The sequence below is a fragment of the Papio anubis genome, chromosome 12, assembly GCF_008728515.1.
Source record: "Papio anubis isolate 15944 chromosome 12, Panubis1.0, whole genome shotgun sequence".
NCBI classification, from domain to species: Eukaryota; Metazoa; Chordata; class Mammalia; order Primates; family Cercopithecidae; genus Papio; species Papio anubis.
In genome coordinates this window covers 30,671,388-30,743,476 of record NC_044987.1, presented here as the reverse complement: position 1 = coordinate 30,743,476, position 72,089 = coordinate 30,671,388, and positions in this window count along the sequence as shown.

Below are 72,089 nucleotides of genomic sequence, written 5' to 3'. Positions count from 1 at the left end.
TTGATCCACTCAACTGTCAATCAAGTGCGTCCTTGCAGACTTCAAATTACATGCTACTTTGAGGCCTCCTTTTTCACTGTGATCATCCATTTTAAGAAATTTGAAAGCATTAAAAAATAACATTGGCTGCTTCGTTAAATCTCCTTGAGATCAGCCTTGAAGATGGACAGTAATGACGCACCTATGAGTTATATGGTTGTGATCGCTCCTGTCCCATCTGTTGCCAGGACTGATTTGAGGAATCTGACCATTTAAGCAGGTTATTCTTTCTCTTATTCCTCTTATCTGGCTCCATGTGTTCCATAGACTCTGCATAATTACTTGGGGGATGACTTAAATTATTAAGGAGAAAAATATAATACCGATTTTGTAAAAGGGAGTTTGGGTTAGATTATTTTAATAATATCCCTTAACAAATTTGCTTCTTGGTGTCCAAGCCCTTTTGCAACATGACTGATGCCCCTTCCATCAAGAGGTGAAATCTGTTTTCTCAGACCTTGAATCTGGCCTGGCCTCATGACTTGTTTTGACCAATAGAATGCAACAGAAGCAATGTCATGCGTCCTCAAAGCTAAGCCTTCAGAGAACTTGCCTTGACTTTCACTCTTTTAGGTCATCATTGGCTTCTGAACAAACCTGGCTAGTTACTTTTCTCTGCAGAGAGGAAGAGAAATCACAGGGAGAGAAAGACCCAGAAGAGTGAGTGAGTCTCAGCTGTTTCAGTGCAACCACAGCATGTGTCACTTAATAACGATACATTCTGAGATGAGGCCTGGTGGGGGGTTGGGTGGAGGCATGAGGAGGGAGAGCATCAGGAAGACTAGCTAATGGATGCTGGGCTTAATACGAAGGTGATGGGTTGATCTGTGCAACAAACCACCATGGCACACATTTACCTATGTAACAAAACTGCACATCCCTCACGTGTACCCCAGAACTTAGAATAAAAGTTGAAGGAAAAAAAATACAGTCTGAGGAAGGTGTCATTAGGCAATTTCATCATTGTGCAAACCTAGATACAGCCTACTATACACCTAGGCTGTATGGTATAGCCCATTATACTAGGTCATAAACATGTATACTGTGTTACTGTACTGAATACTATAGGCAATTGGAACACAATAAGTATTTGTGAGTCTAACCATATCTAAACATAGAAAAGGTACCATACAGGCCGCGCGCGGTGGCTCAAGCCTGTAATCCCAGCACTTTGGGAGGCCGAGACGGGCGGATCACGAGGTCAGGAGATCGAGACCATCCTGGCTGACACGGTGAAACCCCGTCTCTACTAAAAAATACAAAAACTTAGCCGAGCGAGGTGGCGGGCGCCTGTAGTCCCAGCTACTCGGGGGGCTGAGGCAGGAGAATGGCGTAAACCCAGGAGGTGGAGCTTGCAGTGAGCTGAGATCCGGCCACTGCACTCCAGCCTGGGCGACAGAGCGAGACTCTGTCTCAAAAAAAAAAAAAAAAAAGAAAAGGTACCATACAATACAATATAATAATCTTATGGGACGACCACTGTATAAATGGTTCATACTCGACCAAGACATTGTTATACAGCACATGTCTTAGTTGGATCCAGTTTAACTATCAGCTGAATGTAACCTCATGGCTGGACCACCCAGCCAACCAGCAGAATCCTGAGATGTAATTGTTGTTTAGGAATAGTTTCTGACAAAAACACAGGAAACTAGGAAAGGATTTAGCCTAGAGTTTCACAGAAAGCAGAGAACCTGAGGCAAAAGCTTATTCATACCTACTTTCCAGGGAAGCAGGGAAGGAGAGAAAGAGACAATACAGGGGTGTGTTACTGAGAAAGTGATCAATTGGTTACATCATTTTGGGAAAACATCTTCTAAGAGGCCATTTGCATTGCTACATCACAGGATAGTGCACCCTGGGGAGAGGTAAGGGAGAAGGATTTATCTGCTGGCTCCTGTCTTCCATTAACCAATTAATTTTAAATTTATACCTTATAAAATGTAAATTGCTTCATTCTCCTAGTTTCCCATTTGCAAGAACTGAGTGGGTCCTGGAGAGTTTCACCTTTAGGTCCAATAGAGATATCTCAATGTGAGGGGAATTGCTCATTGCAAACTGCTATACAGTTATGCCATTTAAAATGAGTTGGAGCCTATTCAGAGTTGGTTCCTGTAGCAGAATCTGAGTGTGTGGGACAAGAGGCCAGAGCCCCAGGGTCAAGTAAGGCCAAATAGATCAGAGGTGGTACATGTGTCTGACATAGGATGCAACAGGTATTTGGTACATTAATACTGATTGAACCCATAATCAATCAGCAGTTCCTACCTGTATTAGTTTGTTCTCACATTGCTATAAAGAAATACCTAAGACTGGGTAATTTATACAGAAAAGAGGTTTAATTGGCTCATGGTTCTGCAGGTTGTACAGGAAGCACAGAGGCATCTACTCAGCTTCTGGGGAGGACTCAGTGTGCTTTTACCCATGGCAGAAGGCAAAGCCAGAGCAGGCATCTTACATGGCAGGAGCAGGAACAAGAAAAAGAGGGAGAAGGTGCTACACACTTTTAAAACAACCAGATCTTGTGATAACTCACTTACTATCGCAAGAACAGCACTGAGGGGATGGTGGTGAATCATTCATAAGAACTCTGCCCACATGATTTAATTATCTCCTATCAGGCTCCATCTCTAACAATGAGGATTACAATGCTACATGAGATTTGGTTGGGGATACAGATCCAAACCATATCACTACCTAATATAATCTAATATAAACCTATTGTATTAGTTCATTCTCACCCTTCTATAAAGACATACCTTAGATTGGGTAATTTATAAAGAAAAGAGGTTTAACCAGCTCATGGTTCTGCGGGCTGTACAGGCTTCTGCTTCTGGAGAGCCCTCAGGAAAGTTACAGTAATGGTGGAAGGTGAAGGGAAAGCAGGCACATCTTACATGGCCAGAGCAGGAGGGAGGGAGGGAGAGATGGGGAGAGGGAGAGACAGAGAAAGGGAGAGGGAGAGACAGAGAAAGGGAGAGGGAGAGAGAGAGGGAGAAAGCACAGAGGTACTACACAATTCAAACAACCAGATCTTGGGAGAACTCTATCACGAAAACAGCAAAGGGGAAGTCCACCCCCATGATTCAGTCACTTCCCACCAGGTCCCTCCTCCAACACTGAAGATTACAATTCAACATGAGATTTGGGTGGAGACACAAAGCCAAACCATATCGCCTATCTGATACAAGACTGTAGAAGCCTATAACAAAACTACACACATGCATACCCTATGCAAAAAACTCTTCGATTACAATGATATGACTTTCATCAATCTGTATTTAGATAATTTTTAAAGATGTTTTTCTCCCTTAAAAATATGGTGTTTCTATTTCATTGTAGAAGTAATGTCAGAAGACAAGATTACAACAAATGTAAAGATCAAATTGGCTTGTATTGTGGTTCTAGAATCAGGCAACGCCTTATTCTATAAAATTGAATGTTCTGTTGAGTTCAGCAGAAGAGGCTGGCTTTACAGGCAGGAAAAGGCTGAAAAAGCAAAAACAGAACAAAAAGTGGATTGGTTATTTCAAAGTTACTTTTCTTACAAGGCTAAAATAGAACTTTCTTCTTATGCTGACGGATTAACTAGAATTTTCTATTTTTGTTGTTTTGTTTTTAAACTGGCCTGTTTCAAAGTTTGGTATGCTCATGTGGCCCTTAGCACAAGACTTCTGGTTTGGTCTGCTGGTGCCTAGCGCAGAAGACTGGTCCAAAACAATGGCCTCCCATGTACTTTATTTAATAGTAATATATGCCCATTGTAACAATTCAAACCAGAAACACATCGCATCCCTTGATATAATTTATATTAACAGTGTGGTAGAATAACTTATGCTTTTCCAAGCTTTGTATATGTGTAGATTGATAGATACATGCATAAACCCACATGTACATGTGGTTTTAAAATTTTTTAAACAGGCCGGGTGCGGTGGCTCATGCCTGTAATCCCAGCACTTTGGGAGGCCGAGGCGGGCGGATCGGGAGGTCAGGAGATCAAGAACGTCCTGGCTAACATGGTGAAACCCCATCTCTACTAAAAATACCAAAAAAAATAAGCCGGGAGTGGTGGTGGGCGCCTGTAATCCCAGCTACTCGGGAGGCTGAGGCAGGAGAATGGCGTGAACCCGGGAGGCGGAGCTTGCAGTGAGCCAAGATCGCACCACTGCACTGCAGCCTGGGTGACAGAGCAAGACTCCATCTCAAAAAAGAAAAAAAATTTAAACAAAAATAGGGTTTGACTACTTATACAGTAACTTGCTTAATTCTATTAAAAAATGTATCATGATGAAACCACTTTGGAAGTCGGTGTGACAGTGATATGACTCAGTTACTGTACTGATATATACCCAATGTCATGCACGTCCATGTGAAGAGACCACCAAACAGGCTTTGTGTGAGCAATAAAGCTTTTTAATCACCTGGGTGCAGGCGGGCTGAGTCCGAAAGAGAGTCAGCAAAGGGAGATAAGGGTGTGGCCGTTTTATAGGATTTGGGTAGGTAAAGGAAAATTACAGTCAAAGGGGGATTGTTCTCTGGTGGGCAGGAGTGGGGGTCACAAGGTGCTCAGTGGGGGAGCTTTTTGAGCCAGGATGAGCCAGGAAGAGAATTTCACAAGATAATGTCATCGCTAAAGGCAAGGACTGGCCATTTTCACTTCTTTTGTGGTGGAATGTCATCAGTTAAGGCGGGGCAGGGTATTTGCACTTCTTTTGTGATTCTTCAGGTACTTCAGGCCATCTGGGCATATATGTGCAAGTCACAGGGGATACGATGGCTTGGCTTGGGCTCAGAGACCTGACACCCAAGAGAAATGAAAACAAATGTCCACATAAAAATTTGTACACAAATGTTCATGGCAGCACTATTCATAATTGCCAAAAAGTATTAATGTTATACCCAGACCGTTTGTTCCCCAAAGAAGACCACCAGAGTCCAGAGTCAAAGCCAAGTGTCAAGGATCTTTACTACAAGTTCGAACTTGGTCCCTCCATTCCACAGCATACAGGAGGGCCTCGAACAATGCGAGTGCTTGCTTTTTATACCCCGATGTAAACAGGATATGTAAACTTATAGGGAACAAGGTAATTCTCTCGGTTACAGCATTACAATTGGTTAACATTCTACATTTAGCATTCCTTATCGGAGATCTCCCAGGTGATGTTTTTCTGAAGTTTGAAAGAAATATGGAGGAATGTGTTTGTGCTGGGCTCAGGAAGTTGGGAGATATATGGGGGATGTGCCTCATTCCTTTCATTAACAACTTAATTTTCCATCAGCTGATGAATGGATTTCTTTTAAATGTGAAATATTCATACATTAAAATATTATTTGTCAATATAAAGGAACCAAGTACTGAAACATGGTACCGCTGTGAACCTTGAAGACATATGAAGTAAAAGAAGCCAGTCACAAAAGATCACATATAATTCCATTTATATAAGATGTTCAGAATTAGCAAACTCACATGTTATAGACTGGATGTTTGCATTCCCCAGAATTCAGATGTTGAAATCTAACCCCCAATTTGAGGTGGGGATTTGGAGAGGTGATTAGGTCATGATATAGCAGGATGAGCAGCAGACAAAACTCCTCAGACACCAAGTTACAGAAGGAAGGGGTTTATTCGGCCGGGGGCATCGGCAAGACTTCAGTCTCAAGAGCTGAGCTCCCTGAGTGAGCAATTCCTGTTCCTTTTAAGGGCTCACAACTCTAAGGGGGTGCACGTGAGAGGGTCGTGATTGATTGAGAAAGCAGGGGGTACGTGACTGGGGGCTGCATGCACTAGGAATTAGATCAGAACAAAACGAGATAGGAATTTTTACAGTGCATTTCTATACAATGTCTGCAATCTATAGATAACAGAACCAGTTAGGTCAGGGGTCGATCTTTAACTACCAGGCCCAGGGTACAGCGCCGGGCTGTCTGCCTGTGGATTTCATTTCTGCCTTTTAGTTTTTACTTCTTCTTTCTTTGGAGGCAGAAATTGGGCATAAGACAATATGAGGGGTGGTCTCCTCCCTTAATGAGGGCAGAGCCCTCATGAATGGGATTAGAGCCCCACTAAGAGAGGCCCCAGAGAGCCCCCTTGCCTCTTCTACCATAAGAGGATACAAGGCAAAGACCATTTATGAACCAGGAAGTGGACCCTCACCAGACACCAAATCTGCCAATATCTTGATCTCAGACTTCCGGTCCTAAAAAGCCATGAGAAATAAATTTCTGGTGTTTATAAGCCACCAATCCAAGGTATTTTGTTATAGCAGAATGGACTAAGACACCATGAGAGACAAAGTAGACTAATGGTTGCCTGGGGCTTGGTGGTGTTGGGAGGGTGAGAAAATGAGGAGTTTCTGCTAATGGATACAGGGCTTGTTCTTGAGGGATGAAAATATTCTGAGAGTAGCACACAGGTCTGTGAATATACTAAAAACCACTGAACTGTATACCTTAAAGGAGTGGATTTTATGGTATGTGAATTATATATCAATAAAGTTGTTAAAGATGTATCATGAACATTTCACAGCTCATTACATGCAAACTAGTGCATTCTTTTACGTAGTTGCAAAACAATATTCTGTATTCTGCATCTTTATGTTATTTCAGCATTTTTATGTTAATTGCATTCAATTTTGTTTTTCCAGTTTTTTGCTATTAACAATGCTCCAATAAAATACTACTGTAGGTAAATGTTTTTGCCTAAGTTAGATAAGTACCACTAAAATTGTTGAATTAAATTGTATGTACATATTTAATTTTAATAGATGCTGCTAGATTGATTTACAAAATGAAAAGAGCAATTCACCTTGATACCAATAGTAAATGAGACAGTCCACTTTCTTATACCCTAACCAGCACTGGATGTAATCAATCTTTTTAACTGTTGCAAATAGGCCAATAACAATGAGTCATTGTTGTTTTAATTTGCATTAAAAGAACTTTAGTGAGATTAGACATGTTTTAATATGTTAGATATTTGCATTTTTTCTTTTCTACATTTTCTTTTATAATATTTAGTCAGGTTTTACTAGATTTTCTTTGGTACATTTACTAATATGAAGGGTTTTCTAGTATAGTCATGCTATGAACCCTTTGCCTGCTATGTTTTCCAAATGCTTTTTCCCCAGTCTATCTTTTGGTTTTAGCTTTGCTCAGCATCTTTTACCATATGAAAAGTTTTATTTTTTATTTATTTATTTTTGAGACAGAGTTTCGCTCTTGTTGCCCAGGCTGGAGTGCAATGGCACGATCTTGGCTCACTGCAACCTCTGCCTCCCAGGTTCAACTGATTGTCCTGCCTCAGCCTCCCGAGTAGCTGGGATTACAGGCATGTTCCACCATGCCCAGGTAAAGAAAGTTTTATTTTTTATGAGGTAATGCTATCATTTTTAAAATGCCTTTTGTGTTACCTTTCTTGCTTAAAAATTACTCTCCCTCTCCACCTCAACCCTTACTAGGCTTTAAATGTGTCCCCCAGATTTCATGTGCTGGAAACATAATCCTCAAATTCATATGTTGATCAGAGGTGGGACCTTTGGGTGGTAATCAGAGTAAGATGAGGATGTCAGAGTAGAGTCCCTGTGATGGGACTGGTGGCTTTACAAGACAAGAGAGAAATCTGAGTTGATATGCACGCTTTTGCCCTCTTGCCACTTGATACCTTCTGATATGTTCTGAAGAAGCAGGAAGGCCCTCACTGGAAGCTGAGCAGATGTCAGCACATTGCTCTTGGACTTCGCAGACTCAAGAACCATAAGCAAAACAAACTGATTTTCTTTATAAACTACCCAGTCTCTGCTATTCTGATATAGCCAAAGAAAATGAACTAATACAACTCCCAATATTGTATTAATTTTTTAAAAAGTATATATTTTAGTTTCATTTTGAACAATCAGATCTTTAAATCAATTTTTTAATAAGATGTAGAATAGGAGTCATTTTGAAGTTTTCCAGTGAATAGACAATTGTGCCCTGAAAATCTATTCAATAGTTTATTCCTAACTTTAACTGTGTCTTAATCCCATTGCTTCTTGCCTACTCAAGGAATTTTTTCTTGTAATTTTTTTTTGCCATTAGTCATTTTTTCTTCTCTAATGGATTTCCACTAGTTGATGAATATGCTATAATATCTCCTATATTAAAACAAAACAAGCCACTTGGACTGCAAATCTCCCTCTAGTTATCATTTTGTTAGAGCAAAACTCCTAGATATAATTGCCTGTTTTCACGGTCAAAACTTCTTTACCCCATTCTTTCTAGAATCCACTCCAATTGGTTTCCTGCCCACCACTCCACTGAAACTCCTCTCATCAATGTCATTTACTTCACATTGCTGAGAGGCAACCTAGCCTCAACATGTATCTTGAACACTGAAAACCAAAACCATCCATCCCCCACAGCTTACTGTCTATGTTAACATGACTTTACTGTGCTATTGTCTTCATTAATATAGTTCTATCAGGTGACAGTTGCCCAGCAAATAACTTTATTAATTACAAGAATTTCCCCCAAAGACCCATCAACTCTTCAACAGTAAACATTAACCTGACTCTTCACACTTCTTACCTCAAAATCCTCATCTTGCTCTTTCCACAAATCCTAAACTATTATCTCATGATCGTTACCCACACCTAATCTAGCAGTTCCTGCATGGAAAGAACTGCCTTAAATCAAACTTCAAATTCTTAATAAAATTTGATCCTGCTTTCCCTGTTTTACCAATTCCCCTCTTCCAATTCACAAGATGTGGAGGTGGAAGACAGCAATATTGATAATCCTTGTCCCATGTAGTCCTAGGCTAATATGTATGGTTTATGTCTTAGGTGTTAAATAGAAGAGTAAAAACTTTTTTAAAAAGATAAAGGCTTATAGAATACAAAAACATTTTTTGTATAGTTGTACAATGTATTTTAAGCTAAGTGTTATTATGAGAGTCAAAAAGTTAAAAACATTACAAAGTAGAAAGTAGAAAATTACAGTAAGCTAATTATTGAAGAATTTCCAAAAATAAATTCAGTGTAGCTGAAGCATTCAATGTTTATAAAGCTTATAGTAATGTAATATCCCAGGCCTTCACATTTATTCACCATTCTCACTGACTTACTCAGAGCAACTTCTAGGACTGCAAGTTTATTCACATTCAGTGCCCTATACAGCTATACCATTTTTTTCATCTTTCATAGCATGTTTTTACTGTACTTTTTCTATGTTTAGATATGTTCAGATATACAAATACTTATCATTGTGTTATAATTGCCTACAGTATTGAGTAGTCACATACCATACAGGTTTGTAGCCTAGGAGCAATAGGCTATATACCACATAGTCTAGGTGTGTAGTAGGCTATACCATTTAGGTTTGTGTAAATACACTATGATGTTCACACAATAAAATCACCTAACGACCCATTTCTCAGAATGCATCCCCACAGATAAGCAACTTGTGACTGTCTTTGTATATTGTCTTGCTCATCTACTAAAATGAGCATTCCCTGAGGACAGATTTAGCCTGTCTTGTTCTCTATTGTATTCTAGTACGTGGCACTTAGTGTGCACTCTACAAATATTTTTTGAATTGACTCATTAAATTAACCAATTTTTGGATTGACTAACTAATAAGCCATTTCATTGAAATTTCATCTTTTTCATCCAATAAGTTACTTAGATCTGTTTTTGGACATTTGGATCTGTTCTACTGATCTATTTTTATCTATTTCTGGGTCATTTTTTTCATTACTAGAAGTTGCAAGTTTTAATATTTTCAAAACTGTCAATTCTTCCATATGGCTTATCAAATCTAATCTTTATTATCATTTTGTATAGTTATATAAAATACCCTTTTGGAATTAAATTTATATATTAATTGGAAAGGCTTAATCTTTTTTATATTAAATCTTACTCAGGAACATGCCATGATACCTCAGATATTCAGGTCTTTCCAGTTTTAGAGGTTTCATACTTTTTCTTGGATATTCCGTAGTTCTTATCACTAGTATATATTCTTTTTATTTTTATTTTATTGCTAATATTAATAAAAACTCTGGGTTTTTATATGCTCTACTTACCCTTGTATCCAGCGGCCTTAGAGTTTTAAAAAAATATTTCAAATAGGTTTTCTAAAACTAAACTTTATTTTGGAATAATTTTAGATTTCAGAAAATATACCCCACACGCAGTTAATCCTATTGTGAATCTTACATATTTGTTGTAACTCAGAAACTAACACTGGTACATTACTATTAACCAAAGTACAGACTTTTTATAGCATTCACTAGTTTTTCCACTAATGTCTTTTTCTGTTCCAGGACAGAATCCAAGAAAATACATTTAGTGTCCATGTTTTCTTAATCTTCTCTGGTCTATGATAGTTTCTTAATCTTTCATTGTTTTGAGGAGTCTATGATTAGGTGTTTTATAGAACATTCTTCAGTTTCTATTTGTCCAGTGTTTTCCCCATGATTAGGTTGTGGTTAGTGCTCTTTTTACTGCCTTGTATCAGGAAGTGCATGCCATTAACATGATTACTGATGTTAACCTTGATCATCTGGCCAAGCTAGTGTTTGTCAAGTTTCTCCACTGTACAGTGACTTTTTTCTTTCTATATTCCATTATTCAGAAGAGGGTCACTAAAACCAGCCCACACTCAAAGCAGGGGAAGATAATAAGCTCCAATTCTTAACAGAGAGAATATCTACGAGTCGCTTTTGGAATTGTTCTATAAGGAATATTGCCCTCTTCTATTTGATTGTAGTCATTTATTCAATTAATCATTTCCTTATATATGTACTCACAGATATTTAAGATTTGGTTATAATACAATGCTATGCTACTTATTTTGTTGCTTGAATTGTTCTGTTTTGGCCATTGGGAGTTCTTTCAGGTTGGCTCCTGTCTCCCTTTGATATATCGTCTCTAAGAGGTTTTTAGATGAACTGCTTGAATTTTGTTACATATACAGTCACATAAACAAGTAAAATTTGCCTTTTCTGGTTCTGATTTTAACGACTATCTCTGTCCTCGGCTGTCGTAAGTCTACATGTTCAATGGACTGTAGTTTCCTGTGTTGCAGAAGAGAATTTTGATGCTACTTGAATCCTCTTAACTTTTTAAGTAGTCAGTTCTCTTTCATTGGAAACTTGTAAAATATGCCTTTTATCTTTGGAGTTCAGGAATTTCACTAGCATATCTAGGTATGTGTCTTCTTTCATTAATTTTGTCTATGATTTAGGAGTCTGAAACCTCACAGTTGTTCAGGTCCAGAAGTTTCCCTTGAAACAGGGTCTCACTCTGTTGCCCAGTCTGGAGTACAGTGGTGTGTGATCATAGCTCCCTGCAGCCTCAAACTCCTGAGCGCAAGTGATCCTCTTGCCTTAGCCTTCTGAGTAGCTAGGACAACAGGCACACACCACATTTGGCTTTTTTTTTTTTTCTTTGTAGAAACAGTCTCATTATGTTGCCCAGGCTGGTCTCAAACTCCTGGCTTCAAGTGATCCTCCTGCCTTGGCCTCCCAAAGTACTAGGATTGTAGGTGTGAGCCACTGTGCCTGACGTTTTCTTGTATTTATTCTTCAAATATAACTTATATATGGTGTGTTTTTGCACCTTAAAACTTAGTTTTTCATATTGACTTTCTGAATCTATCTTTTACAGCCCTGATCTTTTTACTCATGCTTTCTATGATTTTATATTTATGCTCTCTTATGGTATATTTCTTCTGTTTTCCAGAACAATCAGGCAATTTTCAGCTGTGACCATTCCCCTATCTCTTGATTTTTTTTTCTTTTGGATGGAGTCTTGCTCTGTCGCCCAGGCTGGAGTGCAGTGGCACGATCTCGGCTCCCTGCAAGCTCTGCCTCCCGGGTTCATGCCATTCTCCTGCCTCAGCCTCCCGAGTAGCTGGGACTACAGGCGTCTGTCACCACGCCCGGCTAATTTTTTGTATTTTTAGTAGAGACGGGGTTTCACCATGTTAGCCAGGATGTTCTTGATCTCCTGACTGTGTGATCCGCCCACCTTGGCCTCCCAAAGTGCTGGGATTACAGGCGTGAGCCAGCACACCAGCCCTCTTGATTTTTTAATATCCGAAAATATGTTGAAACTTCAGAGAAACAATTTTATGTACTCTATTTATATCAACTTTTTTTTTTTTTTTTTTAACATTTTTGTTATAGTTACATTTATTCCTTTAATTCTGATATCACAGGAACCACTTACCCTCACTGGCTTAGTGTCCCTTGTGTTCATTTTTAACCTATTGTCTCCAGACTGTCTTAGTTCATTTGTGCTGCTGTAACAAAAATACCATAGGCTAGATAGCTTATAAACAACGAGTTTCTCACTGTTCTGGAGGCTGAAAAGTAAAAGATGAAGATGCCTACAGATTTGGTGTATAACAAGCACCCATTTCGTGATTCATAGAGCACCATTTCTTGCTGTGTCCTGGACGTGGCATAAAGGGTAAGGAAGCTCTCTGGGGTCTCTTTTATAAGAGAGTTGAGTTTTTAAAAAAAAATCCACTAGATCCATTTATGAGGGCTCCACCCCAATAACCCACTTGCCTGCCAAAAGCCCCGCCTCTTTATGCCATCATCTTGGGTGGTAGGATTTTAAAAACAAATTTCGTGAGTGGAGGGACATGAACATTCAGTCTATAGCAGGCTTCAGGCCCATGCTTCTATTTTCTGCTTATTGAAACTAGGCCTGAGCTTCTGCAAACCTTTTTCTGCTTTTCCAGCAAGGTCTCTGCTCAGTTTTGGAAAGGAAAGGACACGGAGGGAGACATGAGAGACACACATGTTCCTGTTTGCTTCCTGTTGTGTCAGCTCATCAATGTTTCTGTTTTCTGGCAGTGACAGGTGACTTCAGATCTCCCTTTTATTCATACTCCTGGAATCAGTCACAGGGACCCCACGGCACCAGCTAGCCAGCACCTTTCTCCTAGCATTTTGAGCTTCAGTTCCACACAACCCCTCTATAAGCTTTTATTATTTGCCATATAACATTGCTGGTAGGTGAACATCTTGATCTAAAAACAGAGACATTTCATATGATTCAAACTAGGACCAGTTTCATAACAGTGTGAAATGAAAATGAGGGTCCCTTGTTCAAAAATTGTGAATAAGACAGTGAAAGCAGAACATAAGCCAGACCATTCTGAGCACAGGGTGCTGTGTGACTGCATAGGTTGCACACCCATGAAGCTGGCTCTGGCTCGAACTAATAGATTCAAATAAGGTCAACCTCTTCCCTTAGTTCACCTGGCTCTATGGAATGGTAGCTGCCTTTGGTAGTCACTGTTTCTGTTCTGTCAGGTTTTTTTTTTTTTTTTTACTGTTTCAGTTCTCCAATACCTATTTAATCCGTTCTTTTTATTACATTATTTTTATTACAATAACTAATGTGATTTCTTTCTTTCCTGAGTGATCCCTCCTAGATGCTTATGATATTTGACTTCTCATGTCAGCCATTGTGCAAACAGACACCCTTTATGTTAAAATGGGGGTGCTGTGGGTTTTCAGGGGTATCAGGAAAGTCCAGTTTTTCAGTAAGAGGGTGTCAAAACATTTAAGCCAGAAACTTAAATATGGAGACATGTTCAAAACAGAACAAAACACACAACAGGTTAAACATATTTCTTTGCTCTCACCCAAGTTCAGATATTGGTATTCTGTTAGCGTGTCTTTCCTACAGAAATTGTTCTACCCAGATGTAGATTTGATGTTAAGTGGTATTGACATTAAATTCCAGCATATGTAAAGGACTAGCAATACTGCAAACTTTTTAAAGACCTTGCTAAAAATCTAGACTCCCCTAACCAAAAGTCTTTGTACATTAAACCAGCACAGTTATTCTAGAGAACAACAGTAGTACCTGTGGACGGTTAGATGCCTGTGGTCTGCAGAGCCAGCATACAGTATTTGATTTGGCTCTTAAAGAGAATGTTAATTTCCAGAGCATTAAATGGGGGCCTATGTTTGTTGCTAAACAATTAGACACGTTGGCTTGCATTCTCATGCAAGCCCTGCATTAATCAAAGCCTGTTGTAATCTAACTGCTGATTGTTTTGAAAGGCAAGGAGAGTGCATCTGTGTTCCAATGAATCCCATGCATTCAAATTGCCCTTAAAACAATGAAAGTTAAGTCACGGCAGCTGAAAAGCAGCAGCTTTGTACCTGGGAACACTAATAGGCATGAACATACCCCTCATATGGATGCGCTTGGTGGAGAAATGTTTTTATCTTGTTAGGGAACACGCATTAATGCAAATTTGAGAATAAGAAGTTATAATCATTAAAGGCAATTCCGTTTCTGAGCTACTTACAGAGACAGAAAATATTGCAGAGCTTTTATAAAACTGTAAATTACATCTGATTTGAACTTCATTTAAAACTCCAGAGTGAGAGAACTCTGCGTTTTCCGTTAAATACAAAAGCTTAAATGAGAATTCGGCACTCAGGAGACAGCTGACTGACAATACCCAGTCTCACTGACGCTTGAGTGGGTACACACCAGTACAGTTAATCAAAACTCCACTCAGCTGCCAGCTCTTTCGGCATTCTTCCGAGCCCAGCAGAGAGGATTCAGGACAGGGGATTCACCCGTCAAAGCTTCAGCTCTGCTTTCCTTGACATTCCAAGCAGATTAGTAAATGACAGATTTCTGCAGCCCAGTAACGGGTCCAGCATGATTCGACGGCAGAGATGACAAGCAAATCTGTAGTATCAAGTGTTCACGGCCTCTTGTTCCATCAGAACTGGCAAAGCTGCCACCAAGGTTATTGGAGTCATATGTTTGGGGGAGAAACACTTTGTTTCAAACCATGTGACAGGAAAGGAGAATGAGTCTACTCCTCACTGACACATACAGCAGAAAATCTATCAAGCTTTTACCACCCAGCACCATCTACTCCTCCCCGATGTCAGTCATACATAGATTCGTGTGTGTGTGTGTGTGTGTGTGTGTGTATTTTGGGAAAACAGAAAATATCATGGTCTGATTAAAGTTTACCCTGAGTAAAACTTTACTTACAAAAATGGTAAACATAGATACTTCTAATAATCTTGTCTAACACTCGCAAATATTTCATCTTCCTTGTAAAGTAAATGCATATTACCCTGTAAACATAGTCCTCACAATGCTTTTTTCAATTGCTTAAACATAATCCAATCAAAATTTAAAGTTATGGTTGAATATAGAAGGACTCAGATGAGGTATATGTGGATTCACCAGTAGTTTTACCCAGAAACTTTTGCTTTGCTTTGTAACCCACTTACGAACAAGTCCTGAGTGTCTTGACTGATGATAAACTCACCAAGGCTTTGTTTGTTTCAGATTATCTGTCCTGCTAATGCCTTCCTGGGCTTTAAAGAATTGCCTTCTTAGCCTCACTCCAAATTGATTTTCTGAGCACCTATTGTAGACAAGGAGCCTGAAAACTACTGAAGAACACATCAGTGAAAGTGCTCATGCTCTTTCTTCTCGGATAGCGGATATTAAATAGCAACTTTAAAGTACTGTTTCCACAGCAGGAAAACTATCTGAGAAAAGAGCCTATGTGGCAAACACTAAGGTACCTGAGATGGCTTTTGCCAAAGATGGTTTTATACAAGGAAAGTCCTCTCGAAGTGTCTCCACTTCTCTTATCTACTAGGAAATGTGAAAATGTGTGTAGCGTTTCCTCAGGATGTGAGCGTGCCATCGTATGCCCATGTGAGCTTGTGCTAGTTAATTCTTATTTAGACCCTTAACATCCATCTACTTCCTGCATCCCAATTTGTGGAAACAATGATGCCTGATTTGAATAGCATTTTATAGGTTTCAATGGTAGACTCACTCTCCAGGTAGACAATCTGGATTCAAATCGCGGCTCTGTCCCTTATCATCTTGTCACTTTGTACAAGTTACTGATCCTCTATGTACCTCAGTTTTCTTATCTACAAAATGGGGATAATAATAGTACCTATATGACAGGATTGTTTAAGGATCCAATTATTTGTGTGTACTTAGAACAGAGCCTGGCACAGAATAAGTTCTATATACATGTTCTATTGGTATTATTTTCTTAATAAACCTACGATGCATGATCAATTACCCCCTTTAAAACCAGGAGACTGAGGTTTGAAGATGTCAAATAAATGATTCTAAGCCAATTTCTAGAAAGTATCAGGACGAGGACCAGAATCTAGGCCCTCTCCCAGTCAAATGCTCATTCCACTTTTCCACTAGCATAGGATTTTTATAAGCTTTTCAAAGGCAGAGCCTATGTGGTCCCTGTCTTTTGTGTTGCCTCAATGCTGAGAATCTACCCCCTGTGGTTGGGAGCTTGCCTCGGGTATGGGGGAGGCATAATCTCTCAGGTAGGGTATCTGGTCATCAGAACTAGAAGAAAACAGAAGAGAGAATGTGGGCTGAGAAGCTGATACAGCAAGGTCCATGTTTTCAGCACATTATTCCATATCTCCTTCTCTGTCCATAACCCTTTGATCAAATATGACTTGGTGCAAAAACTGAGGTCCCTTTTATGGAAAAGTGTAGATACTGCACTGGATACCTGAGCTACAAGGCACAAGCCCAAAATTTTAGAAAGAGGTTTAAATGTCAAATCCTTGGGACTTCAGTTTCACATCAACATCATCCTCAGATCACTCACAGTCACCCAAGAGTGGGCAAGAATCTTTCCTGTCCTGGGGCTCAGGAACCCTCTGGTGTCTCCCTCCTGCTCTAAGCTAGCTCTCAATCCCTCCACGCTTGGTACTTTCTTCTCCTATCATGGCTGTAGCAGTCTTGGATCATCGCTTTTGCCTTTCCAGGGAATTGTGCCTGCAGGGTTGAGAACACACACTATTCATTCTGGTTGCCAGCCCTCTTCCTCTCTGCTGAGACCGCCTGGGCTCACCCAGGGCATCAGGATCAGGACCAGAAAGAGGTCCTGGATTATTATCAGGACCAGAAAGAGGTCCCAGATTATTCTTGGGTAGAATAATCTAGTTATCTCTCTGCTCCTGGTGAACTTTTGAGGGGAAGCTATTTTCAGCTAATCTGTCCTCTTTGACCCTCCAATTCTAGGAATAAAATATTCTTAATATTACATCAAAACTACAAAACCCCTATAAACCTCTTCGAGCCTCACATCCTCTTTCTATTTAAAAGAGATTAGGCTCAGGAAAATGGACTCTACAATAACCACAGGAGGGATAACTGTAGGGTGCTTTTAGGATTTTTAAATTTTTATATTTTGTTTTGTTTTAGTTATTAAAGTCTTGTACTAAAGCAATTGTAAGACATTCTCTTGCCCCATGTTACGCTATACTCGGAGGGGTGGGAGACTGTGGTGATAGAATAGAAAGGCAGCAAAACTAAAGGTCTACCTATCTTGGGGGATAAAATTTATAAGATAAATAATAGTAAGAGCCATTAAGCATTTTCACTTACTGTACAGCTTTTTAAAATGTAGAATGGGAAGATAACATCACCTAACCTAGGACCATGAGTCAGCATATGGATGGACAATACAGAACAGGGCTGGTGTGGGGAGTGATATTGGAAGTCTTGGTCAACTCACTTGTTTCCCTTAGAGCATCATTCTATTCTGTTCTCACAACAACTCTGCAAGGCAGGGGTTATTTACATTTTATAGAGGGGGAAAATAAGTGATGTATTCACACTTGCAAAACTACAAAAGTATCAGAGTCGAAGTTCTAGGTCTTTCCATTATATAATTCTGCAATCTGAGTAGCACTGGCTGGTAAATTCCATAGGAAAAACAATTCCTTTTTCTCTGAAGGTTTGGTCTTGGAATTTGGATAGGGAATAAAATTGGTGAATGTTGCATTCCACCAAGATTAGGAGTAGGCGGCTCTGACATCATCTTTGAAAAATGTTGGCCGGGCGCGGTGGCTCAAGCCTGTAATCCCAGCACTTTGGGAGGCCGAGATGGGCGGATCACGAGGTCAGGAGATCGAGACCATCCTGGCTAACACGGTGAAACCCCGTCTCTACTAAGAAATACAAAAAAAAAATAGCCGGGCGAGGTGGCAGCGCCTGTAGTCCCAGCTACTCGGGAGGCTGAGGCCGGAGAATGGCGTGAACCCGGGAGGCGGAGCTTGCAGTGAGCTGAGATCCGGCCACTGCACTCCAGCCTGGGCGACAGCCTGAGACTCCGTCTCAAAAAAAAAAAAAAAAAAAGAAAAAGAAAAATGCAGTAGATGCCACTGCAGAGTTTATAGGGATGATTTTTGAGTCATCATTTACAAGATTTTATTCGCTACTTATTACAAACCAAGTTCTGCATTTAGTGCACATGTGTACACACAAAAAAACACACATATTTTAAACAGGGATTGATGCAAGAAATTGCATGAACGTTTTCTTCCCTAGTATGTAGGAAAACTTCCATCCTAATTTTGAACTGTCCCATGTAACAGTTCACCACACATCTTACTACTTCTAGATACTATTTTTTCATGTTTTCCCCTCTTTTCCTCTTTTCTTCATTCAACAAACATTTGTTAAATACCTACTATTTCCCCAGCCGTGGACACATTCAGACAAATCGGCAGGATCCTTGCCCTCAGGCAGCCCTGGTTCCACCCATTCCTCCAGAACTTTACTCCCCTTCTCTATCCCCACATTTCTCACTGTGGTTCAGACCTTTTTCCTACTTTTCTAGATTCTTGCAATAACCTCCTAAATGGTCACTGGCCTCAACTTTCTGATCATGGCTTTTATCATGTTCTTTTCCCTCTTAGAAACTATTCATGACTTCCTGCTATCTAATGAGTTAAGTACAGACTTCTTTTTGGGGCATTCAAAGCCCTCCTCATTCTGGCTTCTGACTTTTCTTATGGATCATCTTCTACAACTGCCCCCTTTCATCCCTTTGCTGGATTCCAATAGAAATACTATCCCACCAAGCACATTTCCTCCCTCCCCTCTATGTGTGGTTGCATCTCAAGTGTTACTTTTTGTTTTCGTTTTTGTTTGTTTGTTTTTGAGATAGAGTCTCACTCTGTCACCCAAGCTGGAGAGCAGTGGTGTGATCTTGGCTGACTGCAACCTCTGCATCCTGGGTTCAAACCATTCTCATGCCTCAGACTCCCAAGTAGTTGGGATTACAGGCATGCACCACCCTGCCTGGCTAGTTTTTGTATTTTAGGTAGAGACAGGTTATCACCATGTTGGCCAGGCTGGTCTCAAACTCTTAGCCTCAAGTGATCCACCTGCCTTGGCCTCCCAAAGCACACAAGCGTGAGCCACTGTACCTGGCCAAATGTTACATTTTATCTCAGTCACATATCCATACCCACCTTTCTAACCTTATTATGTATCAATCAATGGAACAAAAACAGAGAGCCCAGAAATGAACCTACATATGTAGGCATGGTCAACAGATTTTCAACAACGATGCCAAGAATACACACTGAGAAACGAATAGGCTCTCCAGTAAATAGTGCTTGGAAAACTGGATATCCATGTGCAGAATGAAATAGGATCCTTGTCTCACTCCCTATACAAAAATCAACTCAAAATTTATTAAAGAGTTAAACATATTACCTGAAACTGTCAAACTATATGAAAAAAAATCAGAGGGAAAAATCTATACATTGGTCTAGTTAATGAATTTTTAGATTTGACACCAAAAGCACTGGCAATACAAGCAAAAATAGGCAAATGAGATTACATCAAAATAAAAAGCTTCTGCACAAAGGAAACAACAGGAAACAAACAACCTAATAGCTTGGGGGGAAATATTTTTAAGCCATACCCCTGATAAGGACTTAATATCCAAAACATATAAGGAACTCAGATTTTTGTCTAAAGAAAAATAATTTGATTAAAACATTGGCAGACGATTGAATATACATTTCTCAAAAGAAGACATCTAAATGACCAAAAGATATATGTAAAAAATGCTCAACATCACTAGTCATTAGGGAAATGTGAATTAAAGCCATAATAAGGAATCATCTCACACCTGTCAGATGGTTAGTATCAAAAAGAGGAAGATAACAAGTGTTAGTGAGGATGTGAATAAAAGGGAGCCTTTGTACACTGTTGCTGGAAATGTCAATTAGTACAGCTATAATGGAAAACTGTACAGAGGTTCCTCAAAAAAAACCCTAAAAAACAAAAGTGGCTTAGGATCCAGCAATCCCACCAAATTCTACTCAACAACAAAAAAGAAATTTTGTCATTTGTGAAAACATGGATGGAATTGGAGAACATGATGCTAAGTGAAATAAGCCAGATGTAGAAAGATAAACACATGTTCCCACTCATATGTGGAATCTAAATCGAACTCAAAGCAGCACAGAGTAGAATGGTGGTTACAGAGGCTGAGGGGGTGGAGGCAATGGGGAAATGATGGTCAAAGGGTACAAAGCCTCAGACTAGAGGAGTAGGTTTTTCTTTGAGCTATATTTTACAGCATGGTAAAGACAGTAAATAATAATGTCCTGAACATTTCAAAATCACTAAAATTGTAAATTTCCAATGTTCTCATCACAAAAAATGGTAAGTATTTGAGGTGATGGATATGTTAATTAGCTTGATGTAATTATTCTACATTGTACTTATAAATCATAACACCATACATATATGCAACTATAATACATGAACATATACAGTTATCCTTTGTTGATTTATAATTAGAAAATAAAAATTTAAAAATAACGAATGGATAAACAAATTGTGGTATACCTACATAATGGAATTATACTCAGCAGTAAACAGGAATGAACGACTGACACATGCAACAACATGGGTGATCCTTAAAATAATTATACTGATTGAAAATAGCTGGACCAAAGAAGGATACATATTTAGCTAGTATGATTCTATTTATATAACATTCTAGAAAATGCGAAGGAATCTACAGTTACATAAAGCAGACACTCCGGTTGCCCTTCAATGGAGGTGGATGTACCATGTATATTCATTACTTTGATTGTGTTGATGGTTCCATCAAGTATACCTATGTCAAAACTTATCAGGTTATAAACTTTAAACATGTGAAATTTATTGAAGCTCAATTGTTCCTAAATATAGCTTTAAATTTTTTTTAAAAATCAGAAAAAATTATTATAATGATACATCTTAGATGTAACCATGATGCTTGGGTGAACATTTGGCTTATACATACTTTCTGAGCCTTTTAAAACACAAATTTGCATTTACATAATATATTAGCATATTTTTCATTTTTCTCTAACACTATAAGACACTCCTAGTATTATTAGAAGTTCTTTCTAAACATTTACACTGGAAGATTCATACTGTGATAAACTATCAGCCATGTGCCATCACTGATATCAGTCTAGACAATATAACTTGGTCTGACTAATGAAATATGACTTTGCATATTTCAGAATTGCTAGAAGAGTAGCTTTTAAAAGTTTTTACCACAAAAAGAAACAAGTATGTGAGGTGATAAACTTTTAATTAGCCTGAATTATGCCATATTGTGAACTTATATCATATTGTACGCCCCTAAGTATGTTATTATTTGTCAATTAAGAATAGAAAAGAAATATGACTGGAAGGGATGTGTTATTTCCAGCAGGATTTCAAAGAATGGTATATACTTTGTCATCCTGATGTCTGTCTATAACACATCCTTTAAATTATGGTTACTTAATATGTTTAATATCTGGTAGTGCTTGTCCCAATCAAGCACTTTACGCTACTGTCGTGAAATAAAGATGGGAACTGGGGTGACGTCCAACATAGAGAATGCCTCTTACAATCATCTCTGTAGCTGTCTGTTGTAATTTTTATTGTTAAGGTCTCTTTCTAATTTAGGCTTGAGGCCTCTCTGTTGGGAGTTGCCATAAGACAAGGTAACCACTCTTCAGCAGAGTCCAGGCCAGGAAAAAAAATTAGCTTTCGGTATGCCGGTCAAGTGAGGTGTACCGAGGAGGTGAAGCCAAGATGCACGAAACAAAAAAAGAAGTTTGTATTACTTACAGATCCCAGAGAGGCTAGGGGTGCTGACGGGAAGCTGGGAAGTCCGGAATCAGCAGGGGGCTCAGCCAGCAGGGTGGGAGCCAGAGAGAGCCAGAGGACTTGTGGGACCATGCTTTATTAGGGCCCAAGGGCATTATCCCTTAGGCTTTGCTGGGGAAGGAGGGGGCGGGGTAGTTGTGGATTGGCTAGTTTAACAAAAACACGAACACCTGTGTGAAGTAGCGCTGGTATTAACCATCAGATTTGATCCTGGCCAGCAGCTGTTGGGTGTGCTGGGTTTGGGTCGGTAGGATGAGAAACAAATGAGTTTATATTGAAAACAGCTGGCTGGGTGGGGTGGCTCAAGCCTGTAATCCCAGCTACTCCGGAGGCTGAGGCAGGAGAATCGCTCGAACCCGGGAGGCAGAGGTTGCAGTGAGCTGAGACTGCGCCACTGCACTCCAGCCTGGGCGACAGAGTGACTCCGTATCAAAACAAAAACAAAAATAAAAACCAAAAAACAACTTCTTAGGGAGAGGAAGTTTTAACTAGGCCAAAGGTGACGAGGTACTACTACTCGGTTTCAAATAACTTATGTCAAGCCTAAAAATGGATGCTGAGACAGCAACTATACTACACAAATTATTGACACTGCCCATTTTTGTTTCTCTCTATCTCCTCTCAGACTCCAGCTCCTCCCACACAGTAAGAGGCCAAATATTCATGCGCCCTTCACAAGACTCTGGGCTAAAGCCCTGCTGTTTGCGTTTCTGTCTCAGCCTGGGTGAGCTGGCCCATCTTAGACTGGCAACTCTGTTCTGTGAACAGGTTGTTAGAGCCCAAGTGCAACAGGAAATGTAGAGAAGGTTTCAAATCATTATGTATACCTACAGGGAGGGAGAAGTAGATGCCATTTGAAAGGGGCCTGATTAGAGAACATGCTTGCTGACAGTGTATCTGATTGGCATCTGTGGCTTTGCAGCCAGACCATCTGTTTTTGCTAATGCAGCTTCAAGTACGGTGCATAATGAGGTTAGGGTCGGGACTATATTGTTCGTCTATGGCTTATGTGTGCCTCCTCCAGCTATGTGAACAGTAAAGACGCACTGCCAGGACCATGCAAGTGGAGAACGCTTCTCTGCCAAAATGTGTCGGAAAAAAAAAGGGATAATGGGCTCCCTTTGTGTGTATCTCTAGGGAGATCTTAAGTATGGAGGAACACAGAGCTGGAGTGGTATGTGAATAGAGAGAAAGGACAATGGTGTAAGATGTAGTGGTTAAAAATGGATGGTATCACAAGTAGGAAAAGAACTTTAAAAATAAGACAAAAATCAAGAGGGACAGGCAGGTAAAGAGAAAGAGGCATAAACATTTATGTCCCTGGGGTAATGTTTCAGCATTTACAAAATAGTCTCCCCAACTCTCAACCCACTCCCAGCTCATGTGCACTTTGTTTAGAGTGCACCACAACTGTACACTATTAGTCTAAAAATAAACAAAGCACCTATCAATTTGATAATGATTTCTTCTTATCTTTGTGCCTTCTGAAATTCCGTCCTCATTCCAAAGCCCAGGGAGCATTCCTTGTACATTTAAAGAATCTCTCTACTTAAGTTTGGGGACACACCAGTTTTAAAGTTGATTATTTGACAAATTACATGTTATACTTGCTTTTATGCGGTGTATTGCATAAAATTTGCCTACACCATTTTTACGGAACTCAGTAGCACCCCCTAAGGGTCACTGTTTGACAATAGAGATTTACATGGGAGTAGAGCACTGTTTCTCAACAGTTCTTAATTTATGATTTCTTTTGACAAACATAAAGTACACTCTTTATGGTGTTATTTGAAATTTATAAATTAATCTAAATTAATTAGATATTGTGACTAAAAACATAGCAAAACAAAGCAAACTTTAGAATTTACACTCTCAAACCACATCCTTGTGTTTTTGGAATGTTTCACTAAGTGGGTGCCCTTGATACCCACCTCAGCTGGCCCAAGGCTCCTGACCTGAGAATCTATAGATTAACAACTAAGGCATGAAATAACAGGTGCTTTAAAAAATGTATTTGTTAGGATTCCATACTATGTCAAGCCTTTCTATTCTCTGTTTTAATAAATTGTTTTGATAACTATATTATATGTACAGCTTTGATCTTATGCTTAAAGTATGTGCTTGTCATTCAGAATAATGACTGGGGGAGGTTTTCTCTATTGAAATGAAAATACCCAAAGTCCTCTGAATACTCCCTCAGCAGCAGAGATAAATACCTTATAGACTGATCTGCTGAAATAAGAATGAGATGGTGGAGTGGTTCTCTGGTTCCTCCTGTATTAGGCTATTCCCACACTGCTATAAAGAAATATCTGAGACTGGGAACTTTATAAAGAAAAGAGGTTTAATTGGTTCATAGTTCTGCAGGCTGTACAGGAATCATGGCAGCATCTGCTAGAGAAGTCTCTGGAAGCCTACAATCATGGTAGAAGGCGAAGTGGGAGCTTTCATGTCACATGGCAAGAGAAAGAGCAAGAGAGAGAAGGTGCCACACACTTTTAAACAGCCAGATCTCCTGAGAACTCACTCACTGTGATGAGAACAGTACCAAGGGGATGATGATAAATGATTCATGAGAAATGTATCCCCCCCCATGATCCAGTCACCTCCCACCAGGCTGTACCTCCATCGGGGACTACATTTCAACATGAGATTTGGTCAGGGTACAAATCCAAACTGTATCACTCCCTAATATAGACTTTTGAACACCTGTCCTTTCACACACTGTATATTGATACTCTACTGCCTTTTGTCAAAATTCAAACTTTGGTCCTGAGCTGATAAGCATTTTGAGCTATCACATGGCTGGGCATATTTATGTAGCAGTGTTTGTATAATTATCTGGATATTTCAATGACTTTTGCTCTTAAAATTTTACAAAAATGAGTAGATTGTGTAATAGGATCTATAAAAGTGTGAGCCTCAGCATTTAACAGCACATTTCTTATAAACTCAACTTAATTGAGATCATCATTAGATGAACTGAAGCAGTGACTTTTTAGCCTCAATTAGATGCTTAATGAATTAAACTGGCTGACTATATTAATTATGAAGAAAAGGAACAAAATTAAAATTTAGAAAGAAGTCAAATTCTGGAAATATGCCTTGAAGATTATTTTCAAAAGGCAAGATTTTATTAAGACTTTATAATGTTTTTGTTTCATGGGAATACCTCCCCAAACACACGTGTCTGCACACAGTGACACACGAAGTTAGTTCTTTGACTTTCAAAAAGTCACTTCTTGTTTACATTTTAAAGACACATAATATAACAAAAATGAGAATCATTGCATACCCTCCTCTTTAAAAGGGAGTCTAAGAGTCACAACCTATTGGTGTGGTTGGTATAGGGTATTATTTGCATGACACATTATAAATGAATAGATAATGCCCCCACTAGTGTTTTTCCACATGCTGAACATGATATTCAATGCATTTAACAACTGATATAGGCATACCAGTACTATTGGTCCTATTGAATTGGAGAAAAGAAATTCCTTGAGAAATAAAATGATGGTGTGTGAGTAACTTACAAATCTCCTTAAAGCAACAATATAATTTTTACTTTAAGCAAATGCTCAACAGAGGCTGTAAGAGGATGCTAAGTTTCTTGTGTTTGGATCTTCACCAGTATATTCCTGTACTACAGGAATTTATAATTCTTAATCTTGTCTCTGTCAATGTAATTGTGGTTATAGAACTTGAAAAGATTCTCTTCCCTTCGTGTAATTTGGCTTGTTTGAGGGGTTGATGATACTGCAGTAATTTCCTCTTTTTCTAGGGTCCTGGACTCCCTCTTCTGCTTGTCTCTCCATTGCCACAGACTTTTGCATGTCTCTAAGTCCTGGGCTCTTAGCTCTTCCTAGTTACAGTATTGATGCTGTTTGCTACACTAATTCTAATCAGAAATCAGATTTACAGAGGGTTTGCAATGGAAGAATTGCAGCCATGGCATTGACTAGACTGAAGAGCTTAGTTACCAGAAGTCACTTATCAAATGGGAAGGCTAGCTGGGATGGTTAGTTTTATGTGTCAATTTGACTGAGCTGTGGGGTGTCTGGATAGCTGGTCAAACATTATTCTAGGTATGTCTGTGAGGGTGTTTGTGGATGAATTTAACATTGAATAGACTGAGTGAAGCAGATTGTCCTCTCTAATGTGAATGGGCCTCATCCAATCAGTTGAAGGCCTGCATAGAACAAAAAGGCAGATCCTCCCCTGAATAAGAGGGAATTTCCTCCCGAATGACTTTCATGAGCTGGAACATTGGTTGGTTTTTTTCCTTCCTTCAGACTGCAACTGAAATAATAGCTCTCTTGGGATTCCAGCTTACCCACTGCAGATCTTTGGACTTGGCAACATTCATAATCACGTGAGCCAATTCCTTATAATACATCTGTCACATCAAGTGTCAGGTTCTAGCCCAAGCTGAGGTCCAAGGGGAGTGGGTGACAGATAGCTGGAAAAACACTAGAGGAATCATAGGCAGTTTTGACATGGCTTTGTTCTCTCTCTGGTAGCAAGCCTGGGCATGAGCTGTATGTACAGTGTTAGCACTGTAATTATACCTTTCACAGACAATAGTTGTTCCGAGCCAAGCATGAACTCACGTGAGTAGTTACCTAATGTGCCTCGTATGGTGTGGTTACATAATGTGTGGGGTTGTACACCTGTGCTCCAAACCTGCTGAGTCATGCTGTGCTGGAAGGCCACTTCGGCCTATTCCTGACTGAAGTACAGCTATTTCCCTTACACTCCAACCCCTAGGCTGAGGGCATCTTCTGGGTAGGGACATGTGCAAACAGGGCATAGCCCTAAATCCATAACCCACAACAACAATACAGAGAGCCACACCTCACTACTAAGATCTCAGCTATGCTACTTATGACTGTTAGGGCCCAGCATAGGCCAGAGCCCAGGGATGCCTACCATTTCTGCAGGAGATTGTCAGTAAGGCTCTCGACTACCTTAATCTCCCATGAGAGCCCTTGCAGGGCTGCTGTTAGGTACTGCTGATTGTCAGGGATAAAGGTACAACATTGTGTTCTTAAAAGGGCATAGATGCCTCCTTGGGCAGAAGTTACTATGTCTATGGCCATCCAGTTTTGCAACACCACCTTTCTGATCTGATCAACCTCATCTGTTAACAAGAGGAGGGCCACTTGGGTGTAATTCAAAGCCCGAGTGGTGTGCTCTGCATAAGCAGTAACCTGTGCTTCTACAATTATGACACCCGCTCCAGGGATAGTCACTGCCAAAGGGTAGAACTGCCACGGGGCTCATTGCACTCGCACAAACTGAGACTGTAGCATCTCCCAGTTATGTGGCCATCGGGGCAACATAGGGAGAACAGTGGCTGGTACATAAGGCCACCTCCAGGTACAATGTCCAGTCCAGTTCGCTGGTAGGTAAATCCACTGTGTCCTCACAGACCCATAAACTCCCAGGGGGCACAAAGTCCATCAGGGCCTGACCTTGGTAGTGACATGTGTTATGTTCGCAAAGGCTGTGATGGGTGCCCATTCCAGTGGTGTTACCCCAATGTTGTTCTACCCACTGTGGCATTTGGGCCAGGAGTACTACATGTTCCCCACTAGTCAGCCCCATCATAAATGCTATGGGCCAGCCAGTGGGTGGGCACACCATGGGTCTTGCAGCATCCTTTGTCCAAAGATGCCATGTTGCATTCCAGGCATCAGCCATGGGACCCCAAGTCTCCAACCATGTCCAGTTCTCTGCAAATGCAAGATGTATGTGCCAAAGCAAGCCATCCGCAGCCCTGCTGGAAGGGCATTGCATATCCAATAGTTGGAAACATTGGTCACCTAGTGTAGGTGTGGGCCCAGTTCACAGTGCAATTGGAGTATGTTAACCTCTGGTCAAAATGACAAAGCAGGCATAGGTACTAAAACAGGAGTAAATCATGCCCCTCAGGCAAAATACAAGTTAATTTTTTTCCCTAGATAACAATGCAGCTGCCAAGGGCTTCTGCCCTGGGTGATGGTTCCATACCTTCTCAGCTCCCCGTGGTTCCTTTGGGCCCTGTATCCATGCCAGAGTCATGGGGGAGCTCATAATAGGCCACATAGACAGTACATATGTTCCCTAAAGGAGGATTCCTTCCCTGGTCATTCCCCTACAAACAGTCAACTGCAGGGGTCATGTATTGAACACCCAAGGAGTTACATGCCAGTCATACTGTAGGCCCTCTCCCCAGGGAGCTATGATGCCCAACCACCGGCAGTCACAGGTCTGGAGGGTCCATGGCCACAGTCAGGTTTTCTGTTCCCCTGCCTTCAGAGGCATTGGGGCAGGCAACAACATGTTACCATTTGTCCTCATACCTGGTCAAAGGAGGTCATCCTTGTTGTGTATCTGTAACTGAATAGGGGTGGCGCCCCACTGTAACAAAGCCTTCACTGGGGCCAGGCTGCCTTTCCATGGCCGTTCATTCAAGGTTTGGAGCACCAGGTCGAGACTTGAACTTCAGCCTCGCAAAGATGAGGGTGTGACGTGCAAGCATAACCCATTCTTCAGTAGCCTGTTATATCGCTCAATTAGACCTGCAGCGTATGGGTTGTATGGCACATGGAATGTGACACTTTATATCCATTTGTTGTGCCCATTATTGTATCTGTTATCCAGTGAAATGTGTTCCCCTATCACTCTCAATGACCACAGGGCAACCATCCAGGGCACATAAATGTTGCAGGGTCCAGATGGTGTGCTGTTGGTTGGCCACCCTGCAAGCATAGGTGAACAACAGGTCTGTGGCCATGTCCACAGCTGTTAGCACATGTATATTCCCTTGTGACTTTGGCAGTGGCCTGATGTAGTCTACTTGCCACCTGGTCAAGGGCACTCGCCCTATCATCACTTGTTGTGTAACACTGGGCAGCTGCCTCCATTTAGGGTATGCCTGAGCATGTGCTGGGCATTTCTGACCAGCCTTGCAAATATCTTGTGTGGGCAGGGACAGACCCAAATGCATCTGCCTCATTGTTACCAGGGGTAGCCAAAGACTTATGGCCTCACACATGATAAATAGTTACATCTTTCTGATGACCCATTTCTTAGAGGTCATGCCACATGGCTTGGCCCCAAATGGGTTGGTGGCCAACTAGCCAATTCTGTATTTTCCAAGTAGTTAACCACAAGGTTAAGCCTAGACAGATCACCCAGCTATCGGTTCAGTGATACCATAGGTATCACTTCCTTTGTGATCACCATCCATACTGCTTTAAGTTCAGCCCATTGGCCACTTTGCCCACACCCAGTTTCAAACCATGTGGTGTCAGCACTAGGTTGGACTGCAACGGCGGTCCAGGTAGCAGCAGAATTGCAATGGCGGTCCAGGCAGCAGTAGTACCTCAGCTAGAGCCATCTGTGTACCATGCCTCTTTGAGGATTGGGGGATTCCATTCCTTAAACAGTGATGGTTTGGGTTCTAGGGGTGCATCAGGCCCCATGGCCTTCTCTTGCATTAGGACTACAGGTCCCAAGACCTCTTTCAGCTCTGCTAAGGGACTTGTACTCAGAGTACTCCACTGCTCTAAGTAGGCACCCCACTTTGCTAAAGTAGATATCTGTGCCATCCCAGTCCAGGGGTCATTACCCATAAATGCACCCATCCTGCTATCAGGTAAGTCATTTGCATGACGACTATAGCCCATCCTGTCACACTCTCACAAGCCTGAAGGGCAGCATTTGCAGCTGCTAGCTGTTTTTCTGTCAAGGAATACCAAAACTAGGCTCCCTTCTATATTTGGGACCAAAAGCCTCCTGGTATTCTCAAGCGCTCCGTGCACTGCCACAGGCCCCAACTGAAACCATCTGTGGTCAGATGCACATCCTGCTCAAACGGGCACCCCTGGTCAACTACCCATAGGGCTTGTGTCTGCTGAATAGCCCGCTTTGCTGCCAGGAAGGTGGTCTCAGCTGTATCTATCATCCCAATCCCAGGTAGCTCCCTTCTTTGTTAACCGATACAATGGTTTTATCATTTGAGCTAAATGGGGACACAAATGCCCGCCAATATCCCAGGAGGCCCAAAAAGTTTGCAGCGGCTTCACTGTGGTGGGCTGGGGATATGCCTGAATTTCGTCAACGATCCATCAAATCCATGATTGACAGAGCAGCTGCATACAAAGGGAGTGTTACTTTATTCAGTTCCTGATAGTCAAGCATCAACCACCAAATTCCATCAGGCTTTCTAACTGGCCACATTGGAGAATTGTAGGGGCTGTGGGTGCCATGCGCTAGCTGCACCTCATGCAGCTTTTTAATTGTCTCAGTTATGTCCATGTGCACCACAGGCACTCAGAGTCTGAATTCCCCAGCCATGGTTTGTAACGGCAGGTCATGTAAAATGTCCACCCCCAGAATCTATTCCAGTGTGGCAGAGACAAGCACAGTGTATAAGCAGGGAGCAAAGCAGACCTCCTGAATGATGTGCAGTCATTTCCCTTACAACATCTTTCTCTCTCTCTTCTCGCCCTCTTTTCTCTCGCTCTCTCTTCTCTCTCTCTCCTCCCCCTCACCTCTCTTTTTCTTATCTGTATTGGTTCTATTTCTCTAGAGAATCCTAATATCCTAACATTGACATTTTTTTGTGTGTATCAGAAACTGTCCACAAATCCACAGGGCAGACAACTTGAAAATGATGAAAATTATTTTATTTGCATTAAAGGTTATTTTTAAAGGGTTGATTGAACCTATTATGCCAGCTACTCAGGAGGCCAAGGACGGAACGATCACATGAGGCCAGGATTTCAAGACCAGCCTGAGCCTGGGCAACATCTCTAAAAATAAATATTTATTTTAAAAAGGTGTGTTTAGTTCCCCAGCCACTGCAGCCACTACTCTGGATATGGCTACATACCTCAATGTTTTATGCCACAAAAAATAACTATGAGCCTTCTACATGTGCAGAAGTTCCACGTAGTTTTATCGTGATGTCACAGAGGTCAATGCAATACAAAAGGGCACCTAAATTTAGTTGCTCTCATCTCTAAATCAGAAAGCCACATTCCTTGTCCTGATGGGTGAATCTGCTGGGTTCCAGGCTGGCGCTATCCTGGGAGCAATGGTGAAATCCATCATGAATTTTTTTCCCTACACCTGCTAACCCTCAGCTGGTTGTCATGACATTAATGCTATAGTTTTAGCAGAAAAGGAAGTCAGAACCATGTGAGAGAGCCATAAAGGCAGACAGTTGGAATTTTCAATGGGGAAGGATTGAATACATCAAATTTTAAGGTCCTAAGATAAAGTTCACATTCTTCAAATGTGTTGACCCTCCTATTTATATTTCCAGCTGCCCAACTTATACATTTTGTGTAACAATTGTGAGAGAATATGTTACAGATTCATAATACCCATGAACTATATTCTTCCCTAGCTTTTTAGGTCACTTATAAATACATATCACAGTGTTTAAGCTCAGTTTGAACATTTCAGCTTCAACTTTCATTCATCCTTTTCACTAATCTCTCAGATTATCAGTTCAATTAATTTGTGTTTTCTTCTAAACAACTCATGCAGATATCCCCTACTCTATTTCACTAATAAGTAATGATGGTGAAGTGGCTTAAAAACATCTGGACTAGCAGATCCTGAGGTTAGAGTGGTAAGGCCAAACAAAAACCACAATGTATGTGTGTGTGTGTGTTTCCCTGGTATCTCTCATATCACATTGATGGTTAATTATGCAATACTTTTTAAAAATTATTTTAGGGACTTATTCAAACAGCCAATAGACTCCCAATTATCTTAATGCTTTATGTGAGCATTAAGCTCAGATCTAATGAATCTGAAGTGAGGCCAGCCTGATTCTGAAGCAGGTGGCCTAAAAGCCACATGGAGAAACACCTGGTACACCCTCTAATTTGTATAGATTAGGCCCAATCAAGCTAAGTATTTTACATCTATAGGTTAATGAGAATAAGCAATGGTCAGTTTAAGATCACAAAGCACCCCTTAAGTAATTAAAAATGGATAAATTATATTTAATAGAGTTTTAAATTTAATTTCCTGTTTTATGAATTATAATTCTTATGAAATTAGAAACTGACAGCTTGCGTGGAATCACTCTGACAAAAGAATATTCATGAGTATCCCATTCTTAAAACTCTGAACACAATGAGGTTTATTGCAACTGATACGTTTTTATGCTTATCTACATCCTCTAGATTCTTATTAGTAAATAAGAACAAAGCTTTAAAATGACAAGTTGTGTTTTGCCTGCACCACCAGGGGCAGGTGGTGTGTCTCCGAACTTGGTGGCTCATGGCTGATCCCAGAGAGGCGAGACGGTCAGGCAGAGGAATTCACCTTCTTGTGTGAGGGTGATGGGTGCTGGCGAAGCTGTCCCAGCATCACAGGCTGCCAGTAGAGGCAGCAGGTGACATTAACAAGTTGTCAGGCCATTAACATGAGAAGCATATCCAAAAGGCAGAGACTGCCAAGAAAAGGATAGGCCCTGGGTCTTATCAAGGAGTTGGGGAACCAAGCATATACTTGAAGAGGAAATAACTCGAGATTGGAAGAAGAAACTCAATTATAGAACCAAGGCACATTGATGGGGGCCAGTGACAAGCCTCAACTGAGGCTCAGGTATGATTAGAGAGCTGCTAATAACAGTTACTATCTGTTGTGCAGTACCATGTACTAGGTACAGTGCAAAAAAGTTTATGCATATTAACTTCTCTAGCCCTTGCAAAAAGTCCATTATGGAGATGAGTAAACTGAGCTTCTGTGTGCTTAGCTTACCTGCCTAACTGAGGTCATATTCAGTAGATGACTTGGAGTTGGATCAAGCTTATGCTTCCAGAGCCCTGCAGGAGGGTGAGATGTGAGCACACATGTGTGTTTGCAGGTATGTGTGAGTGCATGTGTGTGAACTGGGTAAGCACGCATGCATGAGTGTGTGTGTTTGAGGGAGTGTGCGTGCAAATATGTGTACAGGGCAGAATGGGAAAGGAGCCTAGTATTTCCGTTCTGGTCATTGTGGCACTGAAATTCAGGAACAGAGTGGGGACCCATTGGCCCCTTCCTCTCAGGTCAGACTAAGGGCAAGAGTGGCCCAGTGCCCAGTAGATTGGGGTGATGAGGGGGAGAAGAGGACTCAACTATGCTTTACATCCTGTTTTAAGTCAGATGGACATGGAAAGTGAAGGATAGTGGGCCTAGCTAGCAATAGCTACAGCCAGGCTCATAGGCAGTTTCTCATTCTAGAATAATGTAAATAGGAAGACTAAAAGATTATAGCTTTTAGACTAATAATCAACACTGATTTTGTGTTTTCCCAAGTCACCTCCATCTCTCAGGGTTCTCTGAAATCTTAAAGATAGAAATCTAAAAGTGAAATGAAATCAAACATGGAAGTGCCATAATCTTATTTAAACCTAAAGATTTCTAGGGACTGAAATCACATATGTCCAGTACAACATCAAGCACAGGGTGGGACACACTTAAGACTCACTGTAAACTCTCTGTGTGTGCAGTTTTATATTCACCCTGTTTTCATTTTAGAGTGATGTAGGTCTGAGATTTTGTGCTCATGATTTTGTAGAACCCACTTCCAGGACTGATTTGTAATTTTTATGGAATGAAACTAAAAACATGAATATTCAACTGATTTAAAAAAGAAACAGCTCACAAACAGTCCTTTGATGTAAATTAAAAATTTATTCTTAAACCAGAAAAATGTCACTTGAGCTCTATATATGATTGCAATGAAGTTCAAAGCTCCATCAAGCACCCAAAGTTAACTTGTTAATATCTGAAACTGATAATGTGCCAAATATACTGATTAACTTGATTTTGTAAGCCAGGCTTGGACTATGAGTGATTCTCTTTGACAATCTCTGTAAAGATTGCAAAAAGAAGCCTAGCTTTGTGACCTGCCCTGTGTCAGAAGAGGTCCAGGTGAAACCCATTTTAATTGTGGTAGTGTGCACTGTCCCCCTCCCCCACTGAATTCTTCAAATTTACTCAGACAGAAATGGAATTTAGAAAGTTCAGGATCTATAAATTCTTTATTCTTATTCTTTCTCCTCTTGTTTGTACTTCAGATAATTCAAAACACTGAATTTAATTAAAAGTTTGACACAGGCTTGGTCATCAGTAGACAATGCAAATATCAATCATATGGAAATGGAATTTTCTCTGATGAATAAATAAGGCTAATATTAAAGCATTGGATGACTTTGCAAATTCCAGGGCTAGAGTTTTGCAGTGATCCATTCCCAAGTGGTACACATTCAATATCTTCAATTAAATACTAAGATAATGTGTATTAAAACAAACAGAAGAGCTAGAGGTGGCTGATGGAATCGTTTCTTTTGTCACTTATGTACTTTGAGAGAATTGTGGAAGCTCCAGAGACCAGAGTGCTTTCCAAGCTGGTTGGAAGGAATTGCGTACTTCATCTTAGCATATAATCTGGCTATATTCGTAGAGTCTGGAGGTAGAAGCATTACTGTAATTAAGATATGGGATTTTACTTAGGTGGTATTGTTTCAAAAAGCAATTACATTAGCATTTTTCCTACCACTGCTCTCAATGGGACTCTGTTCATCAGTAATTACACCAGCATTTTCAACCACTCCATGAGTCCTGCGTTCCAGTGTACCTCTCTCTGAGAAGTTACCTTAAACAACACTTGTTTCTCCATACATATCTACATATAAGCCCATACTGGGAAGCATTAAGCCCCCTGTTCTTCAATATCCCTCTGATGTGAATTTTGTATTCTGCATCTTTACTTACACTACAAATGTGTGGACTTTTCAAGTTATCCAGAAAATGTACATAAACCATTCACTCTTCTTTGCCTTCTTTATTTCCCAAAGATAAGAGGAAGACTCTGATTGCAAAATCCAAGGCAATGCATGTTAGGTGAAGCATTCTTTTATGTTTTGCTGCAAAAGAAACTGGGATGAAGATGTCAGGGGAAGCAGAAAAAAGAATAGCAGAAAATAGTTTGGGGAACGATGGTGGTGGTGGTTGGGTAGTTGTTAGAAATATGGCCTCCCTTAGGAATATAGAATTGTCCTTGCTAGCACTGGTCCATGTCATCACAGATAGATGACTTGTCCCTTCTCTGAGTCATAGTTTTTACCAGGAGACTTGAGAGGTGAAGGTGAAAGGAGGAGGGAATAGGTGAATGCTCCTCACTGTAGCAAAGTTTGATGGTGGATGCAAGAATCCTCCTCCTCCTCTGTGTGACCTGGGGATGCAGGAGCCTGACAGTTGGATTCATGGAAAGGTGACTCCTGTGATTTTTTTTTTCTAGAAGAGGGTTACAGGTTAGAAAGTAAAAAAGCAGGTTAATTATTAAGGTATAAACTTCCTGTCTGGTTCATGGTGATCTAGGATAGAGAGAAAAAGGATTCTTTCCCCTCTGGGGACTATTTGGTGTCTGTTTCTGCCCTAGGAAAGCTACCACCAGCCACCTGCATTGTTGTTGATCCCACCCACCCCATCTGGTGTTGGGGAGAATGGGGTCCTCCTAAGCCCATTAATTTTCAAAGTTTGCCTTACAGTCATGTTATGTGATAACATAAAAGTCACTCCCCAAATCAGATTTTCAAAAGAGAACATAATTAAATCACTTGCCTCTCTGCATTCTGTGCATCAATGGAGGCAGGGGTTAGGGGAGGGCTGGCTGTGGCCGGGAATAACAAATGACATTAGAAAATTGGTACCGCATACTAATGACCAAGAGGCAACATGCAAGTGGACAGCAAAGCTGTGGGGTGTTCAAGGATTTGTATCTGTGCACTGTTCTCTGGAAATATCCAGGAGTTCAAAAATGAGAATAAGGTGTTTTGTCTAGTCTGCTAATTTCAAAATAAGAACTTAGAAAAAGGAAGGAAAGAAGGAAGGAAGGAAGGGAGGGAGGGAGGGAGGGGAAAGAGAAAGAAAGAAAGGGAAAGACAAACAAAAGCAGATAATCAAATCTGTTCTTTCCTTAGCTGGTCTATATCATAGTCTCTAACCTTACATCTTTAGACAAAACCCCAAAGAGAAGTTAGAAACCACAGCTCCTCTGATTATAATCATTTCTCCATCTAGAATAAGAAGTAGTATGTCTCTATTTCCTACCGCACTCAACAATAATGGTACTATGCTAGCAGTGAGGCTTACTCCTGCAGCCCCAGCACATACAGCAGGACCCATAATTCTGGCATGATGAGTAAGATCAGCTTATAGGAAGACTTTCTGGGGAGATGTTTTTTATATGCAAAAAAATCTTTCATAGTTGGGGCATGGGGCTTCTGGCCCAGCTATTTATTTAACAATCTTCAAAAGAGGACACAAACAAATGGAAGAACATTCCATGCACATGGATAGGAAGAATCAATATTGTGAAAATGGCCATACTGCCCAAGGTAATTTATAGATTCAATGCCATCCCCATCAAGTTACCAATGACTTTCTTCACAGAATTGGAGAAAACTACTTTAAAGATCATATGGAAACAAAAAAGAGCCTGCATTGCCAAGACAATCCTAAGCCAAATGAACAAAGCTGGAAGCATCACGCTACCTGACTTCAGACTATACTGCAAGGCTACAGTAACCAAAACAGCTTGGTACTGGTACCAAAACAGAGATATAGACCAATAGAACAGATCAGAGCTCTCAGAAATAATACCACACATCTATAACCATCTGATCTTTGACAAACCTGACAAAAACAAGAAATGGGGAAAGGATTCCCTATTTAATAAATGGTGTTGGGAAAACTGGCTAGCCATATGTAGAAAGCTGAAACTGGATCCCTTCCTTACACCTTATTCAATATGGATGAAAGACTTAAATGTTAGACCTAAAACCATAACAACCCTAGAAGAAAACCTAGGCAATATCATTCAGGACATAGGCATGAGCAAGGACTTCATGACTAAAACACCAAAAGCAATGGCAACGAAAGCCAAAATTGATAAATGGGATCTAATTAAACTAAAGAGCTTCTGCACAGCAAAAGAAACTACCACTAGAGTGAACTGGCAACCTACAGAATGAGAGAAAATTTTTACAATCTACCCTTCTGACAAAGGGCTAATATCCAGAATCTACAAAGAACTTAAACAAATTTACAACAAAAATATCAAACAACCCCATCAAAAAGTAGGCAAAGGATATGAACAGACATTTCTCAAAAGAAGACATTTATGCAGCCAACAGATACATGAAAAAATGCTCATCATCACTGGCCATCAGAGAAATGCAAATCAAAACCACAATGGGATACCATCTCACACCAGTTAGAATGGCGATCATTGAAAAGTCAGGAAACAACAGGTGCTGGAGAGGATGTGGAGAAATGGGAATACTTTTACACTGTTAGTGGGACTGTAAACTAGTTCGACCATCGTGGAAGACAGTGTGGCAATTCCTCAAGGATCTAGAACTAGAAATACCATTTGACTCAGCCATCCCATTACTCAGCATATACCCAAAGGATTATAAATCATGCTGCTATAAAGACACATGTACATATATGTTTATTGCGGCACTATTCACAATAGCAAAAACTTGGAACCAACCCAAATGTCCATCAATGATAGCCTGGATTAAGAAAATGTGGCACATATACACCATGGAACACTGTGCAGCCACAGAAAACGATGAGTTCATGTCCTTTGTAGGGACATGGATGAAGCTGGAAACCACCATTCTGAGCAAATTATCACAAGGACAGAAAACCAAACACCGCATGTTCTCACTCATAGGTGGGAATTGAACAATGAGAACACTTGGACACAGGGTGGGGAACATCACACGCCAGGGCCTGTCATGGGGTTGGGGGAGTGGGGAAGGATAGCATTAGCAGATATACCTAATGTAAATGATGAGTTAACGGGTACAGCACACCAACATGGCACACGTATACATATGTAACAAACCTGCACGTTGTGCACACGTACCCTAGAACTTAAAGTATAATAATAAAAAAGAAAACCCAAATTAAAAAAATCTTCATTCAGTCAACATTTATTTTGAGCCAGCATGACAAATTTAGCGGAAAACAATATTTTTGTGTGGTTGACACTCATGGAGGAGGAAGGTAGATAAGAGATGAGATTGTCAAGGGAGATGAGGCAGGCTCTTACATGCTATGATAAGGAGTTGGCATATTATCTATAATCTTTCTTTCCACCTACCCATCCATACTTACTTCCACGAATTGCTTTCTGATACCCCATTACTGTGCCACCAAGATAACACGGCTCACAGATGGAGCTACTAAAGGATTAAACCATGGAGTTGACAGGATCCTGTAGTGATTTACAAAATAATATTCTGGAAACTGTGTGGTGATGAATAAGAGAAGGTAAGGATAGAATCAGCAAAACTACATAGCCAGCGGTGACAATGGCCAGATGGTCAAGAAGGGCCTGAAAGCAGTTGACAAAGTGTGTGTGCACGCACATGCGCATGTGTGTGAGAGACAGAGCTGGACACTTAGATTGAAGGGAAGAAAAAAGTCAATAACAATTTTGAAGTTTCTAACCTGAGAGTGTTCTCTTAGACTCTACTGTTTTCACCAAACATCTTCCTCATTATCACCCATTCACTGGCCAATAAAAGCAAATTTAAGGGACATTTAAGACACCGATGGACTCTCCTCACTCTTCCCCAACCTACTCTGGAACTAACCCCCTTCTTTCTGAACAGGAGGTCCTTTTGACTATGTGCCTTCATTCGGATGCTCCCTCCATCCATATGGACTAGGCCTTAAGATCTGGCAGACTGAGAACTCTCTGTCCTCCCTAAGGGCTGCTACTTAGGTATGCTTCCCATTCCACTCTTCTTTAGGTGGATTCCCTGCTCCAGCTTGAGCTTCTTGGAACCTAATTAATACTTCAAGAGGGAGTCTGGTGCCCTCTCCCCAGAAGGAAGTTTTTGTAGAGAAAAGAGAAAGAACACTTGAAGGAAAGGCAACCACGAGTTTCTTTTAGGTATGTTGGGTTTGACATGCTTTCTGGGCTACCCTGCAGGAGAAAGAGTTGAACTGGGGACACTGATTTGGGAATAGCTGACACCGTGGAAGTAGATGAGGCCAGCCTGGGAGAATGTGTGGCGTGAGAGGGAAAGCAGGCCCAGGAGGACAGCTGGGGATGCTAACAGAAGAGGGAATAGTAAAGAAGAGACAGAAGCAGCAGCCGGAAAGAGAAAGGAAGCCAAAGGAGAAGAAGAAAATTGTGAGAAGAGAGTGATTTGTGAACTAACAATAAAATTCCAAGCCCCCCACTGACTGAATGTGCCCTGTCTTGACCAAGGGGACCCCAGAAAAGCCTTAAAAACAGAATTCTCAGCTATGACAGGAAGGGAGCTTGGACACACCTTATTACACTCCCTCTTTTGGACTTTAGACACAACTGACCAGTATTAACGTTAAAATGGAGATCATAAGACTAAGAACATGGAATTTATCTCACAATAAAATACCAAATTATAAATAAAACCTAAGGCCATGTCCGACAAGGGTTAAGTCACACACCCCTGCAGGTCACTCTGACGCAGTGTGTTGGTTAACAGACCTCCTTGTCGTAAAACCTTTCCTTCTGCTGATTCCAAATTTTTAGACATAGCTTTACTTCTTTAACCAATTGCAAACTAAAGAATCTCTGAATCCACCTGTAACCTGTAAGTCCCTGCTTCAAGATATCACACCTTTTTGGGCCAAACCAAGGTATACCTTTGATGTATTGATTTATGTCTTTGCCTATAACTCTTGTCTCCCTAAAATGTATAAAACTAAACTTTAGTCAGACTGCTGTGAGCATATTTTCTCAGGATCTCTTGAGACCATTCCCCAGGACATGGGCACTCATATTGCCTCAGCATAAACCTTTTAAAAAAATATTTTACTGAGTCTGGTTTTTCCATTAACAGATCATTTGTGTTAAGTATCAGAGGTTTTTGTGGGAAAGGACCAAATAAAGTCTTGTGTTAGGTGTTGAACTCTAAAGCAGACAAGCGGTGGTTCTTGGAGGAAATTCTAATATTCCTCCTTCTAAATACAAATACTGGATTGTCTCACCTTTCACAGCAAGCTCAAGCCAAAGATCAAATTAAATTGAAACAGAGGGATAGTGCTGATGAGCATGGCTCGGAGAAGCTGCCAGAGGATGCTTAAACAAGACCACGTGGCCCTCTCAGCTTTCAGCACAGGGTTAAGGGCCAAAGAGAGTTTTACTAAACAGGCAGTATGTCTGCAATTAAGCCAAGATCCAGTTACCAACTGGTATACTTACAGTCAAATTTCAGGTATTAATTTACTTTTAAATTCCCCATTTATTAGAAATAATATAACTATAAACCCCAACTACAAAGTAGTTTTGAGCAATCCATTGATTTGCATTCTTTTTGTTAGCATAACCAATCATCATTCCAAGGCTCATTCTATAACTGAACACAGGCTCAGCTGCTCACTGCTTGCAAAATCAAATGAACAAAGATGAGATGCAGTGAAAGGAGAGTGGCTTTAACTGCAGAAGCTAGCAATTGAAGAAATGGCCAGGCTCATACCTTGAATAAACCATTTAAAATTTGGGGCTGAGTATAGAGGCTTAGAAAGGGAAACTTGGATTGAGGGGCATGCAGGAGTGGCAAGGAGGTGCTGGTCTATGTGACTAGTTCTGATGACCATCTTCAGTTTTTGTTCCATCTGGTGAATGAGCTGGCTAAGTCTTGGTTACAGCTGCGTTGTAAATTAACTCTAGACTTGAGGTAATTTCCAGGTAGGGGAAAAATCCACAATCAACTGGTTTGTTTCAAGATTTCATTCCTGGAACTTCTAAGCAATCACATAATTAGATAAAAAAGAAACAGTGTGCAAGGGAGTGACTGGTGGAAAGACAGGAGTAAAGGTTATTACAGTATTAAGAACAAAACAGGAAAGAAAAGGAAAGGACTTTAAATGGGGTACTCAGATTTCTATCTAGTAGCCTTTATTAGTTTGACTTTGAGTGTTTATTTTTTCACTATTGTATGTTTAGATATAGGTTAATTTTTTTTCTGCTCAAGTCTTTGCATGTTCCTTTAGTTTAAGTATTCATGTTTTCCCGTGAATTTTAGAATTTTTTATAAACTTATGTCTTTGAGTATCACCCTTGTTTCATTTTATCTATTTTTTAACTTCTATTTTAAGTTCAAGGGTACATGTGCAGGTCTGTTACATAGGTAAACTTGTGTCATGGGGGTTTATTGTACAGATTATTTCATCACCCATTAGTTATTTTTCCTGAACCTCTCTCTTATCCCACCCTCTACCCTCCGATAGGCCCCAGTGTGTGTTGTTCCCCTCTGTTTCCTTGTGTTCTCATCATTTAGCTCCCACTTATAAGTGAAAATACGTGGTATTTGGTTTTCTGTTCCTGTGTTAGTTTGCTAAGGATAATGACCTCTAGCTCCATCTATCTTTCTGCAAAAGACATGATCCCAGTTTTTTATGGCTGCATAGTTTTCCATGGTGCATGTACATTTTCTTTATCCAGTCTACCATTGATGGGCACTTAGGTTGATTCCATGTTTTTGCTATTGTGAATAGTGCTGCAATGAACATACGGGTGCGTGTGCCTTTATAGAATGATTTATATTCCTTTGGGTATATACCCAGCAATGGAATTGCTTAGTCAAATGGTATTTCTGTCTTTAGGTCTTTGAGGGATCATCACACTGTCTTCCACAATGGTTGAACTAATTTACACTCTTCCCAACAGTGTGTAAGTGTTCCTTTTTCTCTGCAACCTCATCAGAATCTGTTATTTTTTGACTTTTTAATACCAGCTATTCTGACTGGCGTGAGATGGTATCTCATTGTGGTTTTGATTTGCATTTCTCTAATAATCAGTGATCTTGAACTTATTTTCATGTGATTGTTAGCTGCATGTCATATATGTTTTCTTTTGAAAAGTGTTCATGTCTGTTGCCCGCTTTTAAAATATTTTTTTTTCTGTTAAATTTGTTTCTTTGTATTCGGTTGGTGCAAAAGTGTGTTTTTTTTAAAGTAAGTACTTCTAATGGGAAAAACTGCAATCATTTTTGCACCAACCTAATAGATGCTAGATATTAGACCTTTATTAGATGCATTGTTTGCAAACATTTTCTGTCATTCTATCAGTGGTCTGTTTACTCTGTTGATAATTTCTTTTGCTGTGCAGAAGCTCTTTAGTTTAATTGGGTCTCATTTGTCAATTTTTGCTTTTGTTGCAATTACTTTTGACATCTTTGTCATGAAATCTTTGCCCATGCCTATGTCCTGAATGGTATCACCTAGGTCTCATTTTCTCTATTTTCTTCTTCAGTTATTCCAATATATACATGTATGTGCTTTTGTATGGGAGGCGGGGGGACTGGGTGTGTGTAAGTGTGAATATAAGTACAGATACACATACTTTTTCCTTATATTTTCTCAATTTTTTAACTCTTCTTTCATCTTTTCCATCTTTATTTTATGCTGGACTCATATTCTTTAATTCTCTTGAATGGTACCACTGTAATTACCACTTGTGGGTTGTTATTTTTGATTTGTAAAACTTCTCTTTTGTTTTTTTTTAATAACTGCCTTCTCCTTTCATATATTTTCATTTCTTCCTTTGTCAGGACATTTCAAGTATTTATATTTTAGTCTATTTCACATAGTTTTACTATCTTCAGGTCTTGTGGTGATATTGCAATATAATAAGAAATACATATTTAGTCTTCATCTATAGTTCCTGGCACAGAGCTCCTAAACTCTTAGAATTTCCTGAGTGATTGGGGTGAGAGAAGCATTTTTTGTTATTTATCATAAGCCCCTTTCAACCATACTTGGGTTTATGCTATGAGTCTTGGAGGACAGGAACTGAGGTACCAACCATGTGATTAGAGGCTTGGAAATTTAAACCCTGTTCCCTGACCTCCTGGGAAGGGAGAGCTGATAAAGATTGACCTAATTGGCAGGGCCAGTGATGTAATCAATCATGACTACATAATGAAACCTCCATAAAAATTCTAAACAACAGGATTAGGAGAGCCTTTGAGTTGGTGAAAGTATCAAGGTGCTGGGAGGGCGGCATGCCCGCAAAAGGCGTGGAGGATCCACCCCCTTACACCTTGACCTACTCTTCTCTTCCATGCGGCTTTTCCTGAATTGTATCTTTGATAATAAACTGGTAAATATGTGATCTTCTGAGTTCTGTGAGTTGTTCTAGCAAATTATTAAACCTGAGAAGGAGGTTGAGGGAACCCCTGAATTATAGGCAGTCATTGAAAGTACAGGTGGAACCCTGGGTGTTGGAATTGCCATCTGAAGTGAGGGAAGTCTTGTGGGACTGAGCCTTTTTTATTTTTTTATTTTTTTATTTTTTATGTTTTTTTTTTTTTTGAGATGGAGTCTCGCTTTATCGCCCAGGCTAGAGTGCAGTGGCAATCTCGGCTCAATGCAAGCTCCGCCTCCCGGGTTCAGGCCATTCTCCTGCCTCAGCCTCCCAAGTAGCTGGGACTACAGGCACCCGCCACCGTGCCTGGCTAATTTTTTTTTTTTTTTTTTGTATTTTTAGTAGAGACGGGGTTTCACTGTGGTCTCAATCTCCTGACCTCGTGATCCACCCGCCTTAGCCTCCCAAAGTGCTGGGATTACAGGCGTGAGTCACTGTGCCCAGCCTAGGGACTGAGTCTTTAACTCCAAGGGTCTCCCCTAACTCTGGGCAGTCAGTATCTGAATTGAGTTCAACTGTGGGACACCCGGTTGGCATCTGGAGAGTTGGGTAATTGCTTAATGTGAGGGGAAAACCCACATATTTGGTGTCAGAAATGTTCTGTTGAGAGTGTAGCGAAATAGTAACATGCTTTATACGCAATATGCCATTTAATCCTCACTGTATCATCTTGCCTATGAGGTACAAATTCCTGTATCATGATAGTTGATTTTTTTTATGTTTCATAACTTTTTAAATCTGTGATCTTCTGTTTAGACTGATCATCTTCTCTGGAGTTGTGGATTTGTAGGCGTGTGCTCACAAAATGTTCTGGGTTTGCCTCAAACCCACAGTCTACAGACTATACCTGACCTGGATCATGCTTTCATCTTGTATCATAACAGGCATGTTAATTCAGACTGCCTATTCATGTATATTGATGCTAGGAAAGTGAGGCCTAAGCAGAATGCCTAAATTCATAAGCTCCCCTTTCCAAAGATATATTTTACAATATTGCAGGGGTAATTATTTTTTCTAGCAGGGCCCTGATTTGATAGCAAGCATCTGAGCTCCTTTCTAGGCTGGCAAATAGGAGTCTTCTAAAATCCATTTCACACATGGACCAGCCCTATAGAAACGCTAGACACAGATATTTCAGTTCCATGGCTCTACTTGGGTAGGCATTAGAGCTGTTTAGGCCAAAATCCTTTGTTAGTGTCTCAGATTTTAAGCTACTTACTTCTCTGGCTCTGAGTTTCTTCTTCATTTCTGGTACCTGCAAATTCTCATTATTTTGGTTGTGCCCTCAGTACTATATTTAAGTAGGGAGTGGGTTATATTTTATTAAGAATTATATGTTTTCATATTACTTCAGCCCCCCAAATTGACTTCTAATGATAGAATCCTTAGATACTAAAACATTGAAAATAAAATTGATGGCTGCTTTTATTTACCCAAGAAGCCCATCCACAATGTAAATAGACTAGTTTAGCATCTGAACCTTCATGGACTCTTCCTTCAACAATATGCTTCCACTTGTCATCAGGGAAAAAAAATAATAGAAAGGACCTGCATATGAATGAAGAATCTGTGTTCCTTACATGATAGTCCATAAATTGCTTTACTTGAGTCACTTTCAAAACCATTATTTCTTTGATTCTTAGAACAATCTGATCATGGAGATTGGCTGGGTAGTTTTACTCCCATCTGAATGGAAATGAAAATGGGACAGGGGATGGGGGGTAGTGTGCAGAATGAGAAAACATGGATGGTGGAAATGGGGTACTACCAACATTTACAGGATAAGAGAAGGACATCATGAGGATATTGAAGAAAGGCATTTCATGGGCGGGAGCAGAACTGTCAGAGAATGGCTGCTTAGAAGAGGGAGGAGTGTGGTCAACTAGGCCAATGGCTGAAAGGGTGAAAAAGGATGAAATACTAATTTTTAGCCACTCTAAAGCCATTGGTGACTTTGGAAGAACAATTGTAGCAGAATATTGAGGTCTTTTCAAGCAAAGTATGTTTAAGGATGAATGAAAAGTAAGAATGTGTATCTAGTGAATACAGACAAAGACTATACTATTAGGGATCATTTCAAAAGTTTATTACTACACGGTGGCTCATGCCTATAATCCCAGCACTTTGGGAGGCTGAGGCCAGAGAATCGCTTGAGGCCAGGAGTTTGGGACCAGTCCGGGCAACATAGTGAGACTCCTCTCCACAAACACAAAAAATTACCTGGGTGTGGTGGTGCACACCTGTAGTCCCAGCTACTCAGGAGGCATGAGGATTGCTTGAACAAGACCCTGTCTCAAATAAATGAAAGAAAAAAAATAAGGAAGATAGAAGAGACCTTGGTGTCAGCGTTTGTGGATAAAACAAAATTGTACTCTTTATTCCTTATTAGAGTTTTGAATTAATACTTGTGAATTGGACAAATGGAGATCAAATTTTAGCTTTAGCACTGAGAGTGCTATTGTGGAATGTGCCTTCAATGAGTGACAATCAAGCTTCATATTATTGAACACCTGATAAAACGACCTTACCACCATTTGCGGGGCAAGCCCTATGTGTGCCCCAGGGGCAGCTGCTTCCCAAATAAAGAAAGCAGAGCAGAATATCCCATTATTTTGTAATTTCAAAAATTAATTTGGTTGGAGAAAATAACCATACCATATTCAAAGCATTATGTAATATCTTACACTTAAAATATAATTGAAATATTTAGTTACTTTGTATTTCAGAATACTAATATTTCTGAAAACATGTTTGATTATTAAAACCTCTACTTCTAAGTGGAGTAAACACACTTAAAATCACTTCTGCATATCCTCAGTTTGAGTGCCAACAACAAGCAGATTAAATCTGGAGAGGCTCTTTTCTCTGCTTTAATTGAGTCTTTTTTTTGACCTGTTCACATAATTGAAAGTGAAGACTGATGAATCATGCCTTCTGATCAAGACCCATGTTGGAGATTGTTGCCCTGATCTTGGGAAAGTCTGAGTCTGTGTAAATTCAGATCTTAATGAAACAAAAATAAATGTAAAACATTTTCTAGGAAACAGAAAAGTTTTGCTTAATGAAATCTAGGATACCAGCCATCAAAAAGACAATTTTCAAATGCTTGATTTACAAACTTTTCTGCAAAGAATTTTAAATATGTTTTTCTTGTGGTAAGTAAAGAACATTAAAAATTCCCAGCTTTTTCTGGTGACACTAAGTGTATAGAAAGCACATAAAGTTTCCTGATTAATGCTGATGTGAATATGCTTTGAGACCATCTGCATCTCTCCCATGGAACCTGATGACATTAGAGCTTACAGCTTGAGAGTAAACAGAAAGATCAGTTTTCTTTTTATAAAGCTCTCGGCTTCAGATACATGGGATAGAGATTGATGGTAGGACTTGGCACCAGAATAGCAATTGAACAGTGTTCACTGCTTATTTGGGAATCAGGTCTCCCTAAGAAAAGCTGGGTTCTGATCTCACTTCTGACACCTTGTTAAGAAAAGGCCATTTGGTTCAGTCCAAGCTCCAAATTCCCATTGCCAGCCTGAGTTAACAATTTAACATATAGGGAAGATCCTATAATTAAAAAGTGATAATAATAAACATGTACTGAGTGATTATGTGCAAGCCACTGTTCTAGTGCTTTCCATTTAAAAACTCAGTTACTTCTCAGAATGACCAAAGCCATGATGTAAAAACTACACACCCACCAGAAAGACCATAAAATCGTAATACTTGTAGTACATTGAGTGCCTACCATGTGCTTAGTTTACACTTTAGGTAACATGCTTTATACACAATATGCCATTTAATCCTTACTGTATCAATCTAGTGTTTAGTTGCAAATTAAAGCATGTTAGTTGCTAACTCTAATTGACTTATCAGAAAAGAAGGTAAATAAAAAGAGGTCTATCTCTTTAGATAGACCACAGAGACATTTGGTGGGCTGGAGAATCAGGCCCAAGACTTTGCTACCTAGAGCAATACCTATACCACACAAATTGGTCTGATGAGAAAAATGAACACTCCTGCCCCCAAACTAGATTTTAGTATATCACTGGCAACTTCTATGTTAAAAAATAAACGTTAAAGCAGCCATTTGTATCATTAATGTGACTGCCATTTCTTCTTCAAGAAATTTCATCCACTGCTACTACTGCTGCATCACTAGGCCCTGAGAGAATGGCAAGGCGTTGGAGAGCTGATGTCTTTCGCCTCTACCCTCAGATGTTTAAACAAATAACTAGCGTTTTCAGTTCTGACCTGGGGAGACCATTTTTTTTCCCCTACTGATTTCTTAAATCTGGAAAGGAGTTCAGGGGAATGACAAATTTCTCCTCAGTGATTTTATAAGAAAGGGTTTATTATCTCTATTTTAATGGATCATGGGACTAAGATCCAGAGAGGCTAGATTAGGTTCTTGCAAACAAACTGTAAGATGGAAAATATTGTGCAGGTTTATTAAAGAGTGCTCTCAGGACATACATCTCTAGGAAATGAAGAGAAAAGAATTGGGCAGAGGGAAAAACTATCCTTCAATGCTGTCACAACTGAGACCTCAAACAATCCTACAGGACAACAGAATTGTCCCAAATTAGAGCAAAGGGACTAAGCCTTGTATCTCTGCAAAGAGCCAGTTTTTGATCACAAGATGCCCTTTGGATGGGGCAAAACCTTGGATGAGGCAGTTTTCTGTAGTTGAAAGAGAATGAGTTTCTGTTGTTTTTTTGGTAATGGCAATGAATTCCTCAATTTAATATAGACAAATTCCCACAGAAATGTTGATGGAATAGCAGTGGCATCTATCTCTCTTCCTATGATAGAATCTACATGAGCCATATTTAAGTATTGTAAAAATGGACAACATCAAGTGTTACTAAAGATTTAGTGAAATTGGAACCCTCATACTTTCCTGGTGTGAATGTGCAATGATGCAGTAGCTTTGGAAAACAGTGTGGTCGTTTCTCCAACTTGAATCCCAGTGGCATCTCTGTCACTTATTCCTCATCATCTGTAATGATTTTGTATTATGTAAGTCGCTTTCTATCTAAAATATCTAGGGTGATTTTAGTTTTATAATATTTGGTATTATACACTGATACCTGACTGGTGTAACCTGTAATAACTAGAAGAAGGGTGGTATTATTCCTTCTTCACCTAGATCACTTCATTTAGTCCTGGGTTGAGGACTAAATTCCCACCAGCAACGTATGATGATTCCAATTTCACCAAATCCTTAGTAGCACTTAATGTTGTTCATCTTTAGTTTTAATGTCATATTTTAAAAATATTTAAATATGGTTCATATAGATCCTACCATGGGAAGAGAGATGGATGCCACTGCTATTCTACCAACATTTCTGTGGGAATTAGTCTATATTAAATTGATGAATTCATTGCCATTACCAAAACAGAACTAAATGAAGTTATACACTGAGGAAAACAGATTACTGAATTCATCCTGATAAGAGTGTAATCAAGAAGGTAAGAAACTTGAAACCATGAGAGTTGTGCAAAGATCAAAGGTATCAGACAAAACTTATGAGGACCATAATGGATGCTTTTAAATATCTTAAGCACTCTATGTGAAAGAATTCGAGCACATAGGAAGAAGGAGGACAATTTGTAGGGACAAGTATGTGAAGAAAAGTTTCAGTGGTCAACTTGCCTTGTCAGGCATTAAGATTCTTGTCACAGGAGAAGTTAAAGCAGAAGGTGGGTACCCACTTAGTGAAAAAGTCACAGGGGAGATCCAAGGATTCTGAAGTGGGAAGTATGCAAGAGTGGAGGCAGATGATCTTAAAGTGGAGGTAGCAAACCAGCAGCTCATGGCCAAATATGGTCTACAAGATGCCATAACACAGATGAATTTAGTTATCAATATTTATGAATCAATAGATTCACATAAACTTCTGAAATTTCTTTTTTCTCAGGGAAAAATACGAAAATATGGTAGCACTGCATTCCCTTTTGGCAACAATTGGTGATGCTAAAAATAGATTGTTTCTTTTAAACAGACCAAGCAGCCTATAGTTCACCACAGTCCCAATATTCCCAACCATCTGGGCTCTAGATCACAGCTTTTATCTGTGCTACCTGTCTGGGATCTCAGTTTGCTACCACTGGATTCCCAAACCGAAGATTCTCTGATTCTTTCATGCCATGACTAAAAGTTCAATTCAAATGTTACCTCTGCTGGGAAGCTTTTCCTATTAATTCCAGCTAAACGTTCTTATTCTCCTCCCTGAATACCTCTGGCACATAAAACATTTACCACAACTTGTTTGAGTTTATTCTTGCAACTTTCCAATAAGATAGATGTTTGAGGTTGGGGTCTTACATAGAGGAGATATCCTTGGATATTTTAGCAACAAATATCCCACATTGACTTTTAATGATGCTCTTTAACAAGCTGATTAATTTCACTGTAACTTAGAAATAGCTTTTTCTACACAAGGGAAAGGCTTACCTGATTTCATTCTGGCTGTAAAGTTTATTTTTGAAATTGAGTTTTATTTCCCCCTTGGAATTCAGGAATCTTAAAACAAGTGTGAAGGAATAATTTAACTTTTAGACTATGCAACTTCCTAGTTTTTAGTCATTATACTAGGCACCAGTCAGAATGTACCTTTGTCATATAAACCTATGTTTCCTTCTTTCCTTCATTGAGAAATTAAGATGTAAGACTAATTCATTCCATGATGTCTAGAGTTTACATCTGAGTTTGTAACTGCAAATTAGTTTCATTGTTATTGTTCTAGACATTATTTTCTCAAACCACAATTTTTTCTCTTTTTTTTGAGATAGTCTGGCTTTGTTGCGCAGGCTGGAGTATAGTGGCACCTTCTCAGCTCACTGCAGCCTCCTAAGTTTAAGTGATTCTCATGCCTCAGCCTCTGGAGCAGCTGGAATTACAGGCGCATTTCACCATGCCCAGCTAATTTTTGTATTTTTAGTTGAGATGGGGTTTTACCATGTTGGCCAGGCTAGTCTCGAACTCCTGGCCTCAAGTGATTTGCCTCCCAAAGTGCTGGGATTACAGGCATGAGGCATCATGCCTGGCCTGAAATCACAATCATTTTTGTTGGGAGGGAGTAGGTGAGCAGTTTGCTACATTTGATCTAATCTGGACTATTGAGAATAACAGTATAATTTAATGCTTGGTAATTGTTTTTATATATAATAATTACATATTACATATATCAGCTTTTTAAAAATATATTCTATATAATACTGTTCAAAATGCTTCCCTAAGTACCCCATTTAATAAATAGGTTGCAAACTGATTAGATATCATACCCAACATAGACTGAATCACGATATTTTTTGAAGATACAGAGTTCCAAAAAAAGTTACCAGAATTTTGCTTCCAATATAGACTATCTCATTTATTCTGTAATAAATAAAAGAATAAATTATACCAGTGCTTTCACAAACTCTTCTGGAAAATAGAAGAAAAATTTCCTAACTCATTCTCTAAGGCCAGTATTACCCTGATAACAAAGCCAAACAGGACATCACAAGAGACCAATATCACTGATAAATATAGGTTAAAAATATTTAACAAAATATTAGTAAGTTGAATCCAGAAACATAGTGAAAACATTATACTCAGGACAGGCAAGGTGGCTTATGCCTACAATCCCAGCACTTTGGGACACTGAGGCAGGCATATTGCTTGAGCCCAGGAGTTCCAAATGAGCCTGGGTAACATGGTGAAATCCTATCTCTACTAAAAATACAAAAGTTAGCTGGGCATTGTGGTGCTTGCCTGTAGTCCCAACTACTCAAGAGGCTTAGGTAGGAGGATTGCTTGAGCCTGGGAGGCAAAGGTCGCGATGAGCCAAGATCGCACCACTGCGCTCCAACCTGGGCAACAAGAGAGAGACCCTGTTTCGAAAAAAAAAGAGAGAGCGATTATACTCCATGATTAAGCATGATTTATTTTAAGAAGGTAGGATTGGTTATTAGATATCTAATACTGTGTAATAATATTAATATTATTACAAATTTAGCAACTTAAAATAATATACAGTTATCCCACAGATTTTGTAGGTCAGGAATCAATGCATAGCTTAATTGGGTCTTCAGGTTAGTATTGTACAAGGTTCCAATCAAGATGTCATTTGGAGCTGCAGTTTCATCTGAGGCTCAGCTGAGGCTGGATATTCCTGTAAACTCACTCAGGTTTTTGGTAGTTTCTTATGATTATAGGGCTGAGAGCTTCACTTACTGGTTGTTGACTAGAGGCCACCTTCAGCTCCTAGAGGTTGCCTGTAATTCCTTGCCACTTGAAATTCCTCAACATGGGCAGTTGTTTCTTCAAAGGCAAGGGGGAAAGGGAGAGAGAGATTCCAGCAAAATATCCTTTTTTTTGGGAGGAGGGGGGAGACGGAGTTTTGCTCTGTTGCCCAGGCTGGAATACAATGGCATGATCTCAGTTCACTGTAAACTTCACCTCCCAGGTTCAAGCAATTCTCCTGCCTCAGCCTCCCAAGAAGCTAGGATTACAGGTGCCCACCACCATGTACCATGCCTGACAATTTTTGTATTTTTAGTACAGATGAGTTTTTACCATGTTGGCCAGGCTAGTCTCGAACTCCTGACCTCAGGTGATCCACCTGCCTCAACCTCCCAAAACAGGCATTAGCCACTGTACCCAGTCCAAAACACCCCATTCAATCTTATATAATGTATATAATGTAATCATGTAATCTTAGACATTGAGTCATATTTGCTGTGTTTGTTTTATTAGAGCAAGTCCCAGGTTCTCACCATACTCAAGGGAAGGGAATCACACAGTCCACCTAAATCAGCTTACTCTTTAAGTAGGTTTCCCAGAAGTCTTGTCCAGTGACTACCACTTATTTCCCTTGGACAAACCTGGGCTACATGGTTATTCGAGCAAAAAAGGGAGCTGGGAAATGTAGTTTCTTGTCCACTAGAGTGTAGTTGGGTTCTGTAAGAAAAGTGGAGAGTAACTATTGGGTGGGCAAATAGCAGTATTTCATTCAGGTGGAACCATATCACTGAGCCAGGAATATCAACTAGTGAGTCATACTGTGAATATCGAAAGCCAAAATGATTCTTTTTAGGACAAAATGAGTCCATTGGCATTTCATTAATGGAACATGAAAATTATTGTTCTATTTGTTTAAATGAAATACTTGGCTTCAATTCCAGTTTTAGAATGTGGGCCTTGAAATGCTTCAAATTAGCCAATTTAAAATTAATTCTGCTTTAGTAACATTTCATAAAAATGATTATAAATCAGAACAAAAACCTGTAGGGTATAGCAAGTTTCACAATTTCTTTACAAAAACAGCAATGCACCAGTAACCACAGAACAATAAAGAAAAATTACAGGGGTATATCACAAGGGAAGAAATAATGGAAACCATTAGAGACTCAAAGAGTGGAAAGGCACCAAGAGAAGATGGATGGCTCCATAAACTTTACCACAGTTTTTCAAAAGAAATACAACAATCTACCAGATAGTGAAACCATTAAGTGAAATTATTGATATAGACCAATTATGTCCCCCATGAAATGAGATAATCATTCCCCTCTTACTGGGTAAAAAAAAAAAAAAAAAAAAAAAAAAAAAAAAGCAATAGGAACAGAGACACATCCTGCCAATGAAAACTTTAAATGGTGATTATAAAATATTCTCAAGAATTGAGTAATAAGTATAATGAAAGTTGTACACAACAAAGTGAAACTGTATTGAGATTGCAGCTTTAGAAAATCACTACAGTCACTGTGACTGTGGACATTCTCTGTGCTTTGATTCAGTAAAAGCAGTTGATAGAGTGATGAATTGCTTCTTCAGATTCTCATGCAGATTGAGGGAGAGAAAATGACAATTATTGCCAAGATTATAGAGATATTATTGGACAAATTCATTGGCTATCTTCAGAAGTCCTCATGGTAAAGAGGGGAAGGAAGACTGGGTGATATTCTTACTGTGTATATAGACAAATATCCCAAACAAAACCCTAATCAACATATCCAGCCGTGGAGTGAGGAGTATCATCAGTGACCTTAGAGAGGTGCCTGTGAAGGGTAAGGGCCCAGACTCTCCACTTGCAAGACAGAGGATGTATTTCTGCTTCTCCATCAGACCAACTCATTTTCCTACTCATGTTTCCTCTACCTGGAATACATCTCCTCAACCCATAGATGACTAATGTGAAGTGTAGTCAGATGTGGTATGTGTTGATGTATTGCTTCTAGGTGGAAGTATTTACTTGCCAGTGTGAGAACTGTGACACCCTTTCTTCTTGGCAAGGTAATTGTGGAGTTTGGAGATAGCATCTCTCCCAGCCTGTCGCTGGATGACCACATGAGCAGAGCTCCTAAGCTAACCCACAATGTTCAAGTAACATGAGAAACAAATCTCTCTCTTTTGGGTAGGGGGAAGGGGGTGTTTGTTACTGCAGTATAATCTCCTAGCCTGTTCTCACTGATACTTCATATCACATCATTGTAATTACTTATTTATAGCACTGTTCATGATCCATACCATTCTTTATGTGTTTATTATTTTTGTCTGGCCTTGAAATGTAAACTGTATGTAGGCAAGGACCTTATCTCTCTTGTTCACTGACATATTCCCCAGAACTTAATGGATAATATGGAAAATAATAAATGTTCAGTAATATTTATTCAATAAATAGTCTTTAAATAAGAAGTACAATTCTCTTTAGCCAAAGAATGAAGCAACATTTCTTAAATGCCTTTCCTAGGCATCTAAGAAATAAGACACCTACATCCAAATTTCTAGCATGTACCAGCTGTGAGACCTTAGGGACATTACTTCATCTTTTTGTGTCTGATGCCTAAGTGTCTGCATCTGCAAAAACAGAAATAATCATATAAGGTTGTTGTGAGCATTAAATGAGTAATACAAATAACATAATAAAGCATAATAATATATATTTATTACTAAAAGTGATACAAAACATATCCAGGGCAATGTGCCTGAATGGCAAGCTATATTTTCTATCTTTCCTTGTAGCTAAATAGGGATATTATATTCTAGCTAATGAGATGTAAATTGAAATGTCGAGTGGGATATTTGGGAAGATGCCTTTCAAAGAAGGAAGAGAAATCCTCTTCTTCCTGCTGGTTAGAATGTGGATATAATGGATGATGTTCTAGCCGCTATCACATGAGATGAAGTGGAGGCTAGAAAACTACGCACAGTAGAATAAAAAATAGAAAAAACCTAAGTCACCGATGACTTGGTAGAACTGCTACACTAGCCGTGAACAGGCTGTCTTCAAACTGTATTTTTTTGGAAGAATAAACTTACTTTTTTATGCCACAAAGTACTCGTAGCTAGCAAAAATTAAGTCTCTGATACACTCCCATCATATGTTGATCATCTGTTTGTTTTTCCCAGTTAAGAGTCTATTTGTAGGGGTGTGTGTGCTTGTGTGTGTGCATGCATGTGTGCCTGCAAAAATGTGTATATATATGTCTACCTTCATGGTGAAACTTTTACAACAACATCCTTTTTTCACTATTGTGCCAAGTTCTCTGGTGAATGAAATAGCAATATGTCAGATGACAATGAGTAATGTAAACCTGGATATCTTCTTAATGCATTCTTTAAATGTTTTTATTTCAATAGGTTTCTGGGGAACAAATGGTGTTTGCTTACATGAGTAAGTTATTTAATGGTGATTTCTGAGATTTCAGTGCACCCATCACCCGAGCAGTGTACACTGTATGCACTGTGTAGTCTTTTATCCCTCGCCACCCACTACCCTTTCCCTGAGTCTCCGAAGTCCAGTGTGTTATCCTTATGCCTCTGTGTCCTCATAGCTTAGCTCCCACATTTGAGTAAGAACATATCATGTTTAGTTTTCCATTCCAGAGTTACTTTACTTAGAATAATAGTCTTCAATTCCATCCAGGTGGCTGCAAATGTCATTATTTCATTCCTTTTTATGGCTGAGTAGTACTCCATGGTGTGTGTGTGTGTGTGTGTGTCTGTGTGTTTGTATATAAATGTGATATATATACGTGTGTGTGTATGTGTATATATATATCACATTTTTTATCCACTTGTTGATTGATGGGCATTTGGGCTTGTTCCATATTTCTGCAACTGCAAAGTTTGCTGCTCTAAACATGCATGTGCAAGTATCTTTATCATATAATGGCTTCTTTTCCTCTGGGTAAATACCTAGTAGTGGGTTTGCTGGATCAAATGGTAAATCTACTTTTAGTTCTTTAAGGAATATCTACACTGTTTTCCATAGTGGTTGACTAGTTTACATTCCAACCAACAGTGTAAAAGTGTTCCCTTTTGACTGTATCCATGCCAACATCTATTTTTTTATTTTTCTATTATGGCCATTGTTACAGGGGGTATCACATTGTGATTTTGATTTGCATTTCCCTGATCAATGATGTTGAGCATTTTTCCATGTGCTTGTTGGCCATTTGTATATCTTCTTTTGAGAATTGTCTATTCATGTCCTTAAGCCCACTTTTTTGATGGGATTGTTTGTTTTGTTCTTGCTGATTTGAGTTCTTTGTAGATTCTGGATATTAGTCCTTTGTCAGGTGTATAGATTGTGAAGATTTTCTCTCATTCTGGGGATTGTCTGTTAACTCTGCTAATTATTTCTTTTGCTGTGCAGAAGCTTTTAGTTCAATAAGGTACCATCTATTTATCTTTTTTTGTTGTTGTTGCATTTGTTTTTGGCTTCTTGGTCATGAAGTCTTTACCTAAGCCAATATCTATAAGGGTTTTTCCAATGTTATCTTAAAGATTCATCATGATTTCAGGTGGCACTGGTATAAAAATAGGCTCATAGAATAGAAAACCCAAAAATAAACCAAAATACTTACAGTCAAACTAATCTTCGACAAAGCAAGCAACAACAAAGTGGGGAAAGGATGCCCTATTCAACAAATGGTGCTGGGATAATTGGCAAGCCACATGTAGAAGAATAAAACTGCATCCTCATATCTTACTTTATTAAAAAATCAACTCAAGATGGATCAAAGACTTAAACCTAAGACCTCAAACATCCCTATTTATCATTCCTAATGTTTGGATTAGTGATTTAAAATGAAAAACTCGGGCAAAGTCCAGGAATAGGTTAATATCAACTAGAGGGAAAAATAATAAACACATTCATGAACTGTTATGTACAAGTCAAACAAACAAGTTAATTGTTTGTTAGCAGAAGAGATTATGAGTGTATTTTAGGCCATTAGTGTATATTACTCAGTTAAATTGTGTTTATATTCTGTAAATCTTTAATATTTCACCAGAGGAAAGAAATTCAGCCCATATTTCTACTGGAAACTCCGAAAGAAGACTTAGAGCATGACTTAAATTAAAAATTAAAATTAAGCATAAGCAGTGGATCAGGTAATGAATTATTTGACATTTAAAGCTTTGGTTATTAGTCAGAATTAAGTCTTTAGTGACATAATGGGCTTGTTGGTTTGGTGGACTTTACAATTGTTTTTAAATAAAGAAGGTTTCATTCAAAAGTTGCGAACATATCTTTTGGGCACTGTTTCTAGAGTCATACGAGGGTGCTCTTCGTTATGCAAATATGAGACAAATAGGCTCTTCTTTCTAATACTCTTACTAAATTCTTGGGTAGGGAATAGGCAAACTGATATAGGTCCTTGAAACTTTCTGGAAGCTTTCTGAGAAATGCATTTAAGACCCCCAACATTTTTTACTTTAAAAATATTTGAAATGTTAATGTTAAACTCTCTGTAAAGTATAGAAGATGCCGATGAGATTCAACAGCAGAAAAACGAGTCCTACAAGAAAATTCTTCAGGGCACTAGGGCTAAATTTGGCCTTGGCGTCTTGGCTGATATTGCGATCACAGGAGACTTGGTTTTCACATTTGGTGACTGTACCTAAGAGCCCTTTGGGCCTAGCCATTCTAGTACAGTGACTGCCTTTGAGAAATGGATCTGAACATGTAAATGTAAACTAAAGAGCTAAAGTGGAGAGAGCCAGCAAGAGCCTAGCTGTGGACAGGTATGGAATTACTAAAGTTTCATGACTTAGTTTTACCAGTAACAACATATGAAAGTGGTAGAAGTAAAAGCAACGGGAAATAGTAGACTGGTTAGATTCTTTATTCCCCTGAAGCATTTGGAAGGTGACACAAAGATTAAGAAACTGTATTATTCAGGATTCTCTAGAGGAATAAAATAGGATAATATATATAGGAGGCCAAAAAGTCCCACTGTATGCCATTTGCAATCTGGAGAACCAGCAAAGCTGGTGGCGTAATTCCATCTGTAGTTGAAAAGACTGAGACCTGGGGGAGCCTATGATATAAGTTCCACTTAGAGGCCAAAGGCCTGAGAACCTGGAGTGAGGGTTGGTGTAAGTGCTGGAGTCTGAAGGACTGAGAACCAGGAGCTCTAATATTTGAGTGCAAGGAGAAGATGAATGTTTCAGTTCAAGAAAAGAATTTGCCCTTCTTCTGCCTTTTTGTTCTTTCTGGTCCCTCAAAGGATTGAATGATACCCACCTCCATCAGTGAGGGCAGAACTTTTTTACTTAGTTTTCTGATTTAAATGCTAATCTCTTCCAGGAACAAATGTTTTACCAGCTATCTGGGCATCCCTTAGTCCTGTGAAGTTGACACATAAAATTAACCATCACAGAGACCAAAGATTAAGTACTGAATAGAAAGGTATTTATTGTCCTGGTGGGAGTCCAATCCTGCACAGAATCTAAGTGAATAGAAGATGAAGTTAGGGGAGAAAATTTGGGTAGATCTTTTAAAGTCAAAAGATCATCAATCATCTTCCATGTGGTTGGGTTCCCCAGAAAACAGACTCTGAGATGAATATGTTTTCTAGTGGGTTACTGGGGAGTATACTCAGGAATAACACCCATGAAGGAGTAAGGCTTATGGGAAGAGAGTGACCACAATAACTCCACTGCCTTTGGATTCATGGCTTCATTGGTCAGATACCCATACATTTGACATATCTCTTTCCTACCATTTGGGAATGCTAGGAGACTTGTCACACAGTGTCAAGATGATTCAGAAAGACTCATTGAATTGAGAAGATGCCTGTAAGTTAGCTTTTGAGTCTTAAAAAATAGCCCTAAGCATATCATATAATTAATGTATAATATTTGATGTGACTCCATTAATTTCCCAAGATATTTACTCTTTCCTTGTCAGTTCCATTATCTTGCCAGGCACTGAAGTCTAATTACATGTTAGTAGTTTTATCTAATCAGTATCTCGTAGCAACTTTTTAACATGTGTCATGGGTTCCAATTTCCTGACACTTTTGGGGTTTGCCTAGATATCCCTACCCTCCTATGTTCATCAGACTAAATACTTCACAATTGACAAGCTGCTTTTATAAATTTCTCAGATTGTAAATTTACCTACCACTTTCAAATATGCAAAGAAAGCACAGCTTCTGTATTTTTCATAACTCACCTAATCATCTTAAGAAGTCCCCTCCTGGCCGGGCGCGGTGGCTCAAGCCTGTAATCCCAGCACTTTGGGAGGCCGAGGCGGGTGGATCACGAGGTCAGGAGATCGAGACCATCCTGGCTAACATGGTGAAACCCCGTCTCTACTAAAAATACAAAAAAATAGCCGGGCGAGGTGGCGGGCGCCTGTAGTCCCAGCTACTCGGAGGCTGAGGCGGGAGAATGGCGTGAACCCAGGAGGCGGAGCTTGCAGTGAGCCGAGATCGCGCCACCGCACTCCAGCCTGGGCGACACAGCGAGACTCCGTCTCAAAAAAAAAAAAAAAGAAGTCCCCTCCTTATTGGGTAGCATAGCGGGGAGGACACTAAAATTAGTCCAATTCAGTAAATTCGGTTGAATCCTATAATTTAAAGACAATCTGGTATGTAGTTTAGTCTCTTGGATAAGTCTTTGTTTTTATGCTTCCTCCATTTTTGATTCTCTCCAATATCAATCCAAGAATATAGGGAGGAGTCTTATGTTACCTCATGGCAGCAGGGAAGAGGAACAGCCCCTGAGCTATGTGTCCATGTTTTCTGAGCATCTTCTTGTCTCTTCTAGACCCAGGCAATGCCACTTTTCTTCTAGTCAGTGGGTTTCCTGTTGGTACCTAATGGCTCAGTCTGTTGCTTATGACATCGGGAGATTTTCTTTCTTGGTTCCATTAAATCCCAGTGGAGTCAGAGCCTTAGGATTCAGTCCTTGACCTTGACCCTTGTTTTAAGGGAAGAGACCACCCCTCATATTGTCTTATGCCCAATTTCTGCCTCCAAAGAAAGAAGAAGTAAAAACTAAAAGGCAGAAATGAAATCCACAGGCAGACAGCCCAGCACCATGCCCTGGTCCTGGTAGTTAAAGATTGACCCCTGGCCTAACTGGTTATGTTATCTATAGATTCCAGACATTGTATGGAAAAGCACTGTGAAAATCCCTGTCCTGTTCTGTTCTGTTCTGATTACTGGTGCATGCAGCCCCCAGTCACGTACCCGCTGCTTGCTCAATCAATCACGACCGTCTCACGTGGACCCCTGTAGGGTTGTAGGCCCTTAAAAGGGACAGGAATTGCTCACTTGGGGAGCTTGGCTTTTGAGACGCAAGTCTGCTGAAGTTCCTGGCCAAATAAAGTTCCTTCCTTCTTTAACCAGGTGTCTGAGGAGTTTTGTCTGTGGCTCATCCTGCTACACTTTGACTGGCTATCTCCCAGGTACCTGGCCATAGCTCTCACCTGGGCACCACATTGTTCCCAATGCAATTACTTCCCCTTACAGGATCACCAGTCAGCATCATTAACTACTCTCCATGTCTGCCCCACAGGATGCAGAAATTCTGGGACCTTTTCCACACCTCATAGGATTTAGGGAGATTTTAATTATATTATACCTTTTTTTTTCATTCGCTTTGGTTGCTTAACAAAGTTTGAGTCCTCAAACTTCTGTTGCTATTCTCTATTCACTCCTTAGGTTATCTCATTCAGTACTACAGCTTTAAATATCATCTATAAATGAATGACTCCCAAACCTGGATTTATATTGCAGATCTTTCCCCTAAACTGTAGACTCAGATACCAACTGCCTACTCAACAGCTCTGCTTAGGTGTCTAACAGGCCTCTCAAACATAAATGTCTAAAATGGAACGCCTTATCTTCTCCACAAATCTACTTCTTTTTCAGTCTTCCTCAACTCAGTAAGTGGTGCCTGTGCTTTTTTTAGATGCAAGAGCCCTAATACCTGATCCTAATACCAGTTATCCATGACTTTCTCACACCCACATTCAAGCCATTAGAAAATCCTTGTGGCTTTCTGGCATGATTTGGCTGTGTCCCCAACCAAGTCTCATGTTGAATTGTATCTCCCATAATTCCCACGTATTGTGGGAGGGACCTGGTGGGAGATAATTGAGCCATGGGGACGGTTTTCCCCATACTGTTCTTGTGGTAGAAAATAAGTCTCATGAGATCTGATGGTTTTATAAGGGGTTTCCCATTGGCTTGGATTTCATTTTCTCTCTTGCCTGGTGTCATGTAAAATGTGCCTTTTACCTTCCACCATGATTGTGAGTCCTCCCCAGCCACGTGGAACTATGAGTCCATGAAACCTCTTCTCCTTTATAAATTATCCAGTCTCAGGTACAGCTTTATCAACAGCGTGAAAATGGACTAATACACTCTCCTTCAAAATTCATCCAGATTCTGTGTATTTCTTACCACCTTTCTCACGCTGGACCATAACACCATCCCCTCTCTTCTGGATTAGCTTCCTCATCTCAAAATCTACCTTCAACATAGCCTCCAGAGGGATTTTTAAAAATTCACAGTTTTCTTCTGTTAAACATTTTCCAAAGGCATTTGCTATTTCCTATGCCTGATACCCTCTTCCCTCAGATATCCACATGACTTGTCCCTATTCCTTTAGCTCTCTACTCAAGTATCGCCTTTCAGTGGGATTTTCCTTGACTTTTTAACAATCATCTTAAAAGGCAACACCCAGGCAGGGCAGCAGTGGCTCATGCCTGTAATCCCAGCACTTTTGGAGACCAAGGCGGGCGAATCATGAGGTCAGAAGATTGAGACCATCCTGGCTAACATGGTGAAAACCCGTCTCTAATAAAAATGCAAAAAATTAGCTGGACATGGCGGCACGCACCTGTAATCCCAGCTAATCGGGAGGCTGAGGCAGGAGAATCACTTGAACCCAGGAGGCGGAGGTTGCAGTTAGCCGAGATTGTGCCATTGCACTTCAGCCTGTGCTACAGAGCGAGACTTCATCTCAAACAAACAAAAATATACAACAGCCACTGCCAACAATGGAAACTCCCTACCCCATTTTCCTGCTTTACTTCTCTGTAGCACTTAAATTCCCACATGTATGCATTTATATATTTATTATCTCATTCTCTTAATTGGAAAGCTTATAAGTTCAGTAACTTGATTCTGCTAATTATTTTATCCCCAGGGCCTAGAAAGGTTCCTGGCATGTAGTGGGTACTCCATAAATTTGGGATGATATAATGTCTATTAAATAGCTTACATCAGAATATAAGAAAAGTCCAAGAATCAGCATAGCTTTGCTTCAGTTCCCTAATCTGGCACTCTGTTTGATGGCACCAGCAAAATTCTTTTATGTCTCCCAGTGGTCTGTTGGGGGATTCTGTCCTTCTGTCTTCTACCTTATGGTCTATGGGTTTATTTGTTTACCATCTAATTTGTGAGGGAAGTAGGATGGTACCTTAACATTGAAAATCCAGCATTATGACATTTGGTATTTTTATAAAGATTTGACTAAAATTTATGTTTAGGACAATTCTCAATTTTTTATTTTATTTTGTTTTACAAATATACTCAGCTATAACTGAAGTGTAAGAGAACATAGTTTGTTACATGTAGGCACAGATTTTGGGGAAAGAAATGGGAGGTAATTAAACTACCAATAATGTTAAAAGCCACTATTTATTTCATGTCAACCTTGTGCCAAAAACTGTGTATACTACCTTCACAACAGCCCTAGAAAATAGATATTGCTACTTCTGGTTTACAGATGAGAAACCAGAGCCTGTCATTAATAACTTGATCCAAAGTCATGAGTTTAATGAGGGGCCGAGCTAGGGTTGTTGACTCTAAAGTCTTTCCATCATACTGTGTTGCATTCACAGTAGTCTCCAAAAAGATACCAGCAGCCTTCTTGTTTTTGAAAATTCTTTGAAATGCTGTTTTAAAATGATCTTAAACGCCTTTTAAAGAAACATAGCAGGATGGCTTCTTATACTGTAAACTAACCAAGCCCACAATTTTGTGACTATGCATGTCATCAAGCTTATTTATTTAAGATTACACGCTGGCTAATGATTAGATCGCTTTGCCAGTTTCCATGATTATAGAGAGATCTTTCATCTGGAACAGTGGAGATGGCCTTTGACAGTGCGGAGGAGTGAGAGTGGACAACACAGTACATCACAATGGTAAGTATGTGACCCGCCTCCACCCTGAGCTTCTGCAGAAGCAGCAGGACAATGAAGGGAGAGGAAAGGTAATTACCTATGTATGAGTGATGACTGCTGAAAACCATCCTCCCCACAGTGGTTAGACAGTGGGTTTTATGGCCTTAACATTAGCACAGCAGGACCTAATGCTGATAGCCTGGAGTGGGGAAAGTTATATCTTTCACTCTGGTGCTGTGCCTCCATGGTGTTTCTCATCGCCCCCCGTGTTTCTTAAAGGTCTCAGGGCAGTCGTCCATCAGGGGTGACACTGATCATGCCCACTCATAACTTATGCCGGTTACCTCAAGTCACATTGCATTGCTTCTCTGAAAGCACATAAATCCTTTGTCCCTTTTTCAGGAATTTTTTGGCTACTTCTGTGATTTCATATATGGCAACACTTTGGTAAAGTTAGGCTGCTTTTTCCTAAGGCTGCAGGTTCATGCCTGCCAAACCTGGGCTAGAAAGAAAATATGCCCTGTAAATCGCTCTGTGCAGTGATTTGAAAATAACGATGTGACTCATTAGTATTCACAGGTAGAAAATGGGACCTGCTGTTTGTGTTCAGTTATTAACCAGGGTAGATGTCTTCCTGTAAAAGAGGTAGAAGTGGCCTCTACAATCATTTTAGGTGTAAAATTCCTGCACACTACATTCTTTCCTAATTAATGTCAGTTGTATATTCTGCAGTATGTTCCCCCAGCACTTCTGGGCTGTGGATGTATTTATTATCATCTTGTTTGAGAAGGAGGGCAGTGATTGACAACGATTCTCTTTACAAATCCCAAGTGGTGTATAATTTGGTTTTCTAATTGTGCATGTTTGCACAATCTGCTTCCTACTCCAGCTAGATTACTATGAGTTGAAAATGCTCATGAGTGTGGAATTATATTTCTCAATAATATCTTGAGTCTGTTCTATGACTCGAGTGAGGACAAAATTTGAACATTCTCAGTATTAGTGGGCTCCCACGTGTATCAGCAGGTGATCGGAATGCACTATCATAGCTGCTACAGTAGATATACCAAGGAGGGCAGTGGAAGCACAGGTGCAAGCCAATAGAAGCTTCACTGAGAAAAATAACATTTGAGTTGGGTCCCGAAGGATAGATAGGAGTTTGACAAGCAACAGGAATGAGGGAGAAGGACATTTTAGACATCATAAATATGAAAAATCTTGGAACAGCAAGGCCTACTTGGGAAATGGCAGTTATAGCAATTAAGTTTTCTTATGCTATTCCCTCCCAAGTTGAAGCTTTTTGTTTCTTGAGTTATATGGAATTTAATATGTCTACTTAAATCCTAATGATAGGTTCATGGTCTTATGGCAGGGTGAGTACTAGGACAGAGGGAGCCATGAGGCTTACAAAGTGCAAGAGGTTTGAGTTTTGGGAAGGCTTCTCTCCTTGCTCTGTGACTCAATTTCCTCATTTACAAAACAAAGACATCAACTGCCCCTGGTCTAAAGGTAACTGAGTGAAATATGACAGGCATCCACAGTCAGTAGATTAATTCTGCTCCTTGGTGGCCAATGAATGTTTCTGGTGGATAGGGAGGCAGACAGAGGTGATGTGGAGCCCTTCTGAGATGTACAAGTCCAACATCACCAATGTGCACTTTGGAGTTATACTCACATGGGTACCTAAAGGCATTGGGAAACTAAAATGTACCTCTCACAAAAAATGTTGGGCATCCCCACATATGGAAAATGCTTGAAGTCTCTTGTTAGTCTAGGATATGCATATTATCCCTTACATATACTATCAGAGGATTTGGGGTGACTAATTTTAAGAAAAAAACTACCAGGAAAATACACTTATAAGTCGTCAGAGCATCTTTCAAACTGATAATCTACAAGCTATTATGAGCAAATTTTATGTTCAAGAATAAGAGCAATTTTCTAGAGGGGAAGAACAAGCCCTCACTGCAGTGGCGGAAGAGGAAGCTGAGCAGAAAGAATAAAACTGTGAAACCTTCTTTCCTGGGATCCAGCTGTGAGTTTAGCTTTTCCCTGGATTTTCTGTGACACTGGTATAAAGACTGATATTTTCCACCATGTTTTCCCTGCCATAAGTAATTTAAGTATTCCAAAAGCTCTAACAAGGTAACTCATAGAGACCCATGGGTCCTCAACAATGCTCCTGGACACAGACTCTAAGGAAGCAAGAAGCCTGAAGCCCCTTCATTAAATCAGAAGATAGGACAGAAAAGAATCCTTTCTTCTTCCCTTCTCCTTAAACATCCCAAAGTGCTGAGCTTTGCGTGTCACACAAGAAGAATGCCTAAGACTCACTCTCCAAGGAAAGACTCAGTTCTTTCTCTGACTCCCGTGGTGCTGTGGATAGTTCTCAGCCTGGACAGAGGGAGATGTTAAGTGGGCTGAGCTCTTTGCCTTCCTTTTCTCTGCAAAGAGAAGGCAAGGCCTCACTTTCTTCCTTGGATGAGAGGCAACATAAATTGACCACAAAACCATTGAAGAAGAAAAAATAGTAAGAAAAAAATAACCAATTTACCTGATTTATGAAGGTCATTAACAAACTACTAGGATGTTTTGATTCAGTTGAGACAGTAAATTTTATGTGACAAAGATGACAATTGAGAAAAAGTAACTGAGAGAATGCAAAGGAACAAACATTTTGTTTTCCCCTTGCCCTCACATTACATCTTCCTTACTTCTTACTATGAAAAGTCTTACCCTTTTCTAGCACATATACCTGGACTCTTTCCCAGATTGAACACAAGTCATGCTATCTTGCCCTTCATTTGGACTGATGGGCCTAACTCAGTGCTTTTGGCAGTCTTGTGGTTTGGATTTTCAATTTTCTCACTGTAGCTAATAGTTTCTTTTATAGGCTGGCCAAAGCATTGACTTTGAGATTCGATAGAATCTTCCAAATTGGAAGACAACAATATGCTTGGTGTTGGCTCCTTTAACTGAAAATGAGAAAAATCATGCAGACATTGCAAGGCTAAAGGTTGTTTATCTCCATATTATTTCTTTCTTTTGTTTTTTCAGATACAGCATGACTAAGCCTGCAAATTGTAAGGGACCTCAGTGATCATCTATTCTAATGTTTCACAGAGTACAAAGTATGATTCTTGACTGTACATAATTATTTTTTAAATTTTAAAAATTATAAATAGGCAAACATTTTTTTTTTGTATGCACTACAAAAAATGTTAAATAGTACAAGAAAACCATGATTTCAAGGATATTGTTATATAGGGTGAATATACACATGGATATGGCAATAGTTGTAAGAGTTTTATGGTTGGCTAAAGCTTGGAAAGCACCGACCTATCTACATTTTTCTTTCAACAGCTGCGACAATTGAGACCCAGGAGACAAATGATTAGGTCAAGGTCACTCAGTGAATTTCTCATAAACCTGGGGCTTAAATCAGGATTTGGGACTCTTAATTCATTCATCATATTCTCTTTTTTCACAAATGTGTAACATTGTTCTTTGCATACTCACATATCAACAGTTTTTTATGTTGCTAAATCATGTACCTAATGTCTATGTATTAGATATAAAACTTTAATTTGGGAAAAACATTTAACAGAATAGTTAATGAATACAGAAAAGTGGTTTTAAAGGTAGTGCCTGTTGGGCTTGGCTATAAAATCTGAGCTTGTATATCAGCTGTCAGCCTTTCAGGTCTTCAGCATGCAAAGCATGCCTGCCATTCTCTTTGGATTGTATTCCATAGTTAAGCAAGAGCAGGAAACTTTAAAGACCTAATTAAGACACCACAGTGGGACTTTTTTTCAATGAAATCATATCTGTCATCCACTTTTCTGAATATTCAGTCTTTTTCTTCCATAATTTTGAAACTTATGTCCCTGTGACAAATGGACCACTGTATTGGTTCATTCTCACACAACTATAAAGAACTACCTGAGAATGGGTAATTTATTAAGAAAAGAGGTTTAATTGACTCACAGTTCCACAGGCTGTATGGGAAGCATGGTTGGAGAGCCTCAGGAAACTTACAATCATGGCGGGAAGGGTGAAGGGGAAGCAAGCACCTTCTCCACGTGGCAGAGCAGGAAGAAGAGAGACCGCAAAGGGGGACGTGCTGCCTACTTTTAAACAACCAGATCTCATGAGAACTTACTCATTATCATGAGACCAGTAAGGGGGAAATTTGCCCCATGATCCAATCACCTCCCATCAGGTCCCTCCCCCAACACTGGGGATTAAAGTTCAACATGAAATTTGGGTGGACACACAGAGCCAAACCACATCAACCACTAACAACAGTAATCACAGCTACCACTCATTAAGTTCTCACTATTTGCCAAGCACTATTCTAAGTACTTTTTACTTATCTAAGCCTCATAACAACCCTATAAGATAGGTCCTGTTATTATATCCAATTTAAAGATCAGAAAACTGAGGCACACAGAGGTTAATCAACTTGTACAATGTTAGAGAACTAGTCAGAGAGTTTTATCCCAGGGAGTCTGCTGCAAGGTTGTTGCAGCAACCTTGTCTCAAGTCTTTTTAAGATTTCTCTATAAATTTTTATTAGCTTGTATACTGTGATAGCACTGAAAACTCAATGTAGTATGTGTATAATTGGATGATAAAACTTGTTTAAAAACAGCTTTGTTTTTCTAATCTTCATGTTGTGTATAAAAATACTGTCACACATAATTTGACAAAGTCCCTTAAAGAGGATTATAGAGGGCTGGAAATTGGCAGGGTAATTAAAATGAATTTTATGCAAATTAATTTGAAAATTAGAGAAAGCAGAATAGATGAGGCAAGGAAGTGCAATGAGAATGGTGATTCAGAATGAAGATAACAATAATAGCATTTAACAATGGTAATAATAATTGTATCAGTTACAATGTGTTGAGAACTTAATATATGCCTAACACTGTGTTACATACTTATTTGCATATTGTCTAAATTCTTAGAACAACCCTTTGAGGTATTTATCATCACTCTAATTTTACAGGTGAAGAAACAGATTCAAAGAGGTTACATTATATGTCGCTGTGATCTAGCAAGTGATAGCAGAGCAGAGGTTTAAACTCAGGCCCAGCTGTGACATTCTATCCCTTTCCATTCCTGGGAGCTCATAGAACTCAGAGACCTGATATGTAATGCAATGTTTTTTGTTCTATTTTTAGTTTGAGTTATGAGTGAAGAACACACTGAATATTTTTCCTGCTTGGATGACCCTCCATTCTCCAAGTTAGTTAGTAGGGTTAAGGAGAACTTTGGGGGCTTCTCAGCAAGAATTGCTTTCAGAAACCTCTTAAGCAGCTCCATCTCAACATTTATAGTAACACCTTAATTTTGACTTTCTGATCCCTCAAAAGTATCCATCTACCTCTATTAATCATATTATTCATGAGCAAGATATGGGCCTGGATATCTGTTGACCTATTCAAAAATCTAATATTGTGGATTTGCCATTACAGAGGTATCCCAGGAGAAAATGGTCCATAAGCTGCAAAGGCTCGTCTCAAAAGGGTGTTCTAAAACTGCCAAGGGCAGCCTTTATGGAGTGAGTTTATAACCTTCTAGGGTGACAGTTTTGAAAGCAACATACTAATTTGGATATCAGACTCATTTGGTCAAAAAAATCCACAAATTTAATGTATAAAACTTCATATACACAAACAGTAAAAAAAAAAAAAAAAAAATTCAACTTTCTAAAAATAGCAACCCCCTTGGTTAAAAAAATTCTACCTTAGATTGGGTTGAGATCTGTCTCTGCAATTCTGAAATTCCAGCCCACATATTCCAACATGTCCTTTCAGAACAATAAAGATCAAGTGTGTTCCCTCTTCCACATGAAAGCCCCACACATATTTGAAGACAGTTTTCTGGTTTCCCTTGAATTGTCTCTTCATGAAGTTAATCAAAGTTTCCTTGAAACTTCCCTCCTCCATGAAAGACTAACAAGAGGATACTTCCTCTAGTGAGTTTTAGTGCCAGAGATAAGCACAGCCTAGTTCATTTCTAGTTTTAAAAATGGGATATGTGCAATGATAAAATGCCACTTGGCCTGTTTTCTCTTTGCAAGGCAGGCTTTAGGATGGTGATAAATATTTGTCTAAATTGTGCAGCTGAGTCATATGTAAATTTGCATAATGGCACTCCAGGTAATGTGCTGCATGGTAATTGTTACTTGTAACTTGATAAAGCTGGATTTTAGCAACACACTTATGACTGAATGCAATGTCAACAAACCAAGAGCCCTCAGCTTGTCTCCTTGTCACCTTAAATGGTGTTAAGGAAGAGGGATGAGGTGGCAAGAGCCAGTGAAAGACTGATGTGTTAGACTTCTCCAAGGCCACAAACAATTTCTAAGAATGGTACAAGATGTTTGTTAACAGTGCAAATGTTCTGATTTGATTGGTCCAAAATTTCAGTCTTTGTCAAGACCGATTCGGCCAGATGGATGAGTGAATTAGAGGAACAATGGGTATTACACACACATTATGTTTCATATCCTGCAGTGGTTGCATGAAAGAGGAATCCAGGCTGCAGTATTCATACTTCTTGCTCTTCTCAAGAGCATTTGTCTCCCTGGATAAACACTTCCTCTTAAGCAAAGATCCTGCACTGTCCTATAAAGATCTAAGGAAGTCAAATGAAATCAACAGATTTAACAATTCAAGTAAAAAGCATTGGGTTAGATACTTGGAAAAAGGAAATTAGTAACACATTCCTTGCTTTTGCTTTTTTTGATAATTTTGTTTTGATTTTGAAACGATTGCATTGCTATGATATAAATAAAAATTACTTAAATCTAGGTGATATGGCAATTGTTGATGATGCAGTGTCAAATATAAAAAGAACAGACTAAAAAGATTGGCTTGTGAAGATGTGTAGTGCAGTGGGTGATAAAACACAGCTTTAGAATCTGAATTCCTACCTCCACTTGACACATGATATAACCTACCTGATCCCAGGTCTCTTATCTTGGACATGGAAATGATGCATAGCTCTTACCTCATTACTAATGAGATAATGACTATAAAAAGCTTTGGAGAATGCCTGGCCCATAGCTCAAGTTCAATAAATATCAGCTATTAATGTGATATCTGTACTGTGCTAGAACATTGTGAAATTATGAAAACAAAGTGAGGTTAGAAACGCCAATGGAAAATACACAGTGGATTAATCAGTATGAGGGGATTTGAGGGACATATCTTTTGATTTATCCAGAAAGACTGTATGACAAGAACAGATTCTAAAACTAAAATTATTAAATGGAAATAATTTTAAGCAGAAATTGAAGACTCAGTCTCTCCTATCAGAGACCTCATAGTCTAGTGGGGGAGATATAATTGTGGGGACAAACTAAGTATAATTAGTAAATGCTAGAACAAAGGAGGGGAAGATGAACCCTATGAGGGTGGAAAGCAAATATTTAGAAGTACTTCCTGGAGTCAGTAATGTCTGAGATGTAGAGGGAGCAACAATGGTGGCACGGTCAGTAGGACAGGAAAAGAGGGAAACTATTTTGTGCAAATCCTCATGGCAGGTTCCAAAAGGTATAGATATGGATTAGTGTGATACATGTTGGTGATGAATCATGGAGGGTCTTAAACATCGAGTCAAGAAGTTAGGGCTTGGCTATTTATTCTGAGTTCACTGCCCAAATACTTTTCTTTTTATATGGCATGAGAATGCATTAGATCCTGCCATTTTCTTCCAATGATAAGCTTTTCAGCATATTAAAAAACTGAGAGTGATAACTACATGGACAGGAGACAGGTGGGTGAGGTCCCTGGCGAGGGCTCCACCTTCAAGCCTGGACCCACAGCCCTAAATGAGAACAGGCATTCCTGTTTTGCACCCAAATGTTGACTTTTGGCTCACTATGCCCCTCTATCCCGTGCCCATATAACCCCTGAACCCCAGGCTTCATAAGCAGAAGAGTGGCAGAGTGGCAGAGTGGCAGAGCCACATGGCAGAGAAGGAGAAGAGAGAAGTGTCTGAATGTTGAGAGGAGTCTGGCTGGGGGCAGTTGTGGTGGAGATCAGCCATGAAACGGCCAAACTCCAGGGGAAGATTATCTTCCTACTCCATCCCCTCTCCAGCTCCTCACTCCACTGAGCACCAGCTCCATCACTCAATAAAATCCCCGCATTCACCATCCTTCAGGTCCATGTGACCTGATTCTTCCTGGATGCTGGACAAGAATTTGGGACACACTGGGTGTGGAAACCCAAAAAGGCTGTCACACTGACTCTTCACTGAGCTGTTTAACACTTAAGCCATCCCTGGACAGCAGGGCTAAAAGAACACTGTAAGACCGCTAGACACTGCTGTGGGGCCGGAGCCCAAAAGTGCTTGTCCCAGCTCCTGCACCTGCTCACCTGCATACTTCCCTTCCTATAATGGATTTGAGCACATGGTGGCCGAATAAATGAGCCACACCCTTGTTACATTTCCCATGAGGGGATCAGGGAACTCTCCCATTTCAATAATGTTTTCACTGAGATGATTTGGGGGTAAAAAGACAATCAAAAATATGCCACCCAGGAATGGTAGTGTCTGAGCCACTAAAAGACATGCATTTTACCCATTTTATGTGGATTCTGGGAGTGAAAACAAGAAGCCATGATCTTCCTCAGCATCCCTTTCTACAGCATCCTCATGTGAAAATTGGCATAACTAGATAACCTTCAAACTTCTCGATAAAGTTGAGAATAAATGTATGACATTTGAAAACAGAGTTAAGTTTCTACCCCCAAAACAAATCAGTCTGCTTGTACTTATTGATATAAAAAAGGATCCAGGAGCCAACTAGAAGAAACCCTTGCTTTTGGAATGATTGACCTGGCTATGAATCCTGGCTCTGCCATCACAGTTCTGTGTTACGTTAGGTGGAGTCACGGGATTCTCTGAGCCTCAGCTTCACAGACGTGAATGAGGATTGAAATAAGGCCTCCTCAACATGGAAATTCTAGGAGACTGATGGAGAATTCCCCTGCTCCATGCTTTTAGAGATTAAGCTGAGGTCAGGTATTGGGCCTGGACCCAATCTGCCTCTTTCAGGATCATGAATATTTTTTATGTAGTGAACATCACACGGGAAGATTCTTCAGTTTTCCAAAGTAATATGCTTTCTTCTCCATGAAACACACACAGGGTTCTCTTGGTTCATCTTTTATTTTTTCATCAGAAGTGCATGATATTTACTCCATGCCAGATATTGCTTCAAACACTTTATATATATTAACTCATTTGATAAATCATACTTGTTTTTTTTTTTTTGAGACAGAATCTCACTGTGTCACCTAGGCTGGAGTGCAGTGGCATGATCTCAGCTCACTGCAACCTTTGCCTACCAGGTTCAAGGGATTCTCCTGCCTCAGCCTCCCAAGTAGC